Consider the following 72,089-nt stretch of genomic DNA (forward strand, 5'->3'; position numbering starts at 1 on the left):
TATATAGACATGAACTATTTGATTCCTGCCTTTTATTATATCAGCAAAAGTGTTAGCAAAAAAGAAAGATTATCAATGTACAAATATACATTTTAAAGATGAAATGATGAATGATAATAAAACACATTTTTAGAACTGTCAAAACATGCAAATTCTTAAACAGTTGCTTCACACAGTAATGTGTGGGAAGAAAGTTTAGAATTAGATCTATTTTGTAGATTATCTTATTAGCCATTTTAATTGGGATTCATGATGGTTATATATGTGTTATACTTTAAAATATGTTTATTTTTGTGTAGATTGGGAACTTTATAACACGGTGCACCTTCCCTCTAGTGTCGGTAACTGTTTATATGTAGACAAGGCAAGGCAAATGTATTTCTATAGCACATTTAGGCAACAAGCCAATTCAAAGTGTTTTACATAAAACATAAAATGCATCAAGACTGGATATAAAAGCACTACATGGCACATTTTAAAGACATTTAAATACAATTAAAAGTGTTAAATTGGAATAAAATCAAGCTAAAAATAGAATAAGATGGATAAAAACAGGAGAAGAAAAAGTTACAGTGCAGTGTGAGATATTAAAACTAAAATCGTGATTTAATAAAAAAGCAGTCGCAGACAGCCTTCAGCCATGATTTAAAAGAACAGAGAGCAGACCTACATGCAGTCTTCTGGGAGTTTGTTCCAGATATGTGGAGCATAAAAACTGAACGCTGCTTCTCCAGATTTAGTTTAGACTCCGAGGACAGAAAGCAGACCTGTCCCAGATGACCTGAGTGTTCCGGATGGTTCATGGACAGACAGGAAGCCAATGCAAAGATCTGAGAACTGGACTGACATGATCCACTTTCTTGATCTTAGTGAGGACTAGAGCAGCAGCATTCTGAATCAGCTGCAGCTGTCTGATAAACTTTTTTGGTTAGACCTGTAAAGACACTGTTACAGTAGTCAGGTCTGCTGAAGATAAATGCATGGACAAGTTTTTCCAAATCCTGCTGAGACATAAGTCCTTCAATTCTTGATATATTCTTCAGGTGATAGTGGACTGACTTTGTAATTGCCTTTGTAATTTAGACATTAGAAGATTAGAAGTGATGTATCATGTTTGTTATCTGTGTTCTGTTGTCCTCTTGTTGCATTGGACACTGAACTCAACAACTGGCCCTGTTCCTTTTACTTACCCACCACCCACAATTACAATCAGTATAACAAACACAAAGACAAGGTCACATTACACATTAAAAATGTCATGTCATGTCTGTAGCTTCATTCTCATCTATCAATTTGCAGAGGTAGAAAATACTGATGGTACTTGGCATGAAGGACTTCTTAAATACATTTTTAGAAGGTCTTATTGGTGGCAGAAGGTTTGTGAACAGCTAATGCTAAGCTAGTGACTCAGTGGGATTAACATGTGTGGGGATTTATGAATCGAACCCCATTTGAAACCATATTGAGAGAAGTATTATGGGCTGTGAATACATAAAATCTCAGACTTTAAATGATGCATTTAAACTTCTAGGAAATTGGATTGAGGGTTAATAATGGGACCAGAGCTTTTGAGCTTTCAACTGAATGGATCTCTTCTTCCTCAGTGGATGGAGTTTACTCAGTAGTCATGGAGATGGACTCATAGTCAATTACCTTTGACCCCTTCCCAGTCCATGATGGGACTGGTTTTGGCCAGCCACGTAAAGAAGTCCCACTGGGATGCTTTAAGGGATAAGTTCACATTTAAAACAATGCTGGCATGCACATTAAAAAAGTTACTGGTCTCTGTAATTGTTTCTCCTGTCCACAGTGACTGCTAAAGGTACTTTCACACAGTGAGCAGTTATCATTGTGGCCACCGCCTGGCAACTTCAGTTTTATGTGTTTTGCATCAGGGACTATCTGTGATCCTCACAGCCTGTAAACGACACCACAGGCTCCAACTCATTACACTGCTTAGAGTGGAATGTGACTTCAAATAGAGGAAATGGTGAACAATGGGTCATAACTTTTGCTAACTAGTATCAAAAACATTGTTTATTGTCCTAGGTTGAATAATCAGACTCCGAAGCTTATGTAGCTCCAATATGTTTCTCTTTATTGATCTGTGTGTTCTCTGCTGGTGAAGAGATGAGCACTTAACGAAACTCACTTACCAGTAAAATCAGCTTATGTATCGTTTCTATGGTTGCCATGGTCACATGGCAAAGTGTGGCAGCAAGAGGGAAAAGTTAAACCATCATGAACGCTGACGGCAGTGAAAGAGCTATTTGAGTGTAAGCTTTGGGGGATACATTAATTCTTAATTTCAGTTAAACCTAATAAGAGGCTTCAGCAGTAATCAAATCAAGTATATTCATAAGTGAGTCATATTAGCACCAAATTTCCACTTCTCCCCCTCTGTTGTGGCTCAATAAGACACTATCCATGAAAGCAAAAGGAGGAATTTTGTACCAGAAATACTGCAGTATTGGAAGGTAACCACTTGATGTATCTAAATCTCACACTGCTGAAGACTAGCTACAACTAAACATTTGCATGTTAAAGTTTAACGTGGTTAACAGAAGATGGCTATTTGTATATGCACATTTATATTTTATGTACACTGATTTGTCCAACAAGATAAATATTGGGGTTGAGCTTGTTACATAACCAGGTGTTACTAAATAAGGAATAAATAAATATGGACTGTACGTTGCTATAATAGAAACTGTGCCTAACCATGAATGCTAATACAGTTACTTAGTGTAGCAAATATAGAAAAAAAGACATGCAAAGATTAAAAAACAAAGGCAATAAAAACATACAATTAATAAGACAGATGAAAGAAAAACAATAAAAACTAAATAGAGAAGAGAAGACCATAAAGATACAAAATTCGAAAAAATAAACCAAAAAAACAGGGAAACAAAGGACCTTAAAATACAAGAGATACAAGCACTAAAACAGTTTAAGGTAAGAGTAAGGCTAATTTAAACAGGTGCGTCTATAGTCGTAACCCTAAAGGAAGAAAGTTCCATGGTGTTGGAGCCACTACTTCAAAGGTCCGATCACCTTTAGTTTTTAGGTGGGAACGAGGTACAACCAGTAGGTCCTGGTCAGCAGACCTCATGACCTACTGGGTATAGATTGAGAAGGTCACAGAAGTACTCAGGTGCCTGATTGTGCAGAGCTCTATATGAGAATCAGGGCCTATCATGATATAAGACATATTTAATCAGGTCTTGTTGAATTGTGTGTGAATAGTCTATCTAACCTCTACCTATCTGTCTGACTGTCCAATTTTGGTTTGGGTGTAGTCTGGCAGGTACTGGTTAGCATACAGTCTGATGCAGTGAAGCATATAGTGTTGGAGTTCATTTACTAAACTGCCCTTACAGCCTGCAGCTGTTTGAAGTGAAAGCAGCTGAGCAGAGGCCTTCTTCTCCCAGCGACTTCACCACCACTGGTAAAAGGCGAGCTCCACTTTCTTCACATCACCATTTACAGTCAGATCAAAGTCGGTCGGCCTGAACGCTCATCGTCAGGGTCACTGATCACTTTCTGTAACGCATTGCTTTCATTTCATTGCCTAAGCTCTTTGCTTTTATCAGAGTTTTACTGATGTGTGGCTTTTTTCAAGGGTGTGCTGTTAAATCTTGCTACTGCACTTTTACAAGGAGTCTGTCTTCCACTCAGAATTAGATCCTTATGGGCTGTCATATCCTCTCTATCAACATTTTTATTCCACATATACATTTATGGCCGGTATGAGATAATACAATAAAACCCTCCTGTAAAATCGGACTAATTAACCTCATCTTTCAATTGCTGACATCACTGTAAAGTGGGATCATCTGCCACACTCCTCGTTTTTATGGGATTCTTATAAAAAATTTAAACATTGCTGCAGACTTTTCAGTTTCTCTGTACTTATCAGTACAGAACCAGCAACAGAGAAAACACTAAGTGGCAAATATAGTTAAATGCATTATCAGCTAACAAATACGTCACTGCATAGTTACTGTAACGCTTTTTCTGGTCAAGGTTTACTTTCAAACGTGACATCAGCCAAGTCCAAGAAAACCCAAGAACAATTTATGACAAACCTCGTTTCTCATAATTCACACAAATAAATATGAATGTTAGAACGATATAATGGAAGAAAGGAATTTAAATCCCTGACAACTGAACACTGACAGCAGTGACAGCAGTTATTGTTGGATCTAAAACCAAAGAATCAAGTCATTTGTACAAATAGTATCTCAGTTAAAAGGTCACATATTCAAGTACTTAACCTGTCAATCAACCTACATGTGCTTTAATAATTAACCAGATAACTAAACACGCATTTTCCTATATACTTTAACTTCCTTTCTTATTGAGTCACTGACAACAATAGTTGTAATAGGAGTTCTTTAGCTTGGAAGGATACACCTGATCATTTCTATATATATCTTCCTTGCTGTCGACACATGCAAATACCAAAACCAATAATAAATAAATCTAATAAAAATAGAAAGCATGGTCTGTGAATCCCAAGTCTGATCCTGTATATCTTGCTCCTCTGTGCTATACAGAGTCCAAAAACTATAAAGTCATTACACACTTAAGTGGAATTAAAGTAGTCTATGACCAATAACATGCAACCAGTGTCCTGTCCTGATTCCAGCTGTAGATTGTTGCATGTCCATCACATTGTCTAACATTGTCACTCTTATTAAATAAAAGCAAAAAGTCCAAAAACAGAACAAAAAACTGAAATATTTTAGGAATTAATGTATGTGTTCCAAAAAAAGCTGATTTTTTTTTGGCCACTTGGGGTAAGCAGAACCAAGTGAACACAACAACTTATTACCATGTTTGAAGTTGATATGTTGAACTTGTTAGCAAACAGTTGCTTATTTCAAGATTCAGCAGTTAGGAAGCAACATTATCATTCATTTGGAGTCGTGTTTCGGGTCCACTTGGTCAGTGGAAGTCCAACAATTTAGCTCTGTTTTCGCACTCTACCAACTCCGGTTCATAGGCTAGTAAATGATCCACCATGTTCACCAGCCAGTGTACAGCTAACTGTGTACACTGGCTTGAAAATGATGAAATGAGAACACTGAGAGTGAAGCAAATTATACAAAATATTTGTTATGGTGGCTTTAAAGATTGATGTCTTCACTAGAAACATGTATAGTTATAGACAGTGCAGTTTTAGAAATATATTATTATTCATAAATCAAAAATGTTTTTGTTCATTGGGTTTCAATAGAAGAAAAATGCATAGCACAAGCCTTATCCTTTTTTAGGCTGGTGATAAAACTAATATCTGGATAAAGTTTAAGAAAAACACCTTATTTTGTAAGTTGTGTAATTATACAATAACTTTATTAGCAGACCCCCAGTAACATTATTCTGTTAATGCCTTTTAGCAGTTTAACCAGTGATGACAGAAGAGTGAAAGCAGTGCAGTAAGACGTGATAAACTGTCGGCATTCAAGGCGTTAGCAGAATAATGTTACTGGAGGTTTCATCACATGCAGTATATCTAGTCCTCTTGGTAACCCCTTTGAAGTGGAGACAGATAATCAGAGATCACACCCCTACATGTGTGGGACGCTACCTCAATAGCCGGATGTGTTTGGGCTTCAGCAGAGAGGAAAGAGGCCACCCATTGCAGATCAGTGACACTGCTTCACTGGCTGAGCAGTTTCCTGAACAAACCCTGGATCATCACGTCATACAGAACACTGTGAGCCAAATGGGTAATTGATTCCCGTGACAAAGATCCTTTGAAATGCTTCCAAATGATTTTGTATTTTCATAAATTTCAGTTGGTATAACTTTATCATTTTCCATTGCTACACAGATCACAGTTTATTTTTTTATTGCACATGAAATACAATAAAATTGTGGAACAAATAAATGCAGATTTTTTTAGATTAGGAAAAGAAAACATAACTAACAAAAGAGAAATGTGCAGGAGAAGTCAATAAAACTCATAAGGGCTAGTCATGTGTCAATCCAATGGTGAGACATACAACATAAATACTTAAGAGTAAAGAGATACAGATAAATACATACAAAAGTTAAACAAAAACATAAAAATGTATCAAGAAGGGTGACAATTTACAGATGCATGGAACAGTGAGAGCAGTTATGATGTTGCATTACTTAATTGATCCAGAAAGAAGAGTATAGTTAATTTCTTAAATTATTTTAGGCTGTTGGAATTTCTAATATGATCTGGTAAATGGTTTCAAAAGAAAGAATCTCTGAAAGTAATTGAAAAGTCCTGGTTCACAGGAGTTGATGTGTTTTTGACATTTGTAATTTTTAATAAAGAGACAAACTGGCCACTGGTAGCACTGACTGACTGACTGACAGAGACAGTACTCTATTTTGTCATTTAATTTGGAGGATAAATGAAAAGTACCTAGCCCATTAGAAAGCAATTAAAAACCACATAAATTACATTTCTTAAGCCTGAAATTGTATGACTTTTCCTATAGTGGCCTAGAATGTACTAAAGTATGAATATTTTTTAAATGATTTTTTGATAGCTCGTATACATTTTTGCACATAGAGTATGTTAAAGGTTATCATGAAGCCTACCATTCAAACGTTGATGCATCTTTCACTTTCAATAAATCTGGAAAAATCTGAAAATATGAGTAGAGCAACATAATAAATACAAATGATTCTATCCAAGTCACGAAGGCTCACAGAATGGTTTGGTGAGGATGAACATATGAACACAGTCACAAAATCCATCCGAACACTTGTAGGAGATTTTTGGACGTGTTAGACAGCATTGCTCATCATATAAAAATCTATAACAAAGACATGAAATGTTGGTTTTACTTTTTTGCCAGCCATCTATAGCTCTATCCTAAAAATATAAGCTTCAATATTATCCTCCACAACCTTGTATCTATCACACAGTGGTGTTTATTTGGTGGTGACCTGTGAAAGATTCACCCACCCTACTTTCCAGTTGAGATCCGTTGAGCAGTGTGTATTAATAGGCTGTGGTAGCAAAGCACACCCTTTCCGGGTGGGAATGCCGCAGGGTGTAACTCACACCCAATGTGTGTCACAGGAGTTAAGATAAAGCAGTGAAAACACTAAAGATAAGGACTTCTGAGACTTGGTGTGAACCAGTTTATATTCAAAATAACATCTAAATTAAAAAGGGTGCTGTACTAAGAGGAAAATACATGAGTTTTCATTTACTGGCTTGTGATGAGTTTCTATCTATTGGCTGGTGACACTTTTCACCACTAGGTGGGGGTGTTGTCTCACTGTTCCCCCAAGGATGGAAATAATGACTGCACAGTAATGGTGTGCAGCATATAAAAGTATGGATGTGGAATAACTGACTGACACCTTGCTAGAATTTAATCTGTAGTTTTATTGAGAAATTGATCATCATTTATTGATTGGTTTACAGATATAAATGTCATGTGGCAGCTGAAACTGTACATGCTGTGTGAGGCCAGCAGACTGATTCATTCCTGTAGACTACACAGGAATTTGTCTAATGAGTACAAGATGCGTGATTTTTACCCTGAGATAATTACAACACAGTAACATATAAAGATATGTCCAGTAATAATAATGAGAGAATATGACACTTCATAATAAAATGATCAACAGTAACGCTACATTAATATTCTCAGTGCTGGAGATGACCGTACATGACTTGTTAATGTTTCCTAGTATGTTTTGCACTGAATTTCAACACTTACATTTCATCAGATCACATCTTAAAAAAATAATATACAACAAATGCAGACAAAATGCACTATTTGAAGCATCTGCTACTTTTATCTAACTGCATTAAAAAATGGTGGTGATATGGAATATCAAAGCAGACAAAAGTGAATTAAAGAAATGTAGCGAATACATTAAACATTAAATAATACTATTGCTTAAATAATGAAAATGTAGTTTTTTACACTCCATTTTAATTATTTAATTCGAAGTTTAATTGATTGATGTATTTAGTTAAGTTTAGTTCTGTTTTGACTCTTCTAATAAGCTTTTACTACATTTTGTCAGTTTTGGGCTACTTAGGAGACAAGTGCCCGTATCTTCTAGTGCTGCGAAGGTTTCCTCAATATTCATGAGAATTATTCATGAAAATGTCTAACATTTACATTGGGGGGAGGTCAAAGAGTAAGTCTTAAAGAGAGTAAAGCAGAGCAAAAACCACCAACTCAGACTTGTGCAGTGACCCCTGCAAATACCTTGCTGCCATCCATAACAACAAACTGCCTGAGTCAATCCTAACAATGGTGGAGCATAAAAGTTATGTTAGCAAGAGTCAAGCTGAAAGATACTTTGGTGAATACAAATACAAGGTTTGTCAGAAAATATGATGATGATGTCATAACAGTCTGCAAAATGTCTGGCAGCTTGATTGAATCACCAACCTGCCAATCAGACAGAAAAGCAAACGAGTTCTTTGGCAACATTTTACAATATCCTTGATTAATGCTTGATTGTTGGAGGGGATTGTTGAAGTCTGCACATATGAAAGTTTAGCACCATATGAAACGATCAGTCTTTCTCTCCACTTTGCTCTGCTTTTACATAGTGCTGGATGTGGATGTGATGAAGACGTAGATCCTGGCGAGGAACGAGGTGAATGTCCCTTGTCTTAGCAGCTTCATCTCCACGTCTATCAGGAAGTCTTTGGGTTCTCGGACTTGTCTCTGCAGGAAGACAGTGCCCGTGAAGCTGTTCAGCTTGCGGGTGCTGAAGTAGCCCTCCTCGTTGCCCTTAGTGATGCTGATGACTATGTGGTCACCCGAGTAGGCGGGGGAAGGTCCTATTCGGAAAATCTGCGCGGGAATGATGATGTTGGTCTGGAAGCTGAGCTGGTAATACGTGATGCGGACGGGGGAGTTCTGACATTCTAAAGAGTTGCTGGGACAGCTCATCCGCTCACAGCGTCTGAAAAAGAAAGGTGAGTGAAAAACTGTAGCTACTCTTAGATGACAGATGTTCTAAAAGACTGAGCATGCAGTTTACTGTGAAAAATGGATACATTTTTAAGAGTATTTTGCTGCTTACGCAGTCAAGCCTAAAGGGAGGTGACCACTACTCAAAAAGACATCCTGAGAACCACTGGGCAACAAGTAAAATAGTAACTTGTAAAGGAAGCATGAGTGTAACCATGGACATAAGTCCAAAGGAATGCTAATATGTATGCAAATGTGGATGTGTAAACAGGCAACTATTTGCTAGCACATTTGGTACAACAAAGTTTTAAAGTGATAATGCTGTACATCAGATGTTGTGTTTTGTTCAACTGCCCCTAATAGGCCAAAAAATCACACTATACCAGGAGAAACCTTTCCAGGTCCTTTCCTTTCCATGTGGCAACTTGCAGTGTTTGTCCAGTCTGTATTATGCTGTACTGTGACTGCTTATCCATCACACATAAGAATTTACAGCCTGGAGTAAAGCTTGGTGTAGTGCACCATGAAATTCTGCACAGCTCAAGCCAAAACAAAACTGTCATGTACTGTGCTCCGATGAATCACAGGGGAGGTAACTGAAGGCAGACCAAGATACATTTTAATCTTAGCCACTGCCGGTCTACTCGGGAATGAAAGATGTCTCTCCAGGCCGAGCCAGGCCACGTCACACTTGGGTTAATAAGGTCTCTTTCGATAACACTGATAAGATAAGGTCTTGTGGGCTGACTGGTCTGCGTGCTGTTTCTGTCCACTGGAGCGCAGAGTGAGCAGAGCTGGAAAGAACCAGCTGATCAAAGCCATCTGACTCCATCGTGCAGCTCAATGGGAGTCATGTTCAGTTAGCAGCCAGCTTCAGTATCTGCCATAGGTTCACAGCTAATAAGGCCCTTCTGCACAGCACAGTGCACTGCACTGCAAGGACATGGATGTATGGTGTTTCTTATTAGAGGAGCACAGGCAGGGAGGGAAATCTATCGAAAAACCCCATGGACACAGTTCAGTGCTGAAAGGTGGCATAGCAAAGCAACCTTAACATATACAGTGAGCAGGGACTTCACTGCTCCTGTTGATCATAAAATAAGAAATACCCATATGCAATCAAAAGGAGAGTTGTTGTTTAGAGAAAAAAACTTGACTCACGTGTCTGATGCCTTCTTGTAGTTGGGAGGGCAGTCAAAGGAGAGGCATTTAAAGCCTCCCTGCAGATTAAAGCAGTTCTGTCCGTATGAGCAGTTGTGGGTGCCAGCTGTGCACTCATCAATATCTGAAAAAAACACATGAATAAATAATAGGAATAACCACACTGACAGTATCTGGAAGTATTATTTTAATATAATTACATAACTCATTCATCTTCACAAAACCTCTTCAAGGTAAACTTTTACTATCTACTACATTACTATTATACTTTTGTGAGAGCTTTCAAGAATATAACGTGGTGTTCTTCAGCAGATAGAGTTTGCTCATTGGTCATGGAGATAGTTATGATGTCAGCAATGGCACAAAGGTGCAGTGTAGGATTTAGTGGCATCTAGTGGAACAGACTTGGTAGAAATTGAATATAATATGCATACGTTTAATTTAAAGAGACCTAACATTCCCACATGAGCAAGCACTTTGGTGACAGTGAAAAAAACTCCCATGAAAATCTTCTATGGAGTCTGCAATGATTCTACAGTAGCCCAGAGTGGACAAATAAAAAACTGAATCTAGAGAGGGCCCTTTGCATTTTTCACAAGTTTCGCAGAAACCATAGGTTGTCCTACATGCTTGGAAGGGACGAGGGATTCAGTTGGTTGCAATCTGCAACATCACCACTAGATACCACTAAAATCCTACACACTGGTCCTTTAAGACTTCTTGTCAGTGTTCATTGAAATTTAAGTTATAGCTCAATATGTTCATTAGCTTGTTGTTTCCCGCCTGCTTCCAATCTTTATGCTAAGGTATGCTAATTACCTGTTAACAGTAGCTTCATATTTAACAGACTGAAAAAATAGTGGTGGTGATCTTCTTATCTAACTCTTAGTGAGAAAGTGAATGAGCATATTTCCCAACATGGCAAACTAACTAAAGGTTAATTGGTATGTATGAAATTATAATTACTTAGCTTGCATGTCAACAGATCTCCATGACAACTGAGCAAACACTGTCTGCTAATGAAGAGCAGACCTTGAGTTGAGATTGTAGTGAAACTGAATCAAACGGGTCTCTGAAGATGAATGAGTTATGCACAAATTGGAAGAAGCACACTCATTTAAAACTCTTCCATATTACTAGTAGTAATTTATAATCCTCACAGACTCAGTCCGCAGAGTAAAAGCTGTAAATGTTATGTGTCAACCTGCCAACTGCAGATTTTGGGGAAGTGTGGTGTTTGTGCTCTCATTAGTTCTCTTTATTCTTTTAAACAGGCTTTAATCTCATTTTAAATTATTTTTCACACAGGAAACATAAAAGAGGCTAAAGACTGTCAGAGTCACTCCAGCAGGCACAATAAGTGCAGCCTCTTACTGCATTTTTAACAAAGCTACTTTATAGGCATTATTTTTATTCTCTTTAGAATAAGTTTGAAAGTTGCTATTAAAGACATGGCATTAGATAAATAAGCAATGGCATATTGTAGAGTAATTTATACCACCAATGAATTCAGCTGCACACTAAACACATCAGCACAGTTTCTATTTCATTTCTAATTTGCCTGGGACCAATTAAAGTAGATTTTAATGCTGAATGTCGACAGAGTTTCACATCTGTCTGCCTCCAGTTTCCAATTTGTGGAAAAATACTTTAAATGAAGGGAACCAATTGTGTTTTTCTCTTGACATAATTAAGTTGTAAATGTTCTCAAATGTAACGCAAAAAGAAATAAAAGCCTGTTCCAGACCTAAAAAACCCCCAAAAAACCAAACGTATTCCAGTACATTTAATGGCCTCACCTCTGCAGGTGCGTCCGTTGGCGGACATGACGTATCCATGGGGAGGACAGGCACACTGGTAGCTGCCAGCCACATTCACACACTGGAAGGTACAAAGGTTCCCAATGCTCTGGGAGCACTCATCAATATCTGTTAAAAAGGGCGAAAACACACACACACATCAGTCAGAATAAAAGCCACAGGCATGTTCATATCAAATGAGGCAGTAGGACTTTTCCTCTTTGTGTGTATGTGTGTGTGTGTGACAGGTTTCGTGTTTCAGGGATTAACAACAGGAGCAATCTTAAGGCCTCGTCAACCAAGACAAAATAAAATCTGTTTCTGCAGACCGCTGTCATGCTGTTATCAGATCAGTCTCAACATTCAAGCAAAAATTGTATCATTATTTGGATCAGTGGAGTCTTCATATTAAGCTTTTGATTTGATTTAAGAGTTATTCCTTAAAACCCCATTTGACCAAAAGTTCCAGGTACTTTGGAACCAGAGGAACTCATGCTAGGAACTGGACTTGGAACACTTAAGTCCCTGTTGTGCAGTAGTTTCCATGGCATCTGACAAACCAGGATCACACGAATGAAACCCATGAGGAAAAAAATGGTGGCGCTAGTTGAAATGGCAATTAACAACAAATAAAAAATCAATACTAGAGCACTTCCTTGTTTTGTGAATGAAGTGGTACACAAGTTGAAGCAACTTCGTGGTGTATGTTTACCTCAAATGGCATCACTTTAGGCTTTATAAAAAGATCTGATTTCACACATCTCCCTCTGAAGACACAAAAGGCTTAATACAACTTTTTCACATATGTAGTAGTAACACAATTTGAGTTCAACCATTTGGTGCTGATCTACACCTTTACTGTAGTCAGCTGTGGTCCACTGTACATGTGTATATTTGCTTTGTGAAGAGATTCCACTTCTCTCAATATTATGAATGCAAACACTTGCTGATGTGACCAGCCTACAAGACTGTGTCAACTAGTTTTCTGCAAACTGTAGATGGAGGACTGTCAATACCTTTCCTGCTTTACCTTTGACTGATATTGACATTCCACTCTGTTTTTGGACACCTAGTCTTCATTTTGTTGTTTTTATTTTGGCTCCTCTGCCAACTTTCATTTATCACTCACTGTTTTTTTGCTGTCTCGATAAAGGGACAAATACTGAAGAAAGATGACCAAAACAGCTAGTGCTAATGTGTGCAGAATTTTTATGTGATCATATATCTTTTAAATTATGATGAGATTATGATAAGATTATATGATTAGAGTGGATCCATGGGGCTGTATGACCATGCATTGTTTGCTACTGCTACACATACAAAAATTAAAGGTGCTTTTTTAAAGCTTTCACAGCAGCAGAACAATTTCATAAGTAAAGAAAGACTTACATGCTATCCCTCCATTGTATATTTATACATCTAGCAAACATGGAGCAACTTAAATATTAATTTGTATTTTTGTCCTAACTGGCTGATATTACTCCAGTATTCACTCGATTTTTAGCTTTGTCTTTAGTTTCCTTCTCTCCATCCTTCGTAGAAAATCCTTATTGGAAGAACATTTTATTTTACCTTCACAAGTGTGTCCGTCCTCTTTCAAGAAGTAGCCTTGCCGACAGTAGCACTGATACGAGCCGTAGATGTTGGCGCACTCCTGGCTACAGGGGTTTTTGTCACATTCATTCACATCTAAGCAAAGAAAAAGCACACACACGATTAGAATTATTCTCATTTTTCATGTATTTAATTGAATCCACTGAAAAAATTAACAGACCAAGAAATGAACTCCAACTACAGAAGCTTAAAGAGTAATAGCGCTTTTCCACTACACAGTTCCAGCACTACTCGGCTCGACTGAACTTGACTCGGTTCCAGGAACAACCTTTTCCATTACAAAAAGGTACCTACTCAACGTGGGCGGGGTCGTCATAGCACGGCTCCGCGAAACTGCTGTGACTTTGTTTCATGCGCGACACAAACACATAAACAATGGAGGACATGGAGGCAGTGGTGTACTTGCTGCTGTATATGTCTTTCTGTCACACACAAAGCAAGAAAATTGAGCCGTATGGCTGTAACACTGTTGCCGGTATTTAAAAATGCCGGGTTCGATTCTTGTGTGGGACGGCTCATGACTCTTCCAGCGACAACTCTTCTGACCAATCAGTGCCCGGCAGTCTGTTGACGTCACATTTAGTATCGGCTCGGCTCACTTGGAACCTCAGCAGAGCAGGTACTAAAAAAGTACCAGGTACCAGGTACTATCCCTAGTGGTAACGCAAAAAAAACAAGTCGAGTGGAGTCGAGTCGAGTCGTGCTGGAACTGTGTAGTGGAAAAGCGCCATAAGGTGACCTCTGACATCCATCAGTGACGTCACAGTGTACTGAGTACACTGTTAAGTTGCTTTTTAAACATTAAAAGAATCAGAAAAATCTATTAAAAAAATCTAAGAAAATAGCTTCAGAGCATGGATGTATACAAAGAACTGGATACAGCGTTGGAGTTGGGGCCCCATTCATTCCTATAAGAGTTGCTCACTGGCACATGAATCCAAAAAAACTTATGGTGACCCGTATCTTCCGCATCTATGCCCATAGAGCAAAGTGCCCATAGAGCATTTCTTTTCATCCTACCTCCCAACTGCATGTACACCAGACATTTCTGCCGGATTATCTAGCTAACTTCTGGTTTAGCCCTCAACTAACTTCAGTGGGGATACAATAATTCAATGGTGCAGGTCTTCCAGACTTGCCAAATGTTATTGGACTGAAAGTATCAAATTCCAAATGATACCAGTACCAATCCAAGTGCTATACATAGCGATACCAATGGAGTACTTCATTCAATACCCACTACACATTGTGTGCACTTGCTTTTATCAGGCGTGTAGTATAGCCACACTTCTTAGGTGGCATCTTTGCTGCTTAACTGTGTGCTTAACTAAAAGTGCGCTAACTCAAATTCACCACGACTTTACTACCACAGACGGGCTGTAGCTGCTGTGGGAGTGGGCCAATCACATGTCGCATTGAATCGAAATGCTTCTGTTGATTGGCTGTGAGTCATATTTTCTAGCGCTGGGTGCAAAAAGGATCGAATGCAGGTATCATTTGACAGGAGACGCTTTGATGCTACTTGGTATCAATTTTTTTTTTTTTAAAAGGTATCCAGTATTAATACCCAGCCTAGCTGTGAAAAGCACTGTTTTCAGTCTGTCCTTTTCCTTTGAGGGTGTGTAGGAAAATAGCCTTTTGGGCTAATATGCATCACATGACAGATCTGGAAGTTGTAATTACATGATTTGGCCACTATGTCAAATTGGCTTCAAAGCTCAGGGCTGTTCCTGTGGGCTTGCTCAAGACTCTTTGAATGACAGGCAATTTCCTACAAGTGCACCATCAGCAATGAGTGCTTAGATCCAAAGATGGAGAAAAAACATGAAAATTACACAGATTTTCCGCAATTTACTACTTTTTGACAGTGAAATGATGGCTTCTGAAACTATTTGTTATTATGCTGATTCTCCAAGATAGACAAGTTTCAAGTGTCTGGAACAAATTAATCTGAAAAGCACTAATCAGAATCTAATCATGTCACACAGACATGGTTTTTATAATAAATGCTGATAAATGCAAAGCTTCACCTTTGTATCATGAACAGAAACCTTCACAACCTGATAAAGTTCCCTGAATAATGGCTGTGACAAGCTGAACGTGAAGGTAGTCACGCTGCTGGCCAGCTTTGCTCTTTGAGGCACTACCACGCCTTCAACGCACTGATGAGTGACAGCACTGGGAACTATTATGTATGCACCACCAGACTACACCGCAGCCCAGAGACGGAGACTAAATTAAATTCCAAGAGAAAACAATTTTTTCTCATAACAAAAACTCATAAAGGACTCAAACAGTTTTCCATCAATACATTTATATAATATCCAAGGTCTGTCTCTTCAAGGAAAATAAGATCTAAAAGAGGTGGCATTTAAATATCCAATATATCGTATGGTTGAGCTTACCTTCACAGTTCTTGCCATCGAATGTGAGGGAGAAGCCGGCTGTGCATGAGCAGTGGTAGGAGCCGGGGGTGTTTTCACAGGTCTGGGCACACAGTCTGCCAGGATAACGCCAGCACTCATTTACATCTGTCAGTGCAGGAGAAGCAGCTATTAGACACAAGACGGATACCTCCAGGCCACTACAGATTCTAATGCCGCTTCTCATTCAGACACACCACAGAATTATGTGTAGGCTGACTTTTTCACCTTGTTAGCTAATTGTTCAAATCCCAGCGAAGGTCTGTCTAACAGTATTCTGAAGATTTTGCAGTGGTTTTCATATTAAAACCTCAATGAAACAGGAACATTCAAACACTGTATTATTTTATTGGATTTTGGAACACAACTTAAAACCTACTTTTCTTCCTCCACACACGGCTTCTTGGCCCACCTAACCCTCCCTTAATTAGTCCTGCCCAACTAATTGCTCTATGAAATACACATTATGTAAATGAGAGAGGTGTTCTATCTTTTATGTATTTTTTAGATAGATAGATCACACCAGGTATTTCATTATTATTAATTATTTTGTTTTATTATTGCAATTTTTCGGTATTTTTAGATGGGTTTTATTTTTCCATTGGCTGGTTAGAGATATCTACAGATCTATCGATCTATTGTAAGATGGCTAATAATTAAGTTGTGGATATAATCTGTGCTTTAAATCAAATTTAAAACATAGTGCCATGTATTCAAATAACCACATATTTACAAATATTTACATACATTTATATTCCAATATTACCTTTGTACATAATGTCACTATTTATTATATTTTCTTTACTACTATTGTTTCTATTGCATGTGTACTTACTAATTATTTACTGTTCTTTATAGCTTTTTATTGATGCTCTTTCTAGTTTTGCTGTCCTCTTGCTGCTGTAATACTGTTAATTTCCCCTCTGTTGGACTAATACAGGATTATCTTATCTTATCTTAGCTAAACACTGTGGAAGATTTTTGATGCCTAAATAAATTCAAATCAAACAATGAAATTAAGTTAAATACAATACACATAATTATAATTATTTCACCTTTTGTGAAGTTGCTTTTCATTGTGATGTCTAATCACAACACAGAAAACTGTGAGGGGGATGATTGCATTTCAGTGTTGTCCAACAGAGAGCAGCAGAGAGCAGCTATTACTAAACACTACTCCTGTCATTAGGTTTAATGAATTGGTGAAGGGTTGCGTCTTTTTAGAGATGAAGATGCACCATCAATGCTAAAATGAAAATCAATCAACTGTCCAATCACAGCTTTGGGTGCGGGACAAGTGTCGCTTAAGACAGCCTTTCACATTAAATGTGTTTCCTGTGGGCTAAGCTCACCGGAGGGACTTCACCATTGTGCCAATGTAGATTTTGTTTATAATAATAATAATAATAATAATATATTTTATTTAAAGTCGCCTTTCTTGGCACTCAAGGTGAAATTAAAAACACATTAAAAACACATTAAAAAGAAGCAACAATACAAATAAAATATACAAATAAAGACAATATAAAAGTGACAGAGCAATTGACATCAGATGGAATGGGCAGTTTTACACAGATGTGTTTTGAGTTGTGATTTGAAAAGGGAGAATGAATCGATGTTTCTGAGTTGAGGTGGTAATGAATTCCAGAGACGGGGAGCAGAACGACTGAATGCTCTGCTCCCCATAGTGGTGAGACGGGCGGAGGGGACAGACAGGTGTATGGATATACAGTTTACTATAGCACAATTCATCCTATAACTAAATGCACAGTCAATAGTCCCTGTCCTTGTAGTCAGCTGGATACACAGGAAACATGCAAAGACATTTTTTTTGAGAATTACACATTCATGTTTTGATAGTTTTGGTGTTGGGGCAAGAAAAAAAGACTGAATGGAAGGAAAATATTTGTTTACCACTCTACCTAGCTTAGTGTGGATGTGCTCTCTGTCTTTGACTCTACAGTGAGATTTCTGATGTCACTCATCACTGAGGAGTCAGTAAGAATGTAATTTTCTCGTCTTCCACTCAAAGAGCTTTTACACTACATGTCACATCACTCAATCACACACACATTCATACACTGATGGCAGGAGCTACCACACAGGGTGCCAACCTGCTCATCAGGAGGACACTAACATTCACTCACATATTCATACACCGTTGGAGCAGCCATAGGGAGCAATTTTGGGGTTTGGTGTCTTGCCCAAGGACACATTGACATGTGGACTGGAGGAGCTGGGAATCGAACCGCCAATCTTAAAATTACTGGAGGGTTTGGGTTACTGTACTTCCCAAACCACAGTTGACAATCTCTACAGTTATCAGATGTAGGTTCCTAAAAATACCTCTCCTTTAGACTAAATATTATTAAAATTTAACACTCATATCCAAAAATAATTCAAATATAAAAATAGAACTCTTTATGAACAGCAGAAAAATCAGTAGAAGGCTGATGGGCAGTGTGTGCTTCCTGTTCTGTTTAGTTAAATCTGACACATTTAGCTGACAGCTTTTGTTTCGGCGGCTCTGAGCTTTGACAGAACCAGTGAGATAATGTGTGCCTCCAGAGCAGCTCTGCTTTCAAAAACTGTTTGGACGACTTAAACTCCAATCTGTTGTCATCATCTTGTAACCGTGACACAGCGATATACGTACCGGTGCAGACTTTACGCAGGGCGTCATACTGGTATCCCGTCTGACAGTCACAACGGTAGCTGCCAACGAGGTTGTGACAGATTTTGCCCCCTCCACAGCGGTGTGTCCCCATCTGACACTCATCAATATCTAGACAGCCAGAGAGAGATAAAGCACCTCAGCAATGACCCTCTTTGCACCTGACTGGCTCTACCTTAAACGCCTGCTGACAACATCAAATGTAGTACAAATCGCACAGTTACAACCTCATGCGCTTCTGTTTATGATGCTCACCCTCTTTAAGCATTGTCACTAAAATCACACTACTGTCTAAGGATGCTTATTTAACTCTATACTGTATGCAGTTTATATTATTTTTGAGTTATGGACTGTTGGATTAAAAAGGCTCTGGGAAGTTAATTCATATTGATTGATATATTATATAGTCTTATATGCAATGTTGGCATTGACTGTTTCACCTAATGCAAGCACTTTGTACATGTATCTACATCAGGTGGCCCATTGCAATATTGACGAGAATGCAAAAATATGGTATATGAAAATTTAAAGGAAAACTACTGGAAATAATAATTCACAGTAATGAGTTTAAAATAATGATTGGATTCTTAACAATTCTATGGTTATGTTTTATATTTAGTCTGCGTAAAAGGATTACGTATTATACATCATTAACTTGTAAGATTTTGGTTTAACAATTTTGGAAAACTAAAACTAATGCTGTGTCTCAAATCTTGTACTACTGTACTTACACTTACTTTGAGTGCATAAGTGTGTTCACACTGAGAAGTATGGAAAAATGCAGTGCACTATGAATGCCCAGATACAGTACACTCAAACAGGAAATGGCAGCAGAGGACGTTGTAACTACGGTGAACATCGCAGCGTTATAGAAATGCATTATACATGTGTTATTCACACTAGGCACTACTATACTGTTGTAACATATAAACCATAAACAATAAGGCAAATACTAACGTTAGCTTGCAAATGCTAGCTTGCTTACTAGCTAATCATCATTTCCAACAGTCATGCTTGATTTGAGACAACACTAACCTGTCCAATTTTGCACACTATGCAAGTAATTACAAAGCGTACATAGTGTACTACAGAGATATGATATGTACTAACAGAAATATGTGATTTGAAATGAAGTGTTTCTATATACAGTATACACACATATACTGTAGATATACTGTATTTGTTGTATGTGTGTTTAAGAGGGAAACCTCACCGACACATTTGGTTCCATCAGGACTGGCTTGGTGGCCCTGGTTGCACTTGATGACCTTCTGCTGGCAGGTGTAGGAACCCACTGTGTTGATACAGTTAAAACCTGAGCTACACGGCTTAGTCAGGCTGCTGCACTCATTTATGTCTGCAGAAACACACACACACACACACACACACACACACACACACACACACACACACACACACACACACACACACAGAGAATCAAGCCTCAAGAATGACACCTCTACAGGAGAGTGATTGTTTCACATTTAATCTGGACTGACAGACCTGCTGCCTACTGTATGCTGATTTTCTCACAGTATTTTTATTGTTATTGTTGACTTGTTGGCAGTATTCATGCCTTCTGAGCATATAGTGCTTCCAGTACTTGGTGCATGGTGTAGAAGACATGTGTATGTGACCATGTGGATGTAGGTGGTGGACAAAAACCAGAGACATGAGAAAGACAATTGAGTTGAATTGCAATTAGTGGCATCTGTCAGATTTGAAACAGCTTTATAAATCACCAAGTGAGCTGACATGAGGGAATTAACTAACTAACTCACTAAAACAGTGCTTGAACGGTAAGTATATGAGACACAGATAAATACGCTAAATACTACTTGTGGTGAAGTAGGTCAGTCTTGAAACGTTTCCAAAACACTGAAAAACCCCGACAACTTCCAAAAAGGAAAGAAAGCCAAAGGCAGCCTTCAGCCCTCTATGATAGATCTGTAATATAAGTGCAATCATCTGCTGGGTGTCATTAGGCTTGATGATATTTGCGCTGTGTTGCTGTATATCAGCCGAGGAATATGAGACACTTTTATGATATCAGGAGCATCCAGGGGTGCTGGAAGGGCACCATATTCCCACATTCCAAGATGATTATGTTTCCCTACACACTGTTTAATAACTTGTAAAGTAATTTAAAGATAAGTGGAATGGGTGTTCCATGGCCTCTACCAACTACTAGGGCTATAAACACCACTATAGACTTTCCTTACTCCACTTACTATGTTAACAGTATGGAAGTCGGAATTTCACAATATGATACAGATTTGTGGTGCCCTGGTTCTCTGTTCAAATCTATTTGTGATATAGATAAAGGTAAATAGGAATGGGGGATCAGTATATTTAGGCTCTAACTGCAATACACTGCCTGCCAAACCATCCCCTCAGAGAAAGTGCATTTCATTGATTCAGAGAAGTTGGTGTATTGAAGTTAGAGGGAAAGAAAAGAGTTGTGTCTCCAGCAGTGGTTAGTTGAGGTTTTTCTAAAATTCTGTAGTGTGTGTTATTCAGCTGTGCTCCACTAACATGGGTTAGCTGGGTGATGGGGTACCAAATATCCTCTAAATACTTTATGATGCTAATTAATAAGTTATGAAATCTAAAATGCACCCAAATGCTCACCTATTATAAAGATGAACTTCAAGGTAACTCTGCTATAAATCTTTTAGTTGATTTCTTCTTTTTTCAGTCTATCATTGTAGCATTATAAACTAACACTACACAATACATTTTTGGCATTTGTGAATCCATTCCTAAGATAAGAATCACGATTCTCAAGTGAGTTTTTTTCCCCACCCATGTGTTACAGTGTTTTTAGTGCTGAAGTCCCTCTTCTCGTTACTATGCTTCCACCACAGCTCAACAGGGAAACACAAAGAAGGAATTTGATGCTGAAAAGACTGTAAATGTGGCAGATATCCACTTGATATGACTAACTCAGACTACTGAAGCCTTGTAGAAGCTTCACATCTACTTTGAAATGACTGTGTGGATTTTGTCCTCCATCACTTAGATTGAAATCACATTAAGGGGCTCTTTTAATAGTCTCGAATATAGAGAGAGAGGTCAAAGGTCTCTTAACTTGACTGATAGATATTTTTGTCCCCATTTACAGGCATCCTAAGGAGCCCCAGACCATATTTTGGGAAAGCCAGCCTTACGTAATGAAACAACTATATAAACTGCCCCTTTTCGGTCTGTTCGTTGCCTTCACCTCATGCAGGTATAGGGATGATCCAAGCTTGTAAACATGCATTAAGATCTTAGTCTTGCCTTTTCATTGGGTACACCAGAATCAGCACAGGAAGGGGCATTGTCAGCCAGTATGAACAGAAGGAATGATTACACAAGAAAAAGCCTCTTCCACTGTTCATATGGACACCTGACTGAAGAAGGACTTGAAAAATTGTGAACATGTCCTTTAATCCAACCATGGACAGACAGTAGAAGTACTAAATCTTTTCTGAACACAATGTCTGGCCTTGTACTGGCTATTACCTATTGAATGGTCATGTTGTATGGCTGTTGTGCTGTCGTAAAGTTGAAAGCCAGCAGAGAGCAGCACTGACGGCCTCTTACCTATACAGTTGCCATGGGAATCCTGCGTGAACCCGGTCATGCACTTTTGTTTGGGACTGCACAGGAAAGAGCCCAATGTATTCTCACACACAAGGCCTGTAGCACAGTTATGGGTTTGCAGAACACATTCATCAATGTCTGGAAGAAAAAAAAGAACAGATAGCACATTTATGGGATAAGCATAAATTCAATGAGTCATCCCAACAAACTAAAATAATCCACACAACATTCAGTGTATCCAGTGATTGTAAATCTGCTGTCAGCTCTCTCAGCTTCAGTGTCAGCGCTCAGCTTGTTAACAGTCCAATAGGTGGCACTGTGACTCAAGCACAGACTAAACCTCTGAAACCATCCCTGAAATCAAAACTTCCACTCTGTCAGTGTTTCACTCGAGGAAAAAAATAAATAATAAAAATCCCCCTCCCATAAAAAATATCACTTGTTCCAACTCTGCAATTAACAGAAGTTGAACAAAACTTCTTAAATGACAGTTATTGAATCTCATGAGCGATGGACGGAGTTTAAATGGAAGATTTGTTCTCTTTTAGTTTTTTTTCTCTTTTCTTTGTGCCGCGAGCCAATTTCTCAAGAGTTCACGTTATATTGGGCTCTGAGATTTGTTCCGTGGTACATAAGCGGAATGTCTTAATTTGAGCTTTTCTCCACCACCACCTGACGTCACGGTGAAGACTTCTCCTACTTTCACGCAGCTAATTAGTTTTTTCCCCCGTTGGATGGTCGACTAAATATTACCTTCATCATCTAGCGACATTGATTAGTCCTCCCTGGTGCCAAGTGCTGATGACACGAGTCACAGAGCTTCAAAGTGCTTTACCGCCTGCGCAATGCTGCCTCTCTGGGTGATTATCTTGTCACATATTGAATCTGGGCATCTGCTGAAGCAAAAAACATCACTACTGGGGCCAGAGGTATTAGCATAAATCTTAATGAAGCTTTGCTGACTGAGCTGGGTTCGTGTCATGAGCTCCGACACACAAATGAGATAGCAATCTTTGGATGAAAATGATTGGAAATAATCTGCCCATTTTCTCTGATTTCTACACATCGCTCTGGGGATTTGTATGGATTTTTGTGTCACTAATGTTCATTGTGCTCTTCTGCGTCTAAACAAGGCTAGAGGATAAAAATGAGCACTCTAAATATAGCCTGTCTTTGTTAAAAAGCCCTTCTGAAAACAACTGCGTGCCATCGATAAAGCAAGGATACTCTATTAGCCACAACACCTATTTATGATGGACTACATTGCTGGTTTGTATTGATGGATTTGTGAGATCTAAGAGGCCGTTTAAGGACGAATTATGTTTGGACTTTCTACAGTACAATTAGAGAGAGCAATAGAGGGGAAGAGATGACAAACACTAGGACCAGAATAGCCTGTGTGTGTGTGTGTGTGTGTGTGTGCATGTACACACATCTATTCCACAGTGCCAGTTTGAGTCAGGGGTGTTGGATGTGAGTACTGATGGTTGCTGGATCCTCTTTAAAAACTGCTGAGAAAGCGGCGACTCTGAGTATCACACTCCAAAACACACACACAAGCCTTGGCCAAACATAACTGAGCTGAGTCGTGTTAGGAGGTAAAAATACGCTGAATGTTAAGAATCTCACGAAACGACGACTACAACTTCACACAGTATGAATGAACATTACGGGTGTCGCAGCCCAGGAATTACATCAATATTGGACGATCCGCACCTCACGATTTACAGCGCCAATGAAGAAACTCGTATTTTCCACTTTGCCCTATATGTAGAAGGCAAACAGTGTGGATTGTGGAGGTCAGGCAAGCTTGTAGTGAGTCTGACTTTCATGCCAGTTTGTGTTCTGTTACAGACCTGAAATTGACATTTGCCTTTTTATTCACCGCAACCGCAGTCTTTCCTTAACTTTCGCCAACCGTTTAAGTTGTCTTAACCTTAACATTATATGGCTTAATATTTTCCTGCAATCAAATCCCACTTTTGATAGTGTTTGACGCCGTAATTTGTTTAAAAACAGCCAATGTACCTCTCTTTATAATCATAATAATGACCTACCTCTAAATAAGGGACTCAAATGAAACAATGCAGCATGTAATGTCTCATTGATATCAACATCACAGTTTACCCTTCACTCTGCCTGCCCTTTCTATCTTCTAGTAAAAAAAAAGCTTTAAAAAACAAATAAAAACATGTTCTGCATATTAAAGACAGCATCAGAATTTCCATAGACTACTTTGGTGGCTCTGCATGACTGCCGGGGAAGATAGTCTTAATGTAATACATCAGCAACAATGAACTCACCCTCACAAACACTGTTCCTCAGCTGGTAGCCTGCAGGACAAGTGACCTGCAGCTCGCATACAAATGAGCCCACCGTGTTCACGCAGTTCTCGTTGGGTCGACAACTGTGGGTGTTGGTCACGCACTCGTCCACGTCTGTAGAAGAAGAAGAATAACGGTGACTGTTTGAAATGAGACGGACAGAAGGTGTATGATTATGAGGTGAAGGTGAGGCTGAGTCTTGGAGCCTGTGATGGACGGGGCTTGGCTTACTGGCCTCACTGCTGCTCCCCAACTGCCACCCTGATGTGACTCAATGAGTCAGCAGCAGATGTACGTCAGCATTTAAAAAAGAAATACTGAAGAAATTAACAAAGGAAGTCATTCTTACATGTCGGAGTTTGAGGCGTTCGAGGAAATTGCATGTTGTGCTTTCAGCAGGAAAATCAAAACAGAATGAAGCTTCATGTACTGTCCAGAGAGTCTCAGGCCAAGATCGTGCTTTACCATGCAAATTGAAAATTAAGTCATGCTTTCTTGTGGTCCACATATAATGTGAAAGTGATTTTCAAATTCTTTGTTAAGAAAAAACAATGGAAAAAGGTCTGTGCAGAGTCATCAGAAATGTTCCTTAAGCTTTAAAACCTCTGAGTAAGCAGATTGATGTTCATGACTCACTAACATTTGACCACGCTAACAAACGTCTGCTGGTTTGAATGTACTGTGCATTGAAGATTAAAGCTGCACTGATTGATATTTTTATATCAGCAATAGATCAAATGACTACAGTATATGTCATGTAAAGGAATCACTTGTAAAATTGAACCCACATAGAAATATTACCTGAATCTGCAGTTCTGCTCAAGTCTATGAAGTGTTTTATCATCTTTTAGCTCATTGTTTTGGTTGAACTTGGTGTAACTTCACTCTTTTAGTTCAGTGTCTCATCAACCTTTTTCAGCAGCAGACTACTGTGTAAAGCAAAATAGCAGATAAATCCACTCTGTGATACCTACTCAGCACCAGACTGCAGACAGACAAAGTTAGTCACTTGCTGGTGAACAGAAGCATGTAACAACTGAAGAGACAGATATTTGTCTGCGCTGTTGGTGAAGACCAACATAGAACTATAAGGAGCAAGTGAATAATCAATCATTCTATCAATCTTTATTTATATAGCACCAAATCACAACAAAAGGCACACTACTACACATAGAGCAGTTGTAAACCGTACTCTTTCATTTAATTCAAAGAGCCCCAACATTCTCCCATGAGCAGCACTCAGCGACAGTGACATGGAACCTCAAGCAGAACCGGACTCTAGGTCGGCAGCTATCTGTCTTGACTGGTTGGGTTTGAGAGAGAAAGAGAGAGGGAGAGAGAGAGAGAGAGAGAGAGAGAGGGAGAGGGAGAGAGAGGATATTGGACTTAGATTCATCAGATGGCCAGAAACATGGGTCCTAATGAATGCTGATGTAATTCTCTGTCTGGTACACATTGTTTAATTTGGCGAACATTCATGCTAACAACTTTATGTGATGATAATATATCAATAGTGTGTTTATAGGTTGTTCCGCAATGCCAAAGTTAGCCCAATAATACTGATTAAGGACCACACCATTTTTCATTTTGATTGACTAATGTTGACATTTACAGGTTTGCTTTGAAGTTGTTTAAAGCACAGCAGCACGCTGGCTAATTAGCTACCTAGCCTGCAAAATGATGTATTGTAGCAATTGATGTTTGGTAGCCTTTTCAGCAGGAAATGTGCAACATAAGTAATGTTTGATTGATTGTAGATAAGAAGAAGATATGAGCTACAATGCCAGTATGGAATGAGATTGAAAGTTTGCAGTTCTTTTTAGTCTAGAATGGTAACAATTACCATTTTATGCAAATATGTTTAAAATGAAATCATTTGAGTTGCCTCAGACAAAGAATTAATGGAAGTCATGCTGGTATGGTGGTTGTGTTTTAAACCAAAAAAATGTAAAATATAAGTTTCTGCTTTGTGGGTTTTCCTCCCAAAAGAGACCATGACATATTTTAAGGGTTGATATATGAAGTGTTAGAAAAAAAACAGGGAATTCAACTTTCGCTGGACTGAATGTTTTTAGTACCACCAACACTACACACAAAACTGTGTCCTGCATTGCTGCCTGCTGGGCCACTATATCAACTTTGGATTGTCAGTGCTTTGTAAATCCCAGGTCAAATTTGAAATATCAAATCTTGGCAAAACACAAAGTGATTTTTTTGCCTGTGATGCTTGTTTGGGAGAAATAAATCCACTACTCCAAACCTTTAAATCTTTATCAGTCAGACAGCACCACAGCCGGTAAACAGGCGCTGTTGATTTATGACATTAGTGGGTTCATGCCGAGACAGTGGATTGCGACTCTGTTGTGGCTCATCTTTATCAAACTGCTGCATTCCCTTATCATGCATCGCAATGCATGGCCGATTAGCTGGATGCACTGATAGGGTTGGACTGGGATTATTGTGTGTGTATCTTGTGTGTGTGTGCAAGAGTGTGGCAGTCATCCAGATTTGAAGATCACCCCGAAATATGGCACATTCCACAGGGAACCTGACGAAAAGGTCTCGTACAAATCTGCATGAAGGAGCCAAGGCTGAAAACAAAAAGGAGGAACATATTCTCCTGTGTTGCTCATGTATCTGTTGGCGGTCCCTTGCTGAAATGCCTGTTTCGACTTTAAAAGCTTTTGCTACGGGGAATTTGAATGAACTGTGCGCCTTACAACACTTTCCCACAGGGTGCAGAAGGAGGAAAAACACTGATCTAAGGTTTTTGGCGTTTACCTGGTGTGTGAATAACACCCCGCAGCTCTTTTGCTGAGAGCTAATTCACCTACCAACACTGCACAGGCATCACCTCTCACAGCACAGAGCACAGTTTATTGTATTATATGAAGCCTCTGTAGATTTACAGGGAACACATTTGTCTTACTAAAATTCATAAATTTCTCTTTTGGCATTGTCTAACACTCTGTAGACTCTGCAGGACTCGTGCTGTTGTGACGCACTTTTGTTTAGGGGCCTGCCTTTGCAAATGTCCCTGTTTGTTCCCCAACTGAGAGACATCTGTTGTCTTCGTTGTAGGGAGGATATTTCCAGGGGCAAATCACACTGCGCTCTGAGTCCACCCCGTCCTCTGGGCCCTGCTCTCCGTCAAGCCTAGGGATGGACAGGCCTGTTTCCAATGTTTGCGTATTGCCATTGGTGCAGAAAGTCGCTTTCTCCTTCTACCGCAGGACTCTGGTGGCCAGCATTATTTCCAGTGCGTCATTCGAAGAGGGAAAAAAAAGGAAAAGGAAAATGTGCCTACTGCCTCAAGGTCCCTACCTTCCCTGACTGGTCCCAGGGGACAGCCACATTACACAGTTGTGAGGAGTGAAGTGATCCAATACAAGGCAGAAACAAAGAGTCTACTTTTTGAAAAATACAAATGCTTAGTTGAGCGGAGAAGAGCGATAGCAGTTTTAGAAGGGTTTTGTCGAGAGACCAGAGGAGGTTGTGCACAGGGAGATGTCTGGTAGACAGCACTATTATGAAAAAGCAAGAAGAAAACAAGACTTTTTTGAAAAGTTCACGCTGAGGTAGATGAAGTCAGACTTGGCATTATTGCAGACTTGGTTTGAGACAGGAGGGTTAGGGTTACACAGATGCAGACTGATGGGACTCGAGTGAAAGCCAAGGGTTAGAGGGATAGGGTTAGGGTAGATTAGGTTCAACAATGACAAACATGAATTCAGGAGTATGTGCCACTCAAAGCGTGCAGATGAACAATATAAAAATATATGAGGTTCTTTTTTAAATTACAGACACCAGTACAAACCATTCACTGAGTGCTGATCCTACTGCACCTGCAGGTTTGCAGAGTGCTATGTGAAAAAATGCTGGGCGAGCTGAAATACAAACCACAGGGTGTGGTGACAAATCATGATTTTAATATCCAGTCATTTCATATCCTTTAAACAGCTGTATTAGTGTGGTGTGTTGGTTTATTTTGCAACACGATAATCCACTCAATAATTGTTACAGGCAGTTACAGATCCTGTTGGTTGCTTCAAGCTAGTTTGAGATTAGTAAAATTACTTTTAATTGGGTTTGGTTATATTTATATATGACAGCAAAGCCACTGCTGTGAGTGTTTATGAGTGAGTTAGTTTGTTCATTAAAAGGTGAAAAATATAGTTTAAATGATCACATCACATTTGTAAATCCCCAACAGAAATGTTTTAAGAGACACTTTGAGTAATAATTTGTGTCTGGTATGGTTTCGTCCCACAACAAAGTGAAAGTACCTTGTTGAAAATTTTTAAAATTAAAAAATAAAGACAGAAGAAAGTAATTATGATTTTGTAATATTGCATCATATAATGTTGACGTAATCATGAAATTTTAAAACCAAAGAGTCGACTGACAATCTACAAATGGATGACAATGAGACTACTGCGTGCCAGCTGACAGTGACCTATCTGGAATCTACCTGGAAAAGGTTCTTCAGTCAGACTGAAAAGAACCCCATAGAGAGATTTCATCGTTTAGGAAGTCAACTGGGAACCATACAAGAGACCCTATCCAAACATGCTGAAGATATCAAGACACAGCAGTCAATCACATCAACACTGCAAGTACGCATCAAGAATGCTGAAGACATCACGTCGCAACCCAGCGATATACTGAACCAGCTTGAAAATGAATTGGTGTCTTTTGAGGACAGAAGCAGATGAGACAACCTGCACCAAAGCTACTTAAGAGAGGAGAAATGCATTGCCCTACCTGACGACCAACATCCCTGAGGTAATGTAATGTTTTCAACTAGCAACAGGCATTTTGTTACCGTTTCAGCCCTTGGTTTCATATTATAGCACCGACTGTTTTTCCCTTGGGTGGGTGTGGTCTTCAGAGTATGACACGTTGCGGTCTGTCTCTACTCAGTCATGAACTTGGCTCGGAGTCCGGGTTTTGAAGCTTTCCTGTGGTACCCAGCCATTCCAGACCCCTGACCATCAAACTGGTCCATGGTGCTGAGCAACAACTTTTCAACAACCCATCCTAGGCAGAGAAGTTTCTCTTTTCCAATGAGGCCAAGAGGAATAGTGTCCAACCTTGTTGACTGGTATGGCTCATAACTTGAGCTCTCTCCACATAAAATCAACCCTAAATCAGCTGCAACTGCTTAATCTACTTATTATTTTGGCTATTTGCTTAAGGATTTTCTACAAAAAGATATCTATTTATGTTTGATATCCGGTACTTTCTCTTGATTTAATCAATACCTTTTCTGAATATTAACAATAACTATAAGATGTTTTTTTTTGTTTATTTGTCCTTTTTCTTTGGTCTTGAAGCTAGGTGGTTTTGACCTTTTTTGCTTTTGCTCAAGATAGGGGATTACCTTAAAGAGGAGGGGGAGAGGTTGCTTTTTTTCCCTTCCAACCTGTCTTTTTCACAGTCGATTATTTATTGGGTAGCAGGAGGGGGTTTGTTTGTTGTCTGGACACCTGTCGCCATTCCTTGGGAGAAGGATGCGGGGCTGGGAACGAGAGGAGACCAGGGGGCGTGGTGGGGGTAAATGTGGGGCAGGACCTTCTGGAACAATTGTATTTACTTTTTTGAACATCAGTTGGTGGCACCTCTGTTTCTTCTATACATTCATGACAATCATTTAGCCACTATCTTGGAGTGGATGAAGCCAAAATGTCACTCAGGATCAAATATGCATTGTGGACTTCCTATGGACAATAAAAGTAGAGGTTGCCTCTTTTCAAGAAACTAATAAAAAGAAGCAGAATAGATTCTACCGTGTTACTGCATCTTCTTCAAATACAAAAACAGAATAGTCCTTGCCAAATGTTCCTTTCAATATACAGATCTGGGAATGATATTGAGGGGAGAATTGCTTGAATAAAAACGGTATTAAATGAGACAAAAACAGCACTTCTCTTTGTTGATGCATCAAATGTGTTTGATGCTGAATTCTATAACTACTTAACTAATGCCATACGTTAATCATCTGAATTTGGTCTAATAATAGGGGATGACTTTAATGCATTTTGACAACACTATTTGTACATAACTGTAGGTCAAGAGAACAATGTCTGGCATCTAGTGCATTAAGGAAATGGGCTACAGATTGTTCTATAGTAGATGTGAGATAATTTACTTGTTTGTCTTCATGACATTAGTCTTTTTCTTGGATTGACTATGCTTTGGTCTGAATACAGCTTTGTGATCAGGTATCCCCATGTCTCTTTCAGACTACAGAGCCGTGACAGGTAAAGTAACCATTCTATCTTCTCCATTTCAGAAGAAAAAGGAATGAAAGAACAATTAAATGAATTTATTGCAACTAATAAACCTTCAGTGAATGAGTCTAGTATTCTGTGGGAGGCACTGTAGTGTTGCATCAGGGATAAAACAATTGGGTTTGTTTCCAGTCTAAATAAATTCAGACTACAGTATATTCAGAAAGACACATCTGAAAGAGGAAACATTGTGGCCTTCAGTGTTACACCTGAGTAAGTGTTTAAGAGGGAGTTACTTCGCACTTTACCTCAATCACTTGTTCAGACAGAAAGTTCACTCTCTCATGAATAGAGCAAGGAAAAATTATTATCTAAATGGTGCACAACCAAGCCACTTTCTAGCAATGAAACTGAAAACCTAGAAAATATAACCCCTATTAGACTCATCACTGGTATATTATGTGCAGATCTAATAGAAATCATTGATAACTTTTGTGCAATTTACTCCTCTTTATATAACTCAGAGATAAGTTATGACACCCAATCCTGCATTAGCTTTTAAACCCTTTGGAGCTTCCGCTGCTTTCTCAGGAGGATCACATTGATCTTGATGTTCCTTTATCTTTATCCAAACTCCATAAAGCTCTTCCGTCAGTGAATAAAGGCAAGTCACCAGACTTAGACGATTTATCTCCAGAATTTTATTTAGCTTTCTAGCCCCAGGTAGGACCTGTCTTGCTGGATATGATTTGCTACTATTTCAAAGCATTCATTCTCTAAAAACAGTAACATAGCCATTATCTTTATACTTTAAAAAAAAGGTAAAGATGCACAAGACTGTTTAAGTTATCAACCACTATCATTACTGAACACTGATATCACGCTATATGCCAAAGCACAAGCCTCTCGATAGGAGCCATATCAAATTTCTAACTCATGATGATCCAACAGGTTTTTATCAAACACTGCCTTGCCTCAGACAACATATGCTAGCTTCTATATATCATTGAGTTCTCTATACTAGTCAGTAATACTGACTCCTCAACAGCTATCCTCTCTCTTGATGTGAAGAGGGCTTTGGAAGACCTTGAAGTGGATTTTGGTAATAATTTCATTGCCGTGTTTCAAGTTGTTTATTAAAACCACACTGCTATGGTGGGGAACATCTGTTCTAACAATTCCCTGTAGTCTGTAGCTCCCATCAGAGCTGCCTGCTTTACTCTTTATCTGGAACGTGCAGTCATGACCCTATACCCATGGACCCTATACCCCCGCTTAACCATTACCAAACCAACCACTCAAATTGTGATGGATACATTTTTTCATATAGTGTGAGAGCACCCAATGGTTGCAGAGTTCTGGAAGTGGGTTTCAGAGATGCTATTAAGCATATTGTCAAAAACAATTCCTTACTTGCAAGAAGTCGTGTTACTAAATGACAGCTCCGACTCCAACTTTGTGTTAAGCAGAGACATCTCTGGCTAGCTGGCCTTACAAGCTGCCAAGTAACCAAATAATCATGTTATAGATGGAAAGCTGGTCTCTAGACTTCAGATACATAGCAAGTAGGGAACAATGGGCTGCCAACATTCACCAGACAAAACCAGAAAATATTTCACACTGGAAACAAGCGATTACTATAATAAAATCCTTAATATAACTGTTCTTTGTGTCCATAAGGTCAAGGGTGGGTGGGGTGAGATGGAGCCAAAGAGAAGGATATGTGCGGGGGGGTGGGTTGCATAACAAACGCTCGTATTTTTCTAGGGGTTTTTTCATATTGGTTGTCAGTTTTGAGCATGGACATTTGTGATTAATTTATTCATCTACTTTTATTTGTGATCTACTGACTCGTAACCCCACCTCCATAAAATCATTTTAAATCGTTTAAATGCCAAAAAAATATTGATCACAAGAAAAGTAATTCTTAAAATGACATCTTATCTTTCTCTCATTTTGAAAAATCCAGAAACTATGAAAATGTAAATATTTATTAGTTTTAAATATTTAATTATGTCAGGGTTGTGGCAGTGCCTCTAGTTGTTTCCATGTAGTTTCTGTGTGTTCCACTGATTGTCTGTCTGTGTGTCTGTGTGGCCTGGGCGTAGCACTTCTTCCCAGACTCTCCTAGTTCCTGACTGATTGCACACACCTGCTTTCCATCAAGCTCATCATCCTGCAGCATATCTACTCAGACTTGTCACCCACTCTTTGCCAGATTGTTGTTTCTGCCTCAGTGGTAGCTTACACTTCAAGCCTCTTGCTTGTTTCGTAGTGATATTTCCAAGTTTTAAGTCATTGCTAAATGTTGTTTTTCTCTCTATTGCTTCTGGACCACAACTTACCTGCCAGTCCACTCTTGAACCCTCTACCACCTGCTCTCCTTTGCCAACCCTCGCTATCATCCCTGCCCTCCAGCCCTGTGCATCACCCTGCTTCATACCCACTCTATCAACCTACATTCCCTGCTTCCCTGGCAATAAGATAAGATAAGATACTTTATTGTCATTGGGCACTGTGCATGCATGCAACACAATTTCATTTGGTGACTCTCAGACCAGCAGTAACAGACAAAGTAAAAGGTTAAAAAAACAAAGTGAAAACAAGGACAAACAACTTTTAATATAAATAAGTGAGGTGAATGTAGGCGCAACAATAAAAGATGGGGTTTTTTGAAAGTTCAACATAGTGCATGGTGTTATTGCACATAGTTCTTCATATTGTAACGGCTTTAAAGTAGATATTTTTAACCTTTTGCCTGGTCTGTTGCTGCTGGTCTGAGTCACCACACAAAATTTTGTAGTATGTATACAACGACAATACAGTACCTTATCCCTTTTTCATTCATCTCAATTCTAGCCTGTGAGGAGTACTTTATATTCATCTTTATATTCATATTAATCCTGTTCACATGATCATCCAGAGACAGTTATGGATATTACATGCTAGACCTATCCCTTTTAAAATGAAAACAAAACAATCATAATTCTGCTTTATATCAAGATTACATTCAAGTTTATACCAACATCTCCATTACCTGCCATCAGCCAAGAGAGATTCAAGGTTATACCTGTTGCTTTATATGCCACCTACATTGAAATTTAAGCTGCTTTCCCCAACCTTGCTGCAACTTAACAAGTCACACACTGGCACAGGTCAATGCAGCACAGTCATTGGTGCAAGAAGGTTAGTGACCTCATGTAGTTCTTGGCATAGCTTTGCCTGTCATTTTAAACCAGTAACAAGGTTTAATAGAATAACTCAAAACACCTGTGTGCAGGACCTCTATTTAACAATGTTTACCTTATTTAGTGTTATTCCACAACTGCTGTGCATTTGCAGCAAGTATTTATTGGCAAAGAATAGTAAGGACCCTGGACAGGAGACTGAATGAAGACCAGACATAGACGTCGGTTGTCTGTGAACACCAGACCAAAACCACTCTAAATATGGACTGAGGGGAGGTAGGGATCAAATGTCATCTACCATGATTTGTAGCCTGAAAGATCTTGGAGGACATCCACATCTGACACTAGAGACCATCCTTGAACTGAGACAGGGTTTACAATGTCCCCCTCCCAGATATGACCATCTTATGTTATTTAACCAAATTTCCCTAATTGATAATTTAGTGATTTGATTGGTTTTAGTCAGATCAATTATTACCCTGATAGAAGTGGTTCAAGGGGCTGCTGTGGCTCAGGAGGTAGAGCGGGTCATTCACTAATCGGAAGATCTGCGGTTCGATTCCTGGCTCCTTGAGTCTATATGTCGATGTGTCCTTGGTCAAGATACTTAACCCCAAATTGGTCCCGATGGCTGTGCCAATGGTGTATGAATGGGTGTGAATGGGTGAACTTGACTTGTAGTGTAAAAGCACTTTGAGTGGTCAAAAGACTACAAAAGCCCTATATAAGTATGGTCCACTTACCATTTAAGATAATGAGCTAAGATACCTTCCACAATTTTGGAACACTCAGGAAGTGGGTTATGATCTGGGGGTCAAAATTGAACGTGAACCCCCAGGAGTGAATCCACTTTGGAGCGATTCCATTGGAATGAATTGAATCAGCTGCAAAATCAAACTTGGTTTCTGGACTTTATTCAATAGCTTACACTAGTCTCTACCCTGCCATGAAAGCACTAGACTTGGACTTAGACTTTTTAAAGAACAGACTATTGGAACATCTCTACTGAAATAATGATTTCAATGGATTTCCATTTTGAATGAAACCACTAAGATGACCTTTGAGCCAGGATTGGACCTCAAGGCTTTTCTCTCTTTGAAAGGGTGAGTCCATGACTATGAAAACGATACGGTCAATCAGTGTTAATATCTTCCACAAGGTTTGGCTGAGTAAAATAACATCTCTCTCCAACAATTCCAGCCATGAAAACCCAAAGATTATGTTAGCAATGTGACCACAGACAGGATAATGCAACATGCCTTTATTGCTATTTAGTGCAGAGTCTCATCTACAGTTATCATCCATGTAATAACCCTGACAGCTGATCCTCCTGCACTGTTTAGGGGAATGCAAAACAAATCTAACCCTGGCCGCAATGATTTGTTTAGTCCGCAGAGTGAATTTCATAAATGGGTGAAGGTGGCAACCACATGCATTAGAGCTGCAGACCACTATGGTGTTTGAGTGAACAGTGTTTCTGTGTATGTCTGTATGGGAAACTTAAGAATACCCATTCACAGCTTGGTGATGACTAGAAATAATGTCAGAGTGCTGATTAACCATCTAACAAAATTTATTATGCAGGTTGTCCATAGAGTCCTCTGCACACATCCCATCCTGCCTGAAACACTGGAAGGTCCTTGCTTATTCACACACACGTCTCCATGGGAACAATTGTGTGTTTTCTATTCATTCATTCATATAAAGCTTACCACTGGGAGAGCAGCAGATAAAATCAGATTTATTTACCCTGTAAACTTGTAAATTAAAATATCACACAGCCATTTTTAATCTCATCAGTATTACTGATAGGAGTGCTTACATTTGCTAAACAAATTTCCAAGGTCTTTACTACAAACATCCTAGGTGTTAATGCTGTGACAGTGTTTTCACAGTCTTTACGATATATCTACAACAACAAGCACTCCACAGTTTACTTCACAGTCTGTCGAATCCTCGAATTCCCCGCTCACGCTCACATCTTGTTGTGTTTTGTTTTGCTTTTTGCTTTGCTTTGTTTCATTCCAGTCGGATCCAAATGTTGCCCACCCACATGTTCACATGTGGGAACACTTTAGGAGAGAAAGTCCTTAGTCTGCTCACTGAATGAAGTGATAGGAGGGGAAACACTAACTCTTATGTAGTGCTTTTGCATCCAGAGGTATTATCCCGTCTGCTGACAGACAGACAGATTAAATAAAAACAGCCAGGACTGCACTTCTAATGTATACCTCCACTGTTGAAACTGCAGGGAAACCCATTTTTCACAGTAGTATTTAAACATTACATGATGTTGCATTTAAGCAAACATTTTTCATGTTAGTATCACTCACTCTGTACCTGTCCACCTCTGTAATGGTACCTTGTCCAGTGGACAGTACAATGTAATGTAGACAGGGATTTGAACAAGCAGTGCTTATTGAGTGGTTGTGCATTGAATTCCAGAGGTGGACCATACATCACTTTTTTTTCCTGAAAACTGCTGCCAAGGTTTAGTCTTGTTGCAAATTCATGGATCAATTTACTAACTGCTACAGAAAATGTATTACTGTAAGGCCATTCGTGGAAAACAGCCTTTGGCACTGTAACAATTACATTCTTTTCTGGGGTGAGGTTTAAAGTGCAGCATTTTTAGTGGCATCTAGTGAGACTTGGCAGAAATATAATAAAATATTCATAATTAGTGTATAATAACCTAAAAAAAAGAATAATTTTGTTTTTAATACCTTTTTAGAATGAGAGCTTTATACCTTCATAGGGAGTGGTTGCTCCTCTGTGGAGCCCACCATGTTGCACTGCCATGTTTCTACAGTAGCCCAGAATGGACACACCAAACACTTGTTCTGGAAAGCGCCTTTCGTGTTTTTTGCGAGTTTCATGGCCACTGTAGGTCCTCCTACATACTTGGAAGGGAAGGTGGGATATTCATTTGGTTGCAATCTACAACCTCAACCTTTGCTACATTCAAGTTAATCATACACTGGTCCTTTTTAATGTTTATGGTTTATCTCTATTTTTCCACTTTGTGCATATTTTTTTTTTCTGTTGACATTGATTCTCAGCTTCAGCACCTCCAACCAGCCTTTATTTAATGGGAAGTTGTCTTTATATTGTGAACTTTACATTGTTATTAGTGGTGTGTGGGTGACTCCTTTAGGATATAATGACGCTTGACAAACTTATTCAGAGCTAACTACTCTGATAATGTCTCCTGGATAGCAGCAGTGACAGATGTATTTAGTTCCTTAGTTACTTACCACCCTGTAATAAATCTGACCTTCATGAAGCTTATACTTGCCGGTACTGTCAAATTGTATTGTGTCATACTGTGAGGTGTTTCACTCTCACTGCAGGGCTGCATTAAGTGAATCTAATAAAATGGCAAGTGTATTATCACCTTATAAAATTGTTAGACCATTGCATCGTTCCATATCCACCAGACACAGAGCAATACTATCTTTTTCTGGAGTTGTGCTGTGTCCATCTGAATATCAGTCTAATATTCACAAAAGCTGCTAAATGCTCCACTATATTACTTTGTCTTTTGCTGTTTGCTGTTGGGCAGGTATTGCACACTGAGTTTGTCACTTTCCCACTAAAAGCAGCTGCTTACTGCTGCTGAAAGAGTGGAGTTTATGGCTATGAAACCAAAACAATGAGCTCAGTATTAATTCCCTCTGGGTTTGTCATTACAAGTGACCCCTCTCACATTACACCCAGTCATTTGATGTATTGCCAATATAAAAAATAATACGTAGACTGGTTTCAATCTGCAAAAATAACTAGTAAATATATCTATTATTTGAATACTAAATACATGTTACTTAAATGTAGACTAGAATATGACCTAAAATGAAAATACTCTTTAAGGAAAGATAAAGAGCACCAGGTGTATATTAGGCCACCATAGAAAATAGTCCCCAACAATTGCATTATTTACTCCTGTCTGAGTAATGTTTGCTAAAAACTACAGTGCCAAGATGTTACATAATTATTAAAAGATTACACTACATACTTCTGACACAGGTTTGTGCCACCATAGACATTGTAGTCTATCTAGTCGAAAAATACTAAGAGGAACATTAATGTATTGTTGGTCCTTTCATGGGATTTGTAGTAAATAACAAAAATATTTCAGGCTTTATTATTTTAGTTACTTGAGGAAATGATGTATAGTTTCGGTTAATAGTGAGCAGATACAATCAATATTGTTCTCATCCTGAATTGCAGACACCACACAGCACACACTTGTTTATTGTCATTTAAACTGCAACACATTGCAGTCGTGAATGATATCTGAGGTGTCACTGTTGTGCCACCATGTCACACTGAGCTTTAAGAAAAAAACGGAAGCTAAGTACCGACATGCAATGTGGAGTGTTTGTTATTGCAGCTATAGCTGCCACAGAGTAATTGGTTCTGGTTGACTCATGCTCCAGGCAACAGTCTCCACCACCAGGAAGTGGAAGCCCAATCAGTCGATGCATTGTTTAGTATCATAAGACCTGCATTTTCCTCCTTCATGAGTGACTGCATCCAATTAAAAAGTGTCCTGATCTCTGGACAAACTGCTCCGCTGCACTTTTGTGCTTTTGTCATGGCTGTTTGCGTTTGTTGTTGTACATTTAAGCAGCGGTGAGTGGTATTGTTGGTGGTGTCGGGTTGTTTGTTAGCTTGTGCAAACCCAGCTTGAGGGAGACAGCTTAAGGGATACATATGAGCTCTGTGAATCGCTCCAATTATGGCCAGCAGTAGCACTATGAGATGGAGCGGCAGGCCTTACCTTCACAGGTGCGTCCATCTGTCATCAGCCGGAACCCTGGGAAGCAGGAGCAGTGAGCCCGACCTGCCACCGCTGTACACTGCTGACTGCAATGACCGTTTTCTGTAAGAGATAGAAATATGAGTATGAGGATGATGCCATACAGCTACGGCTCCAGGACAGTCATTCGCTCATAATGTCTTACATTTCTAAACCTTGCACTGTACTGTCCCAGTAATTCATTGTCTATGGAGTTAGATTTGTTTCATAATGTTGTGTGTGTGCAGATCGACAATCTGTGTGTAAATGTGTAATCTGTAAATATAAACACCTTCCACAAATACAAAAAAAAGATTTGTATACTCACAAAAATATTTTGCAAATATAAAACGGATCTGCAAATACACAAACAAATTCCACAAATATAAAAAATGCATTAAATTAATTTTGTGAACTCAGTTTTTATTTGTGAATCGAAAAAAACATTTGTGGATCTCAGTTCTACGCTTGTGGATTTGCTTTTTACACACACGGAGTTTTGAAACAAACTTTCCGCCGGTCCGAACGAAAATCCACTCGTATCACTCGGCTATTTTCGGATAGCAAGTGATCGTCTACTGGTGACGTCATTTCCGCATATCAAAGTAAGAGCACGCAGTCTTTCTATGAGCTTTTTAAAATGTTTATCAGCGATAAGTGACGTGCATTCATGGTTTCATGTTAATGTCATACAGTGATTATTAGTGTGTGTTTATTTGTTCTATGTATATTATCTAGCACACACTTTCATATACATTTCTGTTTGAGTATGAAAGGCACCAGGATGCTTGTGGGCAATGTTCAGCTCTCTAAAGCGGTGGCTTGGCTGCTTCTTCAGTAAGCAGTTATCAGCCACCTCATCCTTTATATTTTTCATGTATTCTTTCAGATGGGTAAAGGTCACAACGCACTTCATCTTATTAGTAGTGTACTCTTACTAATGTAGTTCTAATGTCTATGTGTAAGCATTCATGTTGCGGGCTGGGAGAACGAACAGGGTGCAGGATTTTATACATTGCAAATATGATTAAGATGCATTGTAAATAGACCAGAAGTCATAACAATCCAACCTGTAAAGAGGGCCCCTGTAGAAGATGCTGGTGACTGACATCCAGACATCTCTTCACAACCTTTCAATACTAGTGTAATCAGTAGAAAATTATAGGGTTTAAGATTTAGACATTTTCAGCACAGCATTTAAAAGACAATTTTTATCGTTAAACAATAATGAAAATAATAATAATAATGATAATATATTTTGCATTTGTATTCATTCTGTTTTATGAATAGCTGTGTTTATTTATTTATTTATTATTATTGTTTAACGATAAAAATTGTCTGAACATTGCCCACAAGCATCCTGGTGCCTTTCATACTCAAACAGAAATGTATATGAAAGTGTGTGCTAGATAATATACATAGAACAAATAAACACACACTAATAATCACTGTATGACATTAACATGAAACCATGAATGCACGTCACTTATCGCTGATAAACATTTTAAAAAGCTCATAGAAAGACTGCGTGCTCTTACTTTGATATGCGGAAATGACGTCACCAGTAGACGATCACTTTCTATCCGAAAATAGCCGAGTGATACGAGTGGATTTTCATTCGGACCGGCGGAAAGTTTGTTTCAAAACTCCGTGTGTGTAAAAAGCAAATCCACAAGCGTAGAACTGAGATCCACAAATGTTTTTTCGATTCACAAATAAAAACTGAGTTCACAAAATTAATTTAATGCATTTTTTATATTTGTGGAATTTGTTTGTGTATTTGCAGATCCGTTTTATATTTGCAAAATATTTTTGTGAGTATACAAATCTTTTTTTTGTATTTGTGGAAGGTGTTTATATTTACAGATTACACATTTACACACAAATTGTCGATCTGCACACACACAACATTATGAAACAAATCTAACTCCATAATTGTCCTGTTGTCTTGTTCCCCAAGGCCCGTATGTTGCTCGCCTTCTCAACCTAACACTGATCATCGCTCCCGACAGGAAGAAGCCTCTCATGAGCCATCCCATTCAACACAACTGAATCAATTCTCCCTATTTAACAGCTCAATAGTCTTGCAAGAAAGAAGCATGGGCCAGAAACTGTTTCCCCACAATTACTCACCAACACATTCCACACCAAAGCTCAGCAATGGTAAACTGTCAGAGGGCCCACTCAATAAATTGATCGGGATATTCTTATAACTAACAATCAGAGACACACTGAAGGAGCAGCGCTTTTGTTAGAGCCCGGAGTAGAGACTCTGGCAGCTCAAGGGTTTGCACTGCTGGTCTCCTGACTCGATCAAGATTCAGTTCATGAACCTGCAGCAGCGTGAACACAGCACAACAGCCATGGCCCAACAGTTTATCAGTGAAAGCGCATGCAACAAGGCAACTGTCCCTGTTTTCACTTCTGTTCATCGGGGAGTTATTCGCCTCAGGAAAGTCAGGCAGCGCTCATACACATCATGTGTCTCAGCCCGGGCCTTCTCGCTTTGTTTCAATAAAAGCAGAGTTGATGCGTTGAGCAGATGTATCCGGCCTACTGGGCTCCAGACATAGAGTTAGAAGCTCAGGACACCAGCGACTGCATGTACACTTCACCGCCTCATATAAAACGCTCTCCAAAGCCCAAAACACTCTCATCACCCATTATACATAAAGCTGTAACACACCTTCAGCCAAGGGAGGGACGTGTGTCACAGTAGGGAGTGAAGATCAGAGCCAAAAATCTAGACATCGCCTTTGATATTATTACATTAATATATTACCTTGCAACTATCTTTTGGGGAATGATGTCAAAGCTTGGAAATGATGTCCATGTGGATTCATTCCTTATGAATAGGTCAACTGTTATTCTAAATGAGGTCAGTTAGCATGGATTGAAAGCTAACATTGACAGTGATGTATACTGTTGGCTGTTTCAGACACCTTTTAAGAGATGTAGACCTGCCATTAAAATGTGATTTGTGATCTTTCCTCAGTAAGATAAATATGATGTGCATTTCCATAGACCTGCTTTTATGCTCAGTTTCAGTTTATGCACAATAAACCTGAATGAAGATACTAAGTAGCATAGTGGAAAAATACCGTCATCAAATGTTTATCTCATCGCACCCAACTCTTATGAACAGTACTGGATGGAAACATGTATTAATGTCTAAAATGTGCGTCACATTTAGATGGAAGATACTATTTTCTATAAACACTGAGATCAAATTACATTTGTGATGACAATCTGTACTATCTGGAGTCTCTGCATGTATGTGTGTCCTTCGTGTATGTCTCGAACCGGTCATCTGATCAACTCCACATCGACCCCATGGCTGAGCAAATTTGCTGAAATTTGGACAAGTGATACATCTAATATAAATAAACTGAGTACACCAGTGATCAGTGAGCTGCACCACTCTGTGCAGGGGCACGGTAGAGATTCATGACTCTACTGACTGACTCCTGAATGTCAGGGAGAGAGCAGAGACAAGGCGTGAGATGAGTCAGAGAAAAGTGCTCTAAAGGGAGAAAAGTAGACCGCCAAAACAGAGCTTTAATCAAGAACGGACACTGATCCTGTGTTTAGGCAGAAAGCATAGCGTTAGCAGCTTCACAGGAGGCATTCAGGTACATTGTTAAGCATAGGTGATCCAAGTTTTGTAAGTGTTAAGAGTCCTACACACAATGACTGTGGTTAAGCAAGTAAAATGAAAGAAATAAACTGGCAGTTCAATACCAGTTTGTCTCCTATATTCTGAAACCATGGTGATTGTGAAGCGCCACTACGGACAAAACACAAATCTTTGGAGTAAACACTCAAATCTGAACTGAAGGCACAGAAAATAGTAACAATTTTATCAATTAATCTTCACTTTATTTTAGGATGCATGTGATTTTATTTTTAAATGCCTTTATTTTACTTGAAATGAGGAATGAGAAAAGAACATTTATTTACTGTTAAGAGTACCTATTTATAACATCTGTATAGTAGAATGTTAGTTTCTTTCATGTTGTTGGTTATTTATATATATATATATATATATATATATATATATATAGGCCTACTCATTCACACACCTCACATAAAATGTATTAATATTAATTTTAAAGTCAGTTTGATTCTTGGCACATGATTAAAATGTGCTGGCTAACAGCTAGCTTGTATAGATACTGTAGATGTAGGTTACTGACTTTTCAAACTGGGAGGTCAGCTATGCTAACTAGCTCTTAGCATTGAAATAATGAATGGCTACAATCCTTTTTGAAATTTGTAACAAAAGTGCTAGTTTTCAAAATATTAGCTATTTTGTCTTTGGATTGTTACTATGGCTCTCCAACCCACTCTCGCCTATGTTTACTCAAGTATTGAGATTTCCTTTGATAACACTGTTAAGTGTAAACTAACTGTCCAATCTATCAGATATTGGCGATCCATGAACTAATTCTAATGTTTTTTATGTATACCTGCAGCTTTAAAGGATTTGGCTGGGGATTTTCTATTTTTTTTATTGTCAACACAGTGCAGAGCCAAACAACAGTTTGATCTACTTACAAGTATTATGTGTGTGTATCCAAAGGCTGATATATCTTATTCCTGTGTCTCTGGGGAGCAGCAAAGCTAGTGAAGCTCTGTAAACAGAACCAAGTTCCTTCACACAGAACTACTCTCCAGAGACTGAAAACGTGATTGCTGTTATTAGTCTTTGGAGCTGTTTCTAAAGAAACGTGCTCAAACTCTTCAGGGTGAATGAACATGTCACTAATATTTGGAAGTAGATCAGTTGATAGTTTGACTCTGCACATGGGATTTGTTGACATTAAGAAAAACATTTCCGGCTAATAAATATGATCATCTTGATCCTGCAGATGAAATTTGACTGTTAAGGTAATTCATTTCATAACTGACTAATTTGGCATAAACTTAGAAAATGTACACTATGCTTTACACATGTAGTGTGTCCTTTGAATAAATGTCAATATGTATGTGCATTAGCATTTAAAAGCACCACATTCCACATAAGAAGTAACCATTGTTTTCACTCTGGTTTTGCAATCATCATTCTTATGAATGATGGCTTGTATATAAAAAGTAGTCATTCTATGATAACTAGTAAGATATACAAGTGCAGATGTAGTACAATGAAATGGGAAACATGCTATTAATGAAGTTACTAATTGAAACAAATATAATGTAAAAACCAGTGTATAAGACGCACCTTTAATGCAGTATTTTTTCATTTAAAAGTTGGGTGCATCTTATACACCAGTGTGTCCTGTTCACCAGTAAAATACAGAGAGAGGTTGGATCTGGATATGATCATAAATCTGTAAAAGGCTGTCCACACTAAGAACAATAACTATAACTGTAAAGACAATTATGTGAGTGCCCACACTTATGAACTACAACATCCTATAAACAGAGGTGTCAAGCATGCGCTGCACACTCCAGCTGTGTCAGCAGCTAATGAAAATAGACCAGTTAATGCTGTATGTTGTATGGAAAGATGATTGGGTGTTGATTAGAAGTATTTCAGACACTAGTTGCTGTGATGTTTCAGTATTTACAGACCAAACTGATGTTACAGCGCAATGTGCAAAAGCACCATAACAAACAAGCACTGAGAAAAAGTTAAGGCCACTAGAATCAGCAATGGATAAAGATTCCTGACATAAATGTACCCTATTTAGAAAATAGAAATAATGTCAGGTTACACAAAGTTTCGAAGCATATGAGACATATTTCAAAGTATGACTCATTAGTTCAATCAAAATTATGATACCTTCAGTCAGACAGTTGAAGTGCAATCAACATGGAATCACTGAGTAGTAAAATAATATTAAAATGTAATTGAACCTACCCAAAATGGCAACAACATATTGTTTTTGGTACCATGGTTTCTATTATCTTTCTCATTAGAGTAATCCATTTATTTCAATTTGTTTTTTATGAATCAAGTTCAAGTTTCTTTATTGCTACATTTTATTACACACATATGGGAAAGTAAAAATCTAAGGTTTCAACTCCTTGACAATGCAGTGAGGAAAAAAAGAAATATTAAAACTAATAAAAACAATAGTATAGTAATAGTAAAATACGGTATGCATATGTCCTACAGTACCTATACTATATGAATAAATATCTATATGTACATAGACAATACATGGGCTTATGTATGTATGTATGTGTGGTACATCAGGCAGGCTGCTATTAGTGTCTATTGTCTATACAGTTCAATCTTAACACTGGTTTTGATGTATTTGTTGATGTTAATGTGAATGTGCCATGCTGAATGCTGGAGCATGTACATTTGTAGAGAGGTATAAGTGTGTTGACTTCTTTGTAGTTGACATCTGTAATGTAAGCATTACCTGCACAGGGATTGATGTGGATGGGTCTCATGGTGGTCGTTCTGGTTGTAGTGGTGGTGGTAGTGGTTTGTGTCGGGATCAGGGCAGGGCTGTCCTCCTCTCTCACTCTGTTGTCCTCGTCAGGACTCACTGCACATGGACACACAACAGACACCATGAGGGACGTGTATGAAGTACTGCAGCCAAATGAAGGCTTAGTCATTCTGTCGGCTTCTTTGGAATCAAGTTAAGATACTGCAGAATGAAAGCAGGTTGACTCACATGTTCCGCAATTTTAAAAAGGAGTAATATTCCACATAATTTCTTTTTCTTAATGACAAGACATAATTTGACCCATGCAGGATGTTTTTGTCATTAAATAGTTTTATAGAGGAGAGGGAGGTCTGTGAAGAAATGATCTTTCACTTGAGGTTACAAAGAATGTTGATGAGCCTGACTTTTAGAGTTTCGCTCTTGCATAAGTTCCATAAGTATGATGATGTAATCTGTTGTTGGTTTAACCACGGCATAATCATAGTGAGATGACCATAAATGTGCATACAATAAAAACAACATTACTAGATTTAAGCTTTTAATAAAAGTAAAATGGTTACAGTTTTATCGAGCAGCAATTCCTTCAGCTTAGTATGATGTGAGGTCAAGGAGACAACTTGAGGACAACCCATATATAGTTAACACAACTCAAATAGACCAGACTCTATGTGATAAGAACTATTTTCACACTGTGTGGTTGTCATTGTGAGGTCAGTAACTTAGCATCACACTCATGGCAAAAAATGGACAATAAGATGGACTGTTGGACGAATTATCCCAAGGAACTAATGCTGAATAACATGAGAAATATGCCACAAATGTGCAGTGCAAAACACACCCATACATAATTTAAGAATTTTAATTGCAGGCTGAAAATGAGAATTGTATGTGACTTTCCCCCCACCTCCTTTCTGCTCTAGAAGAGTTTTGTCAAGCGTGATGATGTCATCTGAGTAATATGGGTTTGTAACTTCAAATTTGCAACAGACAGTTTGTATATGTATATAATGAAGATGATGTATGGTTCCATGTCTGCAATTGACCTCACTGCTGAGGCCAATTGGAGCAATTGTCCTTCCTGACTGCCGCCATGACATCTGTAATCAGAGAAGCACCTCAAACAGCTCACCAAGCCATAATTTACAAAGTTGCTACCAGTGAGGTACTCTCATGATGGGTGTGATTTGGTATAAGCAGGCCATTGTGTCTCTTGTCTTTGTCTATGTATTGATTCAGACTGTTTATATAAGTATCTTGTAAATTGTGAATGTGAGATACTTCCTTAGACACTTTTGGAATTGGCCAGGTTAAGCTTTTCAATCAAGCACACAATAATGGTAGTTGCCATTATTGTGTTTTTCAGTCAGCTGAGGTTATATTTTTTTGTTTTAGTCAGGTATAGAGAGTATCACATATACTCTGTTTAAATTTGACATATGAATAAATAACTTATTTTCCTATTTGCTGCTGGTTTTATGTTGCTTTCCTTTCCCCTAGAGCACCAGGTTGTAACAGTTTCAAATATTTAGTGGTTTACTAGGCAGGAAGGGTGTAATGAAAAGATGCTATTGAGTTGCATTATAGCAAAATTAGGATCTAGTGCTTTTCGATGTCTCAGCCTTGAGTGCTTCAACTTGATGTATCCCTTCAATGGTCCAATAGGACGGTGTTTAAATACTGTAGATGCAGCTACCAGCTATCTCTTGACTCTTGAAATGAAGAGAATGTAGTCCCAACAGGAAAACTAATGATACTGTAAGTTCTGCCATGTTGACATTAAAACTCATGGATTACAAGAGCACACATTTTAACTTTGAGCTAACCAGACTTAAATTCAATTAAATTACCCCCTTTACAACTAAAGCCAGCTATTACAGATAGAGCCCTTGTATCCAGTATAACTTTTACGTAAGTTAAGATAGACTTTATTAATCCCACACTGGCTGATACCGAGAATTTTGTTTATTGTCTGGTTCACTCATCAGTGGAGAATGTGCACAGGAGCCCAGAATGTCTTACCCTGAAGATGTTTACTGATATTTGGCCAAGGAAAATAAATGAATTATTAGTACACTCTTTATTGCATGATGCCGCCTTAATTCTGAAGGAACTCTCCTCTGTGGATAGTCTTTAAGCTTTCACAGATAGTGCCACGAATACTCTACATGGTATATGGAATTAGCCTATTTGTTCATTATTCTACAAACAAGGAACCATAGTAACCCACCTGTGGGTTTAAGGAGTTCAGACACCCATATTATCTGACCTTGGTTACCACAGTAACGCTGCATCACCATGCATCACGAGTGACACCCGCTTTCCCCAAACACCATAGACAGCTGCTCAGTGTCTCAAAGAGAGAACACAGCGTCTCTCTCTGTCAAGATTAAGTGCTGTTTCTACCGTGACCTCAAGGCCCATGCTTGACCCTAAATATAGAATGGAATTCCCTAATACTGGGGACATTCTCTTGTCACAGTACTGTAGCTAAATAAAAAACGCACACATACATAAAATATACCTGGGAGTTAACCTCCCCAAGTGAGTTACAGTACCTGGGGCACAGAGGTGTCCATCCGGCTGCAGGATGTAGCCCGGGTGGCAGCCACAGCGGTAGGAGCCCCAGATGTTGGTGCATGTGTGCTGGCACAGCTGGCCCTGGTAGAGCTGACACTCATCCACATCCTCCTGTTCCTCCACTGCGTTGGCAGCTTCATCTGTGGCACTGATGGAAAAGGCCTCCTTGGGGAACTTGCTGTCTGAGACTGGAGGGAGTGAGAGTATGTGTGTGTTGAGGATGGAGGGGGGTGTTCTCAAATTAGAGACAGTACCAGATTGCCTGTATAATTTATCCCACACACTTACCTCATGAAACTGACTTGAAGACACAAAACAACATCTGTTCCTCCTTTGCATTCACACTGAGTGTTTGAGTGTTTTTTTTATCCAGAGCTTCAATTCCTAAATTACCATCATTACCAGGAACAACCAATGACAAGTGCAAAGGTCAGGACCTTAATACCTTTATAAAACCTTAGTGACCAAAGGACACAAATGTGAGAGGAGTGAAATATTGGGAAAAGAAACAGATAGGGTAGAGTAGAGAATGAAACTAATTTAGCAAAAAAGGGAATGATGTGAGGTACTTACTTAAAAGTTTAAAGCTTATATTACTGCACATACCACACTGCCTCTGTCACATTTGTTCAATAAGTACAGTTTAGGCACTGTAAAGTTTATTCAATTTGTAATATTACATTACCTCACACTATTTTATCACCCTTTCTGCATGGCCTAAACACATAGGCTATGCTAACACTGGTTATGACAGGATGCTAACACTGAATACCACAGACAATACCCATAATGTTAATTAAAAAAGAAACGAAGCATTTACTTCATAAAAGTAGACATCTTCAGTACTAAACCATATCTATCAAAGCACTATTCATAAGGATATCCGAGAAGTCATCTATTTGCAACAGAGGTATCCCATCATGACTGTTCTTATGGTTGGGGACAGGAAGGGACAAACTATGTATCATGGCTGAGCTAACAAAGGTGCTTCCAGTTTCCAGTGAGGGGGACTCCACTGCTAAAGGTTAGTAGTTCTTTCAGTAACACCTGCGTTTCAGCACAGTTAGTTCAATTTGAACACTCAGTGTTAAAGATTTGTTTGTATGTACTGAAAAAAGCTCTACTTAGCAACCTTAACTAGGCACGGCAGGCTTTGAATTGCTCCACAATGAAATGTTGTGCTTAGGAGTCTAGCAACACTTTCCTTTCCAAAACCAAAAACATAAGAGCACAAATACAAGGAATGGATTAAAATGCAGGTCTATCTGCTCCATTTTAAGACACAAATTCTAGCATGCTTTACTAAAAAGCTAACATTACTTACAAACTATATAATTCTGTGGGGGATACAGGTTATGTTAGAAAATAAATGTTGGTTTAGAGAAGTTTACATTTTATTTGCACATTCATATACGTGTCTTTTATGGACTAGCATCTGGTGAGGATGCTAACTTTTAGCTTGTTAGCCCCCGTCTTTCAACATGTATCATATATGTAGCCTTTATGTTTGTATTGAAAAACCTCTGACAGGCTTTTTGTTTCCAAACCAATCTGCTGAAAACATTAAAAAGGTTGTTTTAGTGTTAGCTTATGTTAGCAAACTACAGCAGATATAGTCTGCTGGCGACAGTTTTCATGTTAGTGAATCTATAATCTTTAGCTACAAGAAGCCTAATTTTGTTTACTGTGTGTGATAAGATAAACTGTTTCAAACATTTGTGCAACTTTCAAACTGTGTAGCTCATGTGAGAACAGTTACAGGTTAACTGTATTTCTCACTGAAATAATTGTGTACAGGAGCCGCAGATGTCTGGGAAGACATGGCGGCAATATTACTTGTCTATTTTATTAACACATTCACTGCACAATCTGTCAATATTGTATTCTGTTCACCAAAATGTTGACTAAAAGAGATTTCACTTAAAGTCATTTTTAACAAACCTTCCCTCCATAGCCAGTGAAAACATTATACAACCGTTTTCACAGGCTGAGTAGTACTAATCTTTAATAGTAAATAGTGGAGTTCCCCTTTAATCTGTACAGCATCTGTTCTGTATCATAAAGAATCCGAAGACAAACATACACAAGGCTGTTTGCAGTATTCTGTAGCAATTGTCCAGTTGTTGGTTTTAAGTAAATATTTCTCACAATCATTACCTGGGGTTTAAATTCAGAGGAGCAAAGTGATTAAATGTTCCTGTTTTAATTAAAAGGCGGTGAGTCATAAGACTGAAAACATATCCCCCATGGAAATAATTACAGTGCATCTCATCCCTTTTTTTATCCATTAAATGTTCACAAACTAAAGGCATCCTTCATGCATCCTGAGACAATGTGTGTGTATTTGCATGGCTGTGGGGATGTGTGTGTGTGAGAGAGAGGGGGTGGGGGGGGCACACACACTCTGACTGAGAGCTTGAACAGTTTTTACAGCTCCTAAACCTTTCACAGCTTTCAGCAGGTTAATTGATTCCCACTTCAGAATGACATCATTCAAATTTCCCTTTTACCGCTGAAGGAAATGAGCTGCAGTCGATGGTTAGAGCAGAGCCTATTAAAGGGCAGGATTAGGAGGAATTCCTCTGATGTTGTGAATGAAATAACAGTACTGACCTTACCTCACCATCGTACTTGGATACAACTATTCCCATTAAAGGACAACCAAGACAGCTTACAAATAATGGAGTGTGATTTCATGCTGTGTATATCTGGTCCCAATATACAGACTAAAAAAGCTGACTAGAGGTCTACCAAATCCAGACTAAGTTATGGTATACTTATCATGAACAGTCTTAAGTTTCATGGTTAAAATGCTCTAACTGTACAGGAGCGCTACAGAAAGACTAACACACTAATGTGGTGTCAACTCTTTTTTCACACATGATACCTGCTGTCATCGATGAAAAACATCCATATCTCTTCTCATGAAGCTTAAAGTTAGATATATAGGTCATATTCAGAGGCCACTGAAGAGAAGCAGAAGTGTTTCCGCTGCGTTTTTTGATATAAACGGATACAAATGGGTTTTAGAATACTTTTGCATGAAACATGTTTAACCTGAACCTCCGCTGCTTGAAAATTCATAGATGTAAATGTCACTGGCACTCAGTACTTGATGGATCAGAGACAGAGGAAAACTTTGTTGGCACAAGTAAAGAGACAACAGCCCGGGCGGCCATCTGTTCCTGATTCATCACAGCTTGCATACATCTTTTCCCATTATTCTGAATGGTAATGTGACTCCTGACCAATCATCCTTGAGCATCTGTCTTTTGAAAGATCAAACTCGGCCCATGCTCCACCTCTGACATAAACTTCAATGAGGAAAAATAAATGGTGATAGCCCAACCCAGGACTGTTGATCCAGTACTGTAGTTACAAATATAAAGTATTTTGAAAGAACAGTTCCTTTGGAGTTGGAATTAATCAAGTTTTCTGTGTCCAAGTTAACTGGGGGTGTGGTTGGGGTAGGCAAGGCCCTAGAACAAGCCGAGGGGGAAAAAAGGGTGGATAAACTCCTGGTGCCTGTTTTTATATGTGCATACCAGTTAAGCATAAAGTGTTACCCGGATGTAACTCCAGTTCTATGAGTACATGTGTAGCCCCGTCATATAGAGGTGAGGAGGATGGAAGAGATGTGTTTAAATGATTGTTTAAATACAGACATAATGATGCATATTTTAATAATAATGGCACTAATAGTGACAGTGTGAGCATGGATAACCACTGTAACCAGGGTAACTTGGGTAAGCGAGGAAGCATACATATATGAGCATGAAACTCAGGCATAATACACTTAGGGCCTGATTTGCTAAAGGTTTGCATGTGTAAAAACATGAGCAAACATCTCCTAACGCGGCACACTGAGATAATACACACGGTCCATTTAGTACGTTTGTCATAATGAATATGCAATATTGGGCGTTTCAACCCCAGTGCGCAAAATACAGGGAGGAGAAAATGCAAATATGTTATTTAGCACACGCGTTGTGATTTACCAAATCCAAAGGTAATTTTGGTGATGGTAACTGCGTCTATAAATAATACCTTTGAATGGCAGGTTTATAACTGGCTGCGCACTACGCTCAGATGACTTCTGTTACTGTGGACAGGAGGAGACAGAGGCACAATGACAGAATACACACAGGACGGATTTTTTCCACCTGTGTTAATATTTTTGGAGTGGAATATTTTTGGTTTTACTAACAGCATTGACTTTGTCACAAATACTCTCCCATATAGTGTAATTCTTTTTTTGTTATAACTCAATATATTTGTCAACCTCTTCCACTAGAACCTGATCACATTTCATATTCTGCTTGTCTAAACTCTCCATTAAGACACGCAAAACCCTCATTTAAATACTGCTGTCTGCACCCTGTTGCACCTGTTTTTATTTGTGCAGTTATTCTTAGTTGATCACCTGAAAAATGCATGCAAACTAAACGCGCTATCTATTGCACTGTGCACGCTATTTAGTACCCTTTATTTGGGGATCTTAGTAAATCAGGCCCTTAGTTTTTTGTACCAAAGTTGTGTACCTCTTCAAGGCCACAGACTAATTATGATTGGGTTTTGAGTATGCTGTTTGTTCCCACTTGAAAGAGACAAACATAAGTATACTCAAAAAAGTCAGTATCCAAATTCACAAAATCCATTGTCCTTGTTCTGTGTAAAATTAATTACAACATGACACTAAAACCAATATTAAACTTCAGAGGTCTGAAATCAAACTTGACTGTCAAAGCAAGTGGGGATCTTCCTAAGTCTTTTTAGAATTTAACACAGACTGTGTTAGCTTGCTGAGCCATGGCAGAGGACACAAAGTAGGAATTTAGTACTAAAAGACTTTGGACTAAACTTTGACAGTTATCCACTTGGTTTATCTAACTCAGACTGCTGAAGCCTCTTAATATCTTCCCTGGTTGTATCAGAAAACTTCCAACAACATTCTCTGACCTAATATACCTTTAGACACTTGAATCCTACTCTTACCCAACCAAAGAGCAGACATGTGCTGTCCAGCTTGACTTATGTTATATCTACAATGTATCTTCTTAGGCTAAGATATAGTGGCTGGACCTACTGGCTTGATGGGCAGCTTCATCTAAATTCTATGGACCACTCAGTTCTCTTGATCACTGGAGCAATGAATGTGTTTCTGTCTACATATTGCTTGTCTTACTTTGTGATGGTGATTTGACAAAGTCCGAAGACCTCTGCTAGACCGAAATGTGGCTCGATTAAAATTGCTGGGAGCTGCTAGTATTGTGTGGGGATCTTCAGTTTGATTCTTGCCTTTAGTGTGATTTTTTTGGACTTGACATCTTGTTTGTCCGCCACTCAGTTCTCCAACCATCACCACTGTTTGTTTAGTTTCGCTAGTTTCAGCAAACTAGTCACTAGTTAGCAACCCCATATGGTACTTTTCATGAATCATGTCCGTTGATCTATTTTATCAAAGATGGTAACAGTATATCTACAGGGTCATAATGGAACAGAGATCAATCCAAGGACCTCATGCTGTAGCTAATTTGATAAATTTACAATCTTTGGAGGTTCAAAATGTATTCTTGACCCTTGAACAGAAGGTGGCAAAGCAATCTCAGCTCAAGGTCCCTTAAGTAACTGTTCTGGAGCTGTTTAATCAATCACATGATCTTCAACAGAGGAAGTCATTAAGTTGTAGATTTTTTTTTTTTATCCCTTTGAGGACATCTTATCTTAATAGTTTGTTTTTTCATTAGCAAATGTGTAAGGTTCATTAACTTCCCATTTTACATATTGCCTATTTCATTAGAGAAGCCCTGCTTCAGTTCTATCATAAGTCAACTAGTTTTACACATACAGAAAGGCATGCGAGTGTTTTTCCATGTTGAAAACCCCAGGTCAGTAAAACAAATACTATGCGGTTGGTAAGTGTTACCTTTTCTGGGTATAGCAGTAGGTCTGGGCTTCAGCTTTCTCCTCAGTGGGGTCTGGCTTGGACCTTCCTCTTCCTCGCAGCATGTGAGGAAGACATGTCCACATGGGTAACCAAGGTACTGGTGGACATCACAACCACGGCCTTCATTGCGAACGCGTATGCCAAGGGCACAGCAGCTGCAACACACCTGCCCATCCAGACACAACAGCAGAGCCTATTAGGAACATGTCACTGGGGTGCCCTTCACATCTCTAATCAACTCCTCTCTTTATGGTCCTCCACTGTTTAGTCAACTTCAGAGAAAGGGGAGACATAGCAGCTAAACAGGCAAGCAGGCTAGTTCTCCCCTATGAACACACAGCAAAGAATTTCATCTACCGCCTCAAGCTGAACCACATGTCATGCAAAGAAAACCAGACGTTCACCTTTTTGCATTCTCTTCTAAGACAATGACCTGGCACAATGGTTTGGCTCAGCTGTGTTAACACATGAACAGTTTGCTGGAGGGCCAAACCACCGGGTTTCCTCCTGGAGAAACTGGGAATGTTACTTGAGCTGAGTCTGAGCAAAGGCATGATTCCCATTTCCATATGGAAGCGTTCACAGGTTGGAATGATGCATACAGAAATGAGAGATTTTGGCATTTCTTTAAAAGTATTTTTCATCGTGTTCGCCAACACACACAAATAAACTGTCTGATCTTTATGAAAGCCTCTCTGCTGGCACAGGTATCTAAAATTAAAATCTCACTCTGGGCAAAACAGAGATGCGTTCCAGGGTATGTTTAAACAATTTAAAGTCTAAAAAACATTGTATTACTGTGGCAGTTCCAAAGGATTCACAGTATTTCACCACTGTCTTTGGGTGGGAGCTCATTGCTTAAACACTGTCTAGTTTTATCACCCTGAACCGTTTGACTCTACCTGACTCACAAAAAACAGTTCATTTCCCATTCTAGAGGAAAATGTTAACAACCTTTAATCAGTTCATTGTTTATTTTATGGAGAGCTTAGAAGTAAGGGAACATGTGTGCCATCCACCCATGATGTCATGTTTTTCAGTCATGACTCAACCATCCTCCTCTTGTTTGTCTTACCTTCCTTCTCATGCTTTAATAAAGAAATGTTGAAAAACTTAACTTTTGAACTACTTGTATTCGACGATATATTGTCTCAGAAATAATCACGATAAACAATATTATTGTCATTTGAAGATCATTTTATACCACTGGTATAATGATAATATAATATAATAATAATGTAAGGGGGGGGTGGGATTGGAGAGTGGGTGCTACACTTCTGTAAAAACACAGACTGCCAATATGGGCCTGTACAGAATTATTATTACCTTTTATTCCTCCACTCAGGATGTGCACAGTGAGGAATGGAGGACACTACCAGCTTAGCCAATGTGACATAATTAGCATCTTAGCTGCTAATGTGAAGTGTGGCAATATTGAGATAAAAAAAATGATCATGGTCATGCCCATGTATCACAATAAGTCCATATATAAACATGATGATGCTGATCATTATATTATTGTACGATAAGTCAATAGTGTAATTACTGTGACATGCCTAACAAGAGTGACAGTGGTTTAAAACTTGCCTGGTTGGTGTCACCCACGCACTGGTCCTCCTCAGATGCTTCACAGGTGTCCCCTCCTCTGGCTGCAGTCATACCTAATTCACACTGGTTCTCTTTAAGTGCGCTGAGGCAGCACTGCTTCTGAGCAACACTGACACACACACACAGACACACACACAAGAACACGCACACACACACATTTTTTTATTTACGTCACCAAATGATTGATGATATGTTGAGCTGAAGATATGTATGCGGCACAGCTACAGAGCTTTTAGTCGTGCAAGCAAGCCAGAGCTGATAATATGATTGATTTGAACTCAAAAAGCAGAGCAAAGCCAAAGAGACTAACCCTATAAGAAAAACTTGTCTGGCCGATGGAGACTGAAGCAAAGAAAACTTGAGAATGAATGTAACTGAAGTTTATATAATCGTCAAATTTACTCAAACTCAAGATGGGCCTTTCAAATCTCTAATGAAATGTCATTCTTAATGTGACAGTCACTGGCCCAAAAAGACTTTTCCCACACACAATAATTACTGAATGAGAAATTGCAAAACTATACATTTTTTCAAAGAGTAACAAATGACTTTTTGGATTGTCATATATGGGCCATTGATCCCGAAAAGAATTGGAAAAGCCTCAAAGAGCTGCATCTGCAAATTATTCTGATGACATGAAAGTGTGCAGGGAGCCAGCAGGAAGTCAGCCAGCTCAGCAGAACTTTAAAGCCTTGTCTACACAGGAAGTGTTGTCATCTGTGTTTTTCAGTCCTCTGTTTCATGCATGCCTGAAGGAACAGATATGCTTATATTTTCATCAGTGCAACTGTCTACACAGGCACGTAACCATGACCCACAGTGTAATTGTTACACTTTCTTTTCTTTCATGCATGTGTGTAACTGCAGTGCTTGTGTGTTGAGGTCTGAGGGCGACCTGCACTCATTACTGTGCCTGAATGTCTCTGTGTAGACACACAGATGACTGAAGCTGCTCTGTTAAAGTGTTGTTAACATTTACACTCAACGTCAATTCAAGTGTCTCATCTTTGTATCAGGGATGACTCAGCAGGTATAGTGGGTTGTCCATTGATCGCAGAGTGGGTGGTTTGATCCCTAAGTCTTCCCTAAGCATTAGGCCAGCTCCTTGCATGGTAGCTTGTTGTGATTAGTGTGTGTGTGTGTGTGTCAAAGTTTTCCTTCCCTCACCCACACAGATCATTCAATGGTTGAACTGATCAGTGATCAAATAAATGCTACAGCAGCTTGTTAAGCTTTCTCTTTGATTGAATGTGTGGAAATGGCTGAAGTCACTTTTTTTCCTGTTGCTTTAATTACACAGGGATATCAATGGCTGATTTCAGGTTCATTTTCATCTGCTGTTATCACAGAGAACAAAAGCTAGAATTGGAGCTTTCAGTCCATCCTGAATGCTTTTTTGGATGTACTTATTCTCTGCTTTTTAAGATAAGATAGCTATATGATTCGCCCAAGATACATGAAGTGACTAAGTGTTTTTTTCAATATGTGCATTTGGTAAACAACTCTGTTTGGAATTAATGGAATGTCATACTGGAGCATTACATTACATGTTTTCCACTTCTCTTAATATATATATTATAGCACTCTTATATAAACTGTCAAGACTAAAAGACCAAAAAACAACCAAATTACCAATATTAACCAAATAACAAAATTGCTAGCAGTGGCTGTCTTCCATATTGCATGAACATGACTGACTTACTTCTGTCTCTCACATCAGGTCTACTATGTACTCGCATCCATTGCATCTCCGTACACCATTTCAATCCTAATAGACTCCATTAGTAACATAATGATATGACATTAGATGCTATGGCTGAAACTACACTAGTATTTTGCAGTAGTAATACAGCAATATACTACTAACTGGAATTGTGGTTATTTTGTTATTTATATCCAACCAATGACCTGATCCCACAAATGATTTCTGTCTCTAGAGCAGCATCCAAAAATATCTGTCTGTACGTTTGCAATAATCTGAACCTGAGTCCATGTCACTTACCTGCATATAGAATTCTTGTCATTGTTCAGCAGAGGCATGTGGTTGCAGTGGTGGTTTTGTGTGGCCCAGCTCTCGCCAGCAGCACAGCAGCTTGGCAGCAGGTCTTCAGCATAAACACCTGGACCTGCAGCACAGAGACATGCAGGTATGCATACATCAGCTCACAAGACTGATGGAACAAAAACAGTTGTGCAGTAAATCCTCTGTCTGTACAGTTACTCCATATAGACCAGACATGGGCCTTAAACTACGCAGCGAATACAGTGGGCAGTCAGACAGAAACATATGGTAGACGCCTCAAAGGCACCTTTTAAGGTTTCTGCAGCTGAGTAAAGAGGTGCAGTCAGGTTACCAGAATACAGTAGCCCATTTTATGATTGGAAACTTTCTTTACACAGCTGGGGCAAGCTACAGTTTGATCTCTGAGTAGTTTTCACAAGCAGAATGGCAGTTCTCTGGAAGGGTTGTGAACAAAAAAGGTGTGACAAAGAGTCATTGTTTATGTGGGTTCGAGGAAGTTTTTGGGGTATTCAGGGTTCAGAAAGTAAAAAGTCCTGTGTTTTCTCTGCTTGAATGATGTCAGGTGACTGGCAGTTGGACCCTAAATGTACTAAAGATGAGCAACTGTATTAGAAAATAGTTGGCTCTTTGATAAGAAGTGTGTTCAGACAGAAAGCTATAAGTGCATTTTTACTTTACATTGTTCACACAATTTATTTTGTGCTGGGCCCCTGACATGTCTGTGGGAGTCTGTCTGTGGGAGTGTGCTCAGTTCAGCCTCTGACTGAACTTAGAACTCAGGAGAGACTCACAGAGACTCTTTCTCATGTTCTTCTTTTTCTACTCTGTCTTTAAGGCAGACCCTTAAAGCCCTGAGATATATTCAAATGTTTCGCTCAAGTTAGTCGAAACATTTTGAACTTGTGCTTCGGGACCTGTGTATACACGTTCGCTGAAAGTTCACAGTGGTGCTAGTGGCTGTGTGGCTGTGCTAGTGGAGCTAAATTCTAACAACTGCATGTGAACATGCTTGCAATAATCATCTTAAGATGTTTAGTAGGTACAGTATAGTCACTGTCTTAGTTTAGCAGTTTAGCATGATAACATTCGCTAGCTAGCATTAAATTCAAAATACAACTGAACTTGTGCTTCAAGATCTATCTGAATATACGCTGAAGGTTTACAGTGATGCTAGTGGCTGTGTGAGGCTCTTGGTACTGTTGTACTTGGAGCTAAATGCTAACAACTGCATGCTAACATGCCCACAATGATACGGTTAAAATTATGTTTAGTAAGCATAGTATAATGTTTACTATAGTCACCATCTTAATTTAGCTTGTTAGCATGATAACATTTGCTTGTTAGTATTAAATACAAAGTACAGCTGAATTGGAGCTTCAGGGCCGGTCTGAACACACATAGTTTATGTAGCTAAATACTAACAACTGCATGTTAAAACTACAATAATAACATTAACATGATGTTTAGCGGGTACAGTAAAATATCTACCATGGTCATTATCTTCATTTAGCATGATAGCATGATAACATTTAACACTAATGGTAGGGTTATAGCTCTGTAGGTATTTGGTCATAAACTAAAGTATTGAACAAACTGAAATGTTCAATGTTCAAAACCTGATGATGATGCTACATAAAAGTCTGGGGATTACCAAAGTTTACACAATCCTGGCTTTCATTAGAGTTTAGGCCTATAGGGACTGTGAATGCCTGTGACAAATATTGTGTCAATCAAATAGCATTCATCTTCTGGATGTCTGTACCACACTTCATATTAATCTAGCCATTATTTGTTGAGATACTTTAGTCTGGACCAAAGTGGTGAACCAACTGACATTTGTATCCATACTCTAATAGTCAAAGGTGTGTGTCTGTGTACATATAACTATAAGGAGAGTATTTCAGTAAAACCATCCAATCACCAAGCTTAAAATTCTGTCGCACGCTCTGCTGACAGTGGGCAGAAACTAAAGTTTCACGCTCTGTTGAAACCCGATAAAACATTCAGCAGTTTAAGTCGGGGATGCAGTGATACAGAAGAGGCTTTTTTCAACTAAAAGAAATGAGATTTTACAGTGTGGGAAGAATATTTCCAGAACCATCAGCACACTTTGTGACTCTATTAGTCCATGACAGGAGGTTTAGGAAAAATGCTACGTGGAGCGTAGACAGTTCTTCATTTACTGAGACGGAGTTGATTTGATGTTAAATAGGTTTATTCGTGGCTCTGTAAATTAAATCAGTTGTCATTATTAAGTTGCTATTTTAGTCATTCAGTAAAAGAATACCAACATAAAGTTTCAGTGATGGCTCCTCTTCAAAACCATCTCTATTTTGTCATCCGTTTATTCAGAGGAAAAATGGCATCGATTCAACGCCATCAACTGAAGGAAATGAGCATCAAACGCGTGTTAAACCAAGAACCCATTAAATCCCCAACTGAATGAAAGCATTTCTTATTTTCTAAACCTCATATTTCTGTTTATGCCTAAACCAGCCACAAATAAATAAATAAATCAATGCCACTTTGTTGCTTTCAATTAGAAGTGAGTCGACTTGGAGCAAACCCCGGTTTACGTCAAGGGAGCCGGTGACGTGGCAGCTGTCGCAGTGATCACTGACATTCTTCGGTACACTGCGGTTCCCACAGAGACTGAAATGCTGAAACCCCGGCTGCTCTGCGAGGAGCTTAGTCAGTGCATCAACACACCATGAGGCATGCTGCTGCTGCTACTACCGCTGCTGCTGCTGCTGCTGCTTGGCCCTATAGAGCACAGAGAGCTCGTCAGCCTCCCCATCGCCTCCACGTCAGACCCAAAGCCGTCTCACCCCACTGCTTTTATCCACACACACACTCACACACACACTCACTCTCTCTCTCTCTCTCCGAACACGCTCTGACACAAACTTCTCTCCTGCCCTTTGAAGAAAAGCCACTGACAAAGAGCTTTTGTTTTTCAGTTCAATAAACCTTTGTAGGCTTATATACAGAACAGAACATTTGCATATTCTTCATATTCACACCGCATGAAATGAAGCTTTGTTTTATAACTTCTTCGAGGACATAAACCTAATTTATGTATTAAAAAAAAAGAAACCAAATACAGAAAAATGTCATACTTTCTTTCATGCAATTCTGATGCATAAACGCAGACATGAATGCACTTGTTTACATACACACACACACACACACACACACACACACACACACACACTTAGACTACAGTGTGTGAGTTCAGGTTGAAACATGAAGCTTGTTTCCTGTAATTAAAAGCAGCTCCAGCACATCAGAGAACTTGCTCCACATCAAATAAAGCATTTTTGATCAGATCTTGCCATTTCCTGCATGCATCAACTTCCTTAATGTAACATCCATTGTATTCACCTCCTAGTATAATACATCTAAACTATGCTAATCCCTTACTGCACAGTGTACATTCACATAAAAAAGAACCATAGAGCCAGGAATGCTTTAAATAACTCTGCTTTGAGCTTCACTTTTAAACTCTTCATTTCAATTGACTGCATTCAGTTTCATCCCAAAACCCTGGCTGCTTTAAAGCTCAGTAAACAATCATTTGAAGCAAAGGCTGTCTGTAGTTTACCGTGCATAATTTATAAGCACTGTCTTCAGAAAATAGCGTCATGTTAAGAGAAGAAGACGCTTGAAAGTAAAAGCAACTTCTTATTTTACCCCCCAAAACATTTGTGTTTTCACTCTGAAACGACGCTCTGTAAAGCATTAGCATTGTACAATTCACATCCTGGTTGAGATCCTGCTTAAGAAAGGCTTTAATTTAAAACATAAGTTATATTTGAAGCTGACATGTCCAATGTTTTATTGATGAGTCTGTGTTAGATCTGTTTCTAATCCCAACAAGAAGAAAGGATGAGGATTTAGGTATGTTTCCTTTCATTATTACAGAAGCTCTAAAGACAGACATATAATTACTACAAGAGAAGAAACATCTCCTCTAGTTCATTTCATAAAGCCTCTGATTGTTTCAAGACTGGAACAAAAAACATCATCCAAGTCTTTTTTTGTAGAGAACTGTTGGACAAGATCTGAAGTCACAACCACACAGGTTCATTTTTTCACTCTGACACTAAATTGGAAATTTGTGACTGTAATTTGCCACTGTTATGTGAAGTATGCTCCAGGAATCATTGCCAAAGGCCAAAACATGAGGTTCAGCCAGAGGGTCAGATGCAGTTTACCAATAAGGAGAAGCCTACTAATTACCTGTAGGTCTGTCACAATAAATCCATTATCAACTTATCATACAATAATATAATTATCTATTCTACATCATCATGTCTGGACTTATCATATGATACATGGACATGACCTCTATCATGTTTTTTACCTCAGTGTTGCCACACTTCACATTAGCAGCTAAGAGGCTATTCATGTCACATTGGTTAAGCTAGTATTGTCCTCCATTCCTCACTGTGTACGTCCTGAGTGGAGACTGTAGAAGTGAGCAGCGTCGCTTATATGGAATTAAATAACTCTGTCCCGTCCCATAATGGCGCTTTGTGTTTTTACAGAAGCGTAGCGCCCATTCTCTACCCCCCTGAGAAACAATAGCTCAGGAATACACACCAGTTGATGCAAAAGTCAAAACCACTGCTGGAATGGCAGCACTGCCTCTCCACCAAACCAGACTATTATGTAGCAGATAGACCCAGAATAAGAGACATCCACTTAAGGAGCTCCCATGGGGTTTGTCTGGACTGATTAGTCCTGCCTCACACTGCTCGCCATCATTACTCTGTCTGGCCAAACACAGACCCGTCTCACACCACACTGAGTCACATGTCAGAGGCATCTTAGACGGCTGAGAATACACAACACCCAGGCACCAACTGCAGCATGTGACAGTATTGTCTCTGTATGAGTACTCTGTGCTAATGAGGTGACGATATATTGATTAGCTGATTTATTACACTGATGCTGGTCTGTTCAGATATATCACCTCATTCATATTAACCACTGCTGATAGGATGCATGTTCATTTCTCTCTTGCTGTAAAAGCATTATGTAAAAACTGCAGTGAAATGTTATCTTTATAAAATGATGTGTGTTTAAATCTGTTCTTCATTCAAAGACAGTGATGCATTTCAGAGTTTTCCTTATTTTAAATAGATCATTTAGTATATTTACAAGTTAGTTTTTTATATTAAAAGTGGATCAAATGTGAAAGAAGAGATTTTCATTTACAATTTCATACATTTTCAGAAAAAGTTCTGATAAACTCGGTCTACACTGTCCGCCCAGTAACAACCAACAAAGTGAGCAACTAGCTAATACTAATGTTGCTTGATGCTTAAATGCAATTCTTTACCTTACTGCCCCCAAGTATCAAAATAACGTAAAATAGTATTGACAGTATTTTTGGCCACTAGGGGGTGTAGTTAAAGTTGATATGGCGAACACCTATGTAAGAATTGCCTATTTACACTCTCATGGAGTAACACAAGAGGTCCAATATGTATTCTCCTTTTAGCTCTATTTCAGGTCACCACCAAACCCTGAAGGCTGCTATATTCTTTACTGTGTTTACCAGCTAACCATTAACTTTAATCCATCTTGTATTGTGTGGTGCTGGGCAGGTAGTGTACAGTGGATTTATCAGAGCTTTTTAATATTAAAACAGCTGCCTGCAGTGGCTGGAAACAAGGTGGACGACAGTAATGACCCTGAAGAAACCTTAAAAGTTGTCAACTTTGAAACCAAAACAATGAGCTGAAAGATGCTAAAATGTTCTGTGTGAGTTTAGTGTATCAAGTGAATAATTCTAGGGAAATGGACAATTTTTAGTAATGGCAGCTTAAATAAAATCTGCATCTGCAAATACATAGAGAGCAGTGTCAGTTGAGAATTACCACATTAAATATTGTTGAATTTTTTTGTCCTTTGACCTCCAAACATACAAGCTAAACAGAGACAAACATCAATGTCTCCACTTTTCTTTTTTATTTTGGAGAAAAAGCAAATTCAAACTCCCTTCATTCCTCCGGAACTTCCACAGACGTATAACATGATGGATTCTGTCCTTCCGCCTCTGAGTGCTTTCTGTTTGGATGTGTTTATTTGTGCAGCCAGTATGAATGGACTGATGAGGCACTCAAGGCATTCAGGGAGTGTCGTTTTTACAATGTAATAATACGAGCAGGCATGTACGGGTAATGGCTTAGAACAATGCGAGGATGCTAACTGCCTCAGCTCCCACCTCTCTGGCACAGTGGCAAGCCTTTCTCGCCCTGAAACACACAGTGACGACCATTCATCAATATGCTGCCTAAACAAATAGACCAGGCAGAACAGAACAGAACAGAACTGACTTACTGCAGAACAATATGAAGACCCTGTCAAAATTATACACTGCAAACAATGCAGCACGTTGGCAGGAATATCCTTCAGTATTCAGTGGCACATTAGATCTCAAGGTGCTGGAATACAAAGTTCTTGGAAAGGTTGTAGAATCAATTTAAAGCATTGTGATGGTGACCTCCAATAAGACCACAGTGGAATGAGTGGAGGAATGTCTTCAATTATGAGATGTGTGAAAATAGAAATCAATATGGACTCAACCCCATTTAATGGCTTCTTCATCATTTAAAAAAAAGAAAAAGAAATCAATTAATAACAACAAGGAAGATATATAGAGGAAAAAATGTAACCACTTATCAAAAAAGTGATGCTTAGCTGTTAAGCTTCTGGCTTGGAACAAGTTTATTAAAATGTAAATTATTAAAGGCCCTGAAAACTTTTTACCAACAAACCAGTTTATTGTGAGCAGTCGGCTCATTCATGAACATAAAATTAAATTTTCAACCAAATTTAGAGCACTTTTGATTATTTCATAAACTAATTCTATATGGTTAATCAATGTACTGAAGTGGGAAGGACTTGGCTAGAAAAAGGTGATGTCATATATGTTTGTGCACCAATCAGGATTAGGAACCTCAGCATCGGAATCTGATGATATTTGAGTATTTTTGGCAGGCTATTGTCAATCCAATCTGATCTGATCAAACAGTCACAGTCCTCATAGACCAGATTAAATGTTTAAGTTTTTGTAAGTTTTTGAGGGTTGAGATCTTAATAAAGACATGTTGCTTATAGTCAGGTTAGAGAGAAATAGTTTTTTATATTAAGATGTGTCATGTGTCATTAGGATATCCTTAAGTAGGTGGGTCAGGGTAGCCAATGACCTGGTGAGTTAACAGTTAGCAATGAGTGAAATAAAGGTTTTAGGGTCTTGTGTTAGGTTAAAGTTTATCAGTACCTGTCTCAGTTTTTGGGCCTGTGTCAAACTCAAGTCATGCCAATGTTTTCCTTAATTTCAAAGGCTAAGTTCATCTGTCTCTGAATGAATTCACACGCGAGTCTTCATTTCATTCACTAAGTTTTAATTCACTGTTTCCTGTGTGTGGGAAACAAGTCCTGCCAATGATCACATCTGCCAAAGTAATTTCATTTTGGCTAGAGAACACTTTAATTTGGCTGAAAAGAGGTGTTTATTGTTTTACGTACTCATAGTGTCCTTTAAAAATAACTGTTCCCTGCACAGATAGTCAATCAGTGTGTTGTTGTCTCTTGTGGAATCTCTGTACTGTATCTTTACAATGTCACCTGGAGAACAACCACGAACAACACTATTTTTAAGGTCAGCCAGATGATTTCCCAAATCGATCCGGGGGTTTTAACATGACCGCAGTGATATGTGAGAATCATCTCCATTTCTTTTCCTCTGCCTTTCGTCTAACCCAGCCCCCACGGGTCTCATCTGTAAAGCAGATGGGAATATAATGGACTGCAGGCTTGAAAAGATTGTCCTTACACTGAGTCAGGGTTGTCGCTGAAATATGTGCTTTCACTCAAATGGAAAAAAAAAGAAAGGCCTGTACAGTACAACATTGCACTGTCTTTGTCTCATACTCTGCTGTCTTCAGGGGCAAAGCCAGAAATACAGCAGTTTCTACTAACCTCGGTGTTTCCCCCACAATTATTAAATTATGAGTGCCCCTGCTTAAATTTTCACACTATCATTAATATTAATGTTTTTCACTCACACATTGTGCCAGCAAAATAACACCCAGAGTTGTTTTGAGTCATCCTCCCTTTCCTCATTCTACAAAGGACATCTCTGTTAAAGGTTCTGTTATAAGAGGAACATAGCTCCTTTAAGGAATAGGGCAGTGCCTGATGTGTGTACATAGCCAATGTGGTTGAGAAAAGTGATGATGAATGTGAGTGAAGCAGAGGAAAATGTTAGCAGTAAGTTGTCAATCTGGCAGTAAATGTTCAGTACAGACTACAGTGTGTCAGTTAATAAATGCTGCAGCTTCTCAAGACCAAAACAAATCTTGTTTGAATTTCCTCTACTGATGGAAAAGTGAAGGGGGTTAACCCTGAAGATAACGACAACCTGACCAGGCTCACTTAAGGTGTACTGACCTTTAAGGTAGACCAGCTATTCTTCTAAACACAACAGAGAAATGTGGAGTCCTGAATTAGTCAACCTAGAGGAAACTGCACCTTCAGCCTCTTGTTTCTGGAACAATAGAGCTAGACGCTTTGTTCTTGCTCTCAACTATTATTCCTCTTTGCCTGGAAATGCTAATCTCCTGCAATGCCCAGCGTGCCCATCCGGTCTCCCACTACCAGTCAGCCCTTTTCACGCCTGGCAATCTATCAGCCCCAGACACCCGTCAGCAGCAGCTTGTCCACAGCAGCACAATGGGCCCGACTCTGGCTGCCTTGTGAGAAATGTCTACTGCTGTTCTTTTCCAAATATGAGACAGCAGGGCGGCTCAAACATAAAGTCCAGGTCAATGTTCCAAATTTGCCTTCAAAACTTTATTTCACTTTTTGATAGTATGCACTTTTTTGCAGGTATGCACCTGATTTAGCTATTAGAGGAAAATGACATAAAAAGCTACCATGCCAATGCACTAATGTGATTCATTAACATGGTTTGGAGCCAGGTTCAAGTCTGAACATAACATAAAGCTGCACCAAAAGTGAGTAATGATTCATTTCCTTTATATTCTGGGACATCCTCTCTCTGTCAGACTTTATTATGCTCAGTGCTACCGACACCAGCCAAGATCATTCTGGTAGGAATTCACCACCTCCAGCAGTCTGGATATGATCTGAGCTGAGGACCAGACATGGCCTAGAAAGTTTGAAAGAGCAGCCCCCCTGGCAACAAAATCCAAGACTCCCTTTCAAACCAACTTCTCACATTTGCCAGTCATGGCAGCCCCACTGTGGCGAGGTTTGGTCCCAATGTCCAAGATGTGAAATAAATCCATTTTGAATGTTCTTCCAAAAGCAAAAAACAGCATTTCGGCGGTCAGTGGACACCTGGCATGGGAGAGAAAAACTCCCTGAGACCTTGAGCTCCTGATATTACTTTCTGGAAGGGGTAATTATGCCTGCTGTTTGCCAAAGTACCTTGATAGAATGTGATCAAGAAAGAAGATAAGAGGAAGTGAGAACGGTTTGTTTGGGTTAAATGTCTCCACACTGAAGCAGGCAACAGGACAGCAGACCTTCAGAGTCCCTGAAGGCCCCAGCTATTATTTATGGTTAATCCAGACCTGGCCACACATTTCTACCAACATATACTGTCATACTCCATATTTACTATAAGGCTTCCAATGAAACATCATATTGTTTTAGACAGTAGAGGAAGTATAATAATAAAGGACCCTTACCACCTGCAGGGCTATCATCATTACACATGAAATACAGCTTATCCAACACAGCTATTGACTGTCAGTACCAGATGCTTCAACTACAGTCAGTTTAGTAGACCTGCTGCTGTGTTTCTTCACAAGACATCAGATAGACATCACATAACTAACCAGCAGACATGGACAATTTAGATTTAGACATCAAATTAATGTGATTAATCAACTGACTAATTTAATGTGTTGGAGGGGGTGTCCACAAAGGTGATGCAACTGTACCCATATCATTTGATTCAATTGAAACCACATGCATACAATTAGTTCCTAGTATCTATACAAAGCCCTTTATACAGCTGCTGTAATGTGACTTTTGCTCTGTTATTATATGATTCAAAACCCTCGCTGAGCTTTGTGCTCATTTGATGCAAAATTCCTTACTGCCTTTTATTAACTGCCTGTGAAATGGCCCTTAGGCTACTGAATCCTTTCTAAATTTTGCATGTTGAGCACGGCTGTAATAACGATTAATTGTCTGCTTTATAAAAACGCTCATCATAATTTCCAGTGCCTGAGATGATCTTTTCAAACACTTTGTTTTTTTTCCAGAGCAACAGTCGAAAGCAAATAACTTCAATTACTGTAACATGAGATAAAGTTGAAAATTCACAATGCATCTTCTCAATCACATTTGAGAAGATGCAACCAGCAGTTTTGTTTGAAAAACAGCTTAAACAATGAATGACTTATCAAATAATTGGAAATTAATTCCCCGTTGACTGCAAAGCAAAGTGTGTATAAAGGCTGATAGATGATGGAATCCGATTACACAGATTACATCCAAACTACATATCATAGCACTTTTCAATGTACTTTAGGTATGTTAGTACAAATGTATGGAAGTCATGGTAAATGGACTGTACGTATATAGCACTTTTCTAATCTTTTTGACCACTCAAAGCTCTGTCACATTCTCCCATTCACACACATTCATACACTGATGGCAGGGGCCACTGAGCAGGGTGCCAACCTGCTCATCCAGAGGATCTAATATTCACTCACACATTCATACAACATTGGCACAGCCATCGGAAGCAATTTAGGGTTAATTATCTTGCCCAAAGACATGGGACTGGAGGAGCAGTGAATCGAACCACTGATCTTGCCATTGATGGACAACCACTCTTCCTCCTATGTCATCCAATCTACCTACAAAAAAACAAATTATATTGATATCTACCCATGCGGAGGTTGGGTGAAATCCACAGAACACCTTGCTGTGAACTCTTTCCATTGGAACGACCAACTTCTGAAGAAGTCATCCCAATGAAAACTATTCTGTGAATTATTCAGAATAATGAGTACACTGTTTCTGGGAAGAGATGTTGATGTTGAATTTTTAAATATCAATTTTCAATGCTGTGAAAACCACAGACATATTTCCACTCACCTCCATTGTATTAAAATTGAGGAAATATATTAAGGCAGATATTTAAGAACTTGGACAGACGAAATCTAAACTCTCTGTCTGGCTGGGTATCACTTGAATTAAATGATAAAACAATTTTCCTCTAATTTGGGTAAAACTGATCGATTAAAGACGACATATAATATATGAAATGGCTTGGGAAAAGGCACATGATGCCTCATTATCTTCTTCACTTCAGTTAAGAATGATTTGGCAGCAAAACACAGCGCTCCAGTTCTAAAGCGTCAACTTCCAACAGTTCCACACACTCCCTCTGCAAAACTATGTTATTACAAGAGGGCTTGTTGCCTTGATTAGCTGCAAAAATAACAATGTTCTGTTCCCCTAATCACCTCCACTCCTTCTCAAGACGAAACAAAGATTTTGTTTTGTACTCAATGGCAGATCCAAGTGTTTGTTGACTCTGTCGCCACGCTTCAGTTCTACAAACACAGAAACAAATACAGTTTTTGCATGATTAGCTGCTTGATGCTCTGCTTTACCGCGGGAAGGAGGCATTGAAAGCAGCATGACTGGGATCATAACCACAGCTATCTCGCCATAAACATTCAGAGATAAGGAGCAACCCTGGTGAAAGATGAGGGTCCCATTCTACATCATCTTATGCTATTATTTAGAAGATATGCTTTCTGCAGATGAGCCCCATGAGCAAAATGGCTCTGACATCAGCTGACAACAAAAGCAGGAGATGCAGATCCACTCAAGATATGTAAAAGAAAGCCATAAAGCTGTGTTATATGCAAGAAATACAATGGGAGATGAGAATCAATATCATCCATTATTCACGATATCTATGCCAGTTACTTCCAATGCAGACATCTTAAGAGACTCTCTTTCAATTGTTGGGAATAACAATGACAATATGAAAAAAATCCTCTGATTTTCTACCTAGACACTCGGCAAGAGCTGAGCTTTATTCTATTCAAAACTGAAGAAAAACACCACAGGCAATGGAAATAAAGGAACGTGTTCTTTTGTGTGCCTTACATTTGGCTCAGACAGTATGTTACTATGACACAAATGGGATCGGTCCAAGTTAGGATCAGTGCCTTATTATTATTATTTTTCTCTGGGCCTACTATGTAAATACTGGCACACCGTTTTGGCTCATGCACCGTGCACAACAACACCAGCATAACTGCAATGTTAAGTCTTCAGGGGCCCATATGTCTAGGTAGTCATCTGTGCAGTCCGTGTGCTTAACTGCAGAGAATGCAGTATTGTTTTGGTGATTGGGGTCATACAGTAGGTCAGGCCGACGCCAGGGTGGAGCGTGCAGGCGAGTGGACCTTCATAACAACAGTATTATCCAGGGACAGCAGGAAGCAAGAACTGTTGAGGCTCCAGGGAGTCATACTGACTCCCCTCTGGGTCCGAGGCAATAATAGAACCCTTCCATCTATCACATGTAATGGCGCTTTCACACCTGCACTTCGAATAGGAAAAAAAAGAAAGAACCTCGGGGCGCTTGAAGATCTTGTGCTAAATCAGGGGATTGGAGACGGTGCAGAGGCAGGACACCTGAGGGTCATCCATCCTGGAGCTGATAATCAGACGGAGCTTCCACTGACATCGTAAATAACTGGGTTTGTGCCCCTTTGCTCTGCGTGCCTTCCAGTTATTGACACCCTACTTCAGTGAAGTCAATACTGTCAGCAACACTATTAGAGAGCCTGATGATTTGTGCTGGCTGCTGAGCCTCGTTGACATCATTTAGGGGTTCCTTTTGACCTCAATAGCTTGATCTGGCAAAGGTCAGTCTACCAAGAGTGGACCTTGTTTATTTCAGCTTATATGGAGTCTTATAAAGGACATAAATATGCAGCAACAAGCAACTATGAGAAATGCAAACAATTACCAGAACTTCCAGGCCTTGTCCCAGAAGAGGGAAAATACTTAAAATCACAATGACATTTGCAATCATGAATATTTCTAAAAATCCAAACAGCATGTTCAACAGTATGATCTCTGGCTCAATGCTTTTGTCTGCTGGGACAGATATGACACATGACCCAGAAAGTCCAGTTTGAGTAATAGATGCACAAAGGCTTCTCAGACACTAATACAGGCAGGATTTCACAACACTTTATCTTTTACTTAAATGTAGAAATGGAGCATTTACATTACAAAAGTAATTCGCTGAGAATGTCAGCTTGCATGTAGGCTGAGATACGTTTAAACTTACATATAAAGCTCCCTCTATGAGGAAACCTGCTCTGCTGGTGGACTGCTGGGTTAATTTGACAGTCAGTAATTATTTGGTTTACATGAAAAAGAATAAAGCTGTGTACAAAACCAAACATCCTCCTAAAAGCTTTGGGACAAATAAGCTGTTAAAATCCTATTTGGACGCCCCAGAGACACCTTTTACTTTATCAGAAAGAATGATGCAAGAAACTCTAAAGCTCTCAAGATGTCTTTGGTAATGCATTTTTGAATTGGATTAAACCTTACATACTGTTCAGGTCAAATTTGACCCATTTTGACATTTGACAGCTGTAAACACACCACAAATGTCTTTTACTCTGAAATTTGATGACTTTTCCTAAAGTGTCCCAAAATGCACCCAAATGAAAATATTCTATACTGTTACAAATTCATTGAGGCTATTTTGGGTCAGATTTGACCCATATCTATTAACATGTGTTTTAGTTAAATGAATACTTAATAGTTTGAATAAGATAGTAGTTATGAGGATTTGTTTTTATGATCTAGCAGTGAAGACTGATGGCTCTAATGGTTATACAATAAACCCCACACTTCCATAAAGTTATGCTCATCTTACATAAAATACATTTCCATCATTATTGCTATGGTATATGTTCATGTCTTAGGTAAAATAGAACATGATATTGTGTGATAGTAGATGTTTTGGGTGTAAAAGCTAAAAAATACACTCTCTTTGCTCTCTGAAACATTAATCTAAGTTTAATCACACATTTATTGATCAGTCAGATTGACTATTTATACTTTATAAACATATCTGTGGTTCAAAAATTGGTGGATTCTTGGATTGGGTCAAAAATGACCCAGAACGTACTGCGAGGGTGTAGAATATGAACAGTATGTAAGGGTCAATAGATCTGGATCTAATGGATCTGTTGTGGAGCATCAAAAACCTGATCATAATACCTCAACTTCATATCAATGTCACCTGACAGTGAAATAGATCAAATGAAGATACATAAGATAACTGCATTTCTTGAGAATGAAAGAGTGGCTGAAACAGCTAAACAACAATGCTGTGTTGCAATCATTTCAGATAATGAGATATGATTATATGACCATCTGGAAGGAACTGTGTGATGTGTTGTTTTTGCTATAGTTGCCACAGTGTGTTTATTTCACATCAGTGCAGTAAGTGACTTCTTCTGGAATGCATCACCCCAACAGACAGACACTGCTGTTTTCAACCAAGCCAAGTTATTTTGCTACATTGGCTCCAATACAAATACACACACACACACACACACACACACACACACACACACACACACACACACACACACACACACACACACACACACACACACACACACACACACACACACACACACACAACACAGTTTCTATTACTGTACTATAGTCAA

At 38.9% G+C, this 72,089-nt stretch overlaps 1 protein-coding gene across 1 annotated transcript; it reads right to left on the reverse strand.

Moving 5' to 3' along the window:
• Positions 1–8,217: 8,217 nt before the first annotated feature.
• fbln2 (fibulin 2) lies at positions 8,218–54,229 on the reverse strand. Its single transcript, XM_053315475.1, has 14 exons — positions 54,080–54,229; positions 53,655–53,841; positions 47,707–47,916; positions 45,119–45,247; positions 38,727–38,828; positions 24,502–24,636; positions 22,199–22,336; positions 19,824–19,967; positions 18,593–18,721; positions 15,919–16,044; positions 13,472–13,588; positions 11,900–12,028; positions 10,101–10,224; positions 8,218–8,931 (listed from the first exon to the last, which is right to left on the reverse strand). Exons 1-14 carry the CDS (start codon positions 54,227–54,229, stop codon positions 8,565–8,567), a joined length of 2,187 nt encoding a protein of 728 aa, XP_053171450.1. The 3' UTR covers positions 8,218–8,564.
• Positions 54,230–72,089: the final 17,860 nt, after the last annotated feature.

The sequence above is a fragment of the Scomber japonicus genome, chromosome 3 (assembly GCF_027409825.1).
Source record: "Scomber japonicus isolate fScoJap1 chromosome 3, fScoJap1.pri, whole genome shotgun sequence".
NCBI classification, from domain to species: Eukaryota; Metazoa; Chordata; class Actinopteri; order Scombriformes; family Scombridae; genus Scomber; species Scomber japonicus.

Coding starts and splice junctions, on each gene's coding strand:
- fbln2 (XM_053315475.1), bottom strand. CDS start 54,229: ATGCCTTTGCTCAGACTCAGCTCAAGTAACATTCCCAGTTTCTCCAGG. Junction 47,917..53,654: donor TACTGCTATACCCAGAAAAG/GTAACACTTACC, acceptor CACTCCCTCCAG/TCTCAGACAGCAAGTTCCCC. Junction 8,932..10,100: donor TACAAGAAGGCATCAGACAC/GTGAGTCAAGTT, acceptor TTTCTTTTTCAG/ACGCTGTGAGCGGATGAGCT.